We start from the raw sequence: 64,537 nt of genomic DNA on the forward strand, positions 1-64,537 counted from the left end.
CCGGAGACGGAGGGGACTGGGAGGCCCTGCCGTCACAGAACAGGGTCATTGCGTGACCTTGCAGTACTTAGAGTAGGTCTAGCACAAGCAGACCAGGAGGAAGGGTTGTCAGAGTATGAAGGATGAATGGCTCTGCTAATGAAAACTAGAGGAGGTAATTAAGTGTGGAATATGATCCTTGGTAGCTTGTCTTATTTTTTTTTTTTCTTCTCAGACTGATTTTTTTGATGCTTTATGGCAGTCATTGATACTAAATATTATAGGCTTACCTGAACAATTATTTTACTTCTATTAAAAGATACTTAGTTACCTGTGTTCATCATAACAGAGTGGTAGTTATGAAGCTACTCGGTCATCATACTTGTATTTATTTAATTGATCTTTACCAGTGTGTATTAAAGTCAAGAGGCATGCCATTAAGTGCATAGTTTGATGCTTAGTCTCTTTAGAGTACTTGGCAAGTGGTTTTGATCAGTTTTATTAGTAAATGTGGCATCAAGGCTTAGTCAGTTTGAGAGGTATAGTGTTAAAAACATGCAGACCTCAAAATAATTCAAAGAGTTCCTTCTGACTTCCTACTACCACCTAGAAGGATTCCTTCCTGAAACTACCAGTGAAATGTTTCAGCTGTTCAAAGCTGAAACTGTGCTTTCTGCACCATCTGTTCTGAATTTTGGTTGCTCTCAAAGAAGGCCAATAAAGAATGCTGGTCTCTGGACAACATTTCTCTCTGGGAAAAGAAATCGTATTAAACCAGAAAGTATAAAGTCAGTGTTTTCTGATGAGGAAAGGGAAGATTAATTTCAAAAGCTCCAAATAAATGAAATCTTTCATGGAACAATCTCATTGACTAGAGCATATGTATTCTTCCATTCCTTTTTCTGCCCCTCCAGGGAACATCAGGTGGGCAAGTAGGAATGAGTGTAATACCGGTATGAACTGAATCAAAGAAGAGGTGGAGAAAGTGCTAAGAGATAGCGTATGCACACTGCTATGCATGCTGTCTAAATGGTGTAGTAGCTTGTCTTCCACTACGATGTTTTTTTTTTAACTTGGTAGTAGCACAGTATTGACTAATATGGGAGGTAGTTATGTTTTGTCAGGCCGAGCTGTTTTAAAGAGGGTTGAGCTTTTTCTTCCTCAAATGATGAAAGTAGTATCAAACCAGCAACTGTCAGTTGTCTGTTCTGCTCAGGCAGAAGCTGTGGCTTCTACTGGCTAAAAGAAGGAAAAATACCTACAGAAAACATTTTTACTTGCAGCCGCACCTGATAAGAACTCAGGATGTTAGGTTGCAGTGGGTATCTGGAATCCAAGTTGCACAGAAACAAAGAAATGTTCTTTTAGTGCTTATACTTTTGGGTTTATAGAAGAGGATTTTGCTTCCTGGGCCCTTTGGAATGGGACAAAGAAAGGTGCATCATTCTGTCTTTGACTTAGCACTTAATGTGTTTATTTCTTTTAATTCTTCCCTTACACTTCCCCTCCCTAGCATGGCTTCTAGCTTGACTCTTCTGAAAAGCATTACTTAAAAATGCCAAGTAATCTCAAACAGATTAGGCAAGACAATGAAGAATTACAACAGCACTTGGAACGTACCAGCCAAAGAATGCCACGGATGGCTGACAAGTGCTCTTTCTCTGCTGGATGCTTAACCTGCTGGGAGATGCTGACAAAACTGACATTGTTTTTTGGGTTTTTTTTAATTAATTGCTGCAGCTCATTAATGCAACTTAATTACACTTATATTCCCCCTTTCCTTCAGCCCATTCCCTCCCTTCAAAATTATCCTGTCACAAAAAAACCCCTGCCATCAGGATGTTGCCAGGCTTGTGCCTGGAATAAGCGTGGCTGCTCGGTGAAGAAGGCAGGTACAAAACCATCTATGATCCATGATCAGGCCTTTTCCAGTGTCCTGCAGCAGGCTTCAGCTGTGTATATGGCTACACCAGTGTTAATTTAATGTAGATGGGCAAACCCAGAGTAAGCTACAGCTGCTCTGAGAATGGCTTGGCATGTTGAAATGGGGCTAAGCTCCATGCTGAGTAAAGATTTGGTGCTTGTACTAGTTTTCAGCTGTTCAGCATTACAGGAGTTAGGTCACAGAACACTGAAATCCAGGACAAATGCCTACTGCTAAGGTGCTGACCATGTCTAAAGAATAGAGAATGAGGAAGGGAGTCCTGGATGGGGGCGGGGGGAAGAAGGGCAGAGTGCTCATCTATAACTTTAAAAAAAAAAAGCCTAAATAACTCAAATGTAAATAGCCCCCACCTAGTTCTATACTGGCAGGGAGGAGATGAAGTTGTGTTAGGGGATTTAGGCTTTTTTCAGAACAAGGGAAAGGAGAAGGGGAAGAAGCTAACTACAGAACATATGAAATGTCCCAGGGTGTTATGCAGTGCTTCCTTCTTTATGGATCCATGGTGCAAGGAAGCAGCTCCGACTTCAACTGTATCGCTTGAGAGAGGCTCTCAGTGAACTTGTTCTGCCTGAGGTCTTCAGGCCTGTGCCATTTATTGGCTAGTACCACCCGACTATGGTAGGAATGGTTCATCAGGGCACTTGGAGAATTAAAGACCAACCGCGTGGCCATTCTTCAATGTACATTCATCGCATTTGAAAAGAAGACAAGGAACAAAAAATGGAATGGAGTTCACCATCCTGCATTTCCTCTGCCAAAGATCCAGGCCACAGGGGATTGTCTCCTGCAGCTCCTTTGATGGTGGAGTGCAAGGTTTATCCATCCTCTGGCTCCTCTTTACTTACGCAGGCCTGTAGGGGGGAAAAAGCAAAGGCAGGGCATCAGTGTGGAGCCAGTACTATGTTGCTTACTTAAGATAACAGAAATGGTGTGGAAATAATGAGGACAATCTTTTCTTTTTTTTTTTTTCCTGTTCTGAGTTTTTTAAATATGATTCACTACAGGTGAGGAATAGGATTGAGAGCTCAGAAGTGATGTGGTTAAGTAATCTTCAAGTCTGGAAAGAATGCTATGCATATACCAGACCTGAATATATTGCAGTTAGACTAAAGAATAGATATGAGCCAGTGTTAGATCTATGTATCCTCAGCATTTGGAGCTGCATAAAATTTGGTTAGGAATTTTAAAAGCTAGGGGTCATCTCTAGAATAAAGTAGCTTCTTGAAATTGCGGTGATGTGCTTTTTGTGTAGATGCAGCAGTATAAGCGGATCTACTTTTGTAGCCAGCAGTAAAAATGAGTGAATGTTTTCAGCTGAAAATATCACCTCTTAAATATGCAGCTTCAGGTTGATCAAAACAGTTTGCAAATTCATGTTGATATTCAGCAAATTGTATGTTTAGGAAAAAGTCTACCTGGAAGGAAAAGCAGAAGCATTTTGTTTTATTTTTCTCTCCTCAAAACAAAAAGTGGGATTTTTTTCCTGTTTAAGTAAAAGTTTCCTTTGTAAAGTATTCTGGTCATCAAACAAAGTTTGGAGGGGTGGGGGGAAAAACAATCCTAAAGGAGGTCCCCCCTCCCTCCCCCAGTGTTTCAGTCTGGATTTGGATTTTTTTTGAATTGAAGAATGTTACTTGTGTGCTTGTACCTATCAGTTGTCAGTTAATCTACTGAAGAACCTACTTTCAACCTATAAGTGGATGACTTATACAGGGTCTAGTCCTTTAGTGCTGCGTGCTCACAGCTGCTTCATGCCTATGGCTAGCAGACAGACTGCACCACAAAAGGATTGATTAGGGAGTATTAAAGTGAGCAATCACCAACTGGAGCCTTAGATCATTCAATTAACCAATACCTCCTGTTGCTACCCTGTCAATACTGAAGTCTACATCTGATAAAAGTCACACCCTATGTTACCATATGGCCTTTTCCACTGGTAGATCTGAGGAAAGCCAAGTCAGTGAAATCCGGCTACATAACGAAAATCAAGTTAAAGCTCTTAAGCCATTAATGTGATGTAGTAGTTGGGGTGCCAGATCACAGTGAGTGTTATGGACAGGAGCCTCACAACTGCGCAATTCACTGCTTGGCCTTATAAATACAGTCTTAAAAGGCAGGGAGATCTATTGCTCATCTCTCTACCTTTTAAATAAATAGAAGCTACCTCCTGTCATCCGGTGGGTTCTTGATGTAGCACTAAATCATGTACAAAATCGTTGTTGGAGACTATTCTGCTTTATAATTGAGATTGCACAGTGCTTTTTTCTGAAACAAATTCAGGGAATGATGTCAAAAGACTGAATGGATGCAGCAGGCAGGAAGTGCTGACAAATGATCGTGATGATCTGGGCCTCCTCCTGTCTTGGCAGGTATTGCAGGGTACTTTGAGATAACAGCTTTAGTCAGAAACTTCAAAGCTGTCTTGGTTAACCCTTTCACAGTTATCCTGTCTTCGTTAACTGTTTCACAGTTATCGGTGCAAGAATGCTTCCTTGCCTCAAATGATGAGAATTCTGTTACTACAAGTGAACAAGAGCAGCAGCCTGGAGCTGATGTCCTGTGCAGCCGAAGAGGAGACAGTTGGTGCAAGCAGGCATGGCCTGAATTTGAGCTTTAGCTAAGGGAGGGGTAAGAGCTCAGCCTTTCCTTCCTGAAAACTCATTGGAAATGTTCTCTTTTGGCCTCGGGAGAATAACTTTGGTTTTCAATGAGTGATTTATTATCCTTTGGCTAAGTACTTTGACCCAGAACCTCATGGACTGAAGACTTTAATGTATCTTCTATTAAGAGTCCTAATAATTATTATTAAATAATTAGTGCAGTGCCTTGATTGGTAAGCAGCAGTGAGATTAAGGGTAATTCTATTACATGGCAAAACTTCCAGAACAATTTTTTCATGATAATTTGAGTCTCTTTTACTTAAGCTTGTGACTTGAAATAGGAACTATCACAACCACGCCCCCCTGGAGTCAATGAAACGTAGAACAGAAGCAGTTGTGGGACTGAAATAGAAATAACTGTATTTATAGAATATCATTGTTGCTGTGTGAGTGTTGGAGGTGCTAATTAAGATGACGCATGCTTAAATCACACCTTTGTAAGCAACGGTACAAAACTGTTGTTTGATTGTTGTTGGCTTTTTTTAAGAAGAAAAATAATGCCTGACTTGATAATTTGTGAGGTTTTCCACTAACTGGAGATGTGCAACTGAAGTCAAAGAGGTCAGTAGATTACCATGATAAAGCTGGGAGATAACTGGATTGTGGTCTGGAAGCACCTATTATCAGTAATAGTTTGGGGAGATGTTTCTTCCTCCTAGTAGGAGGCAAAGGTATTTAAGAACTTCTTTCAGTGCAGTGGATGGAAGCTGCAGGCCAGAAATGGGGTATACATTTTGAATCTTGAATTTAGCAGCTGATAACCACTGAAGTAGGCTGCCAAGAAACACAGCAGTTTCCCGTTAATATCTTTGAACTGTGACAGCATATTTAAAAGTTGTCTAACTCATAGGCTGCGTGCTTGATACAGAGGTTATGGGGGTTGGTCTTGGACTTAAGCTATGCTCATCGGTCTAGGCCAATGTCATTGTTCTGTGGGGTCTTCAGATCTATGAAAATTCATAAATTTGGAGAGAAGAAGAGGAGAGACTAGGGAAAAATGCAAACCAGGACAAGGGAAGGGGCACACTGGGAGGAGAGGAAAGAGTGTGCTCTCATCAGAAAAGGATAGATAAAACTAGAGTGAATAGAATAATTCCTATTATGAAGGAAATATAATGAAGGAAAGCCATCCTGTTAGAGAGTTGTGGCAACAGGGCAAGTGCATTATCAGGAGAGCAGCTGACTACTGACAATGGGGTGATGCCATCCTAAAATGAAAGTTCATGGTTGCAGTTAGCTCCAAGTCAGTAGTTGTAGAATAGTTCTGTATTTCCTTCAGCAAAAAGGAGTTAAAAGCAGAAAGCCCATGTTCCTGAGCTAGCTGTTCTATAAATTTAAACTTGAAAGAAGTTGAATGTATTTGTTGTTTTGCATCTTCTTGAACAGGGTATAAAAAAAGAAAATGCTTTCAGTCATCATGAAGTGATTTTCACAGCAGGACAAGGACATCTGGCACTCAGTACCCCAGACTGCGAAAATCCATGGCATCATTAGTTGAGAATCAAGTATCCATTCCTCCTCTCACTCCCATTTGTACATGTGGAAGAAAGGCAGTAGCTAGGCTGAAATAAACAAACAAAAATTGCTATTTGGTGGCTGCTGTGAAATTTATAGAGGGTCACCTTATCTACTGCTCAGCAGCTGTTTTCACTTCCCGTTAGCCAGAAGGAAATATTATATTGTGCTGGCAGAAGCTATCGATAGATAAGTGATGGTCTGAAGAACGGGACTGAAGAACAACAAAATTATTTGTGTACTTCAGTAGTAGCTTACCATCTTACTGAGACCTTTGTAAGGAAGTTTTACATTGCTAGCTTCTGTTCATATTACAGTCTCCATATAGAAAACTTCATTTGTAAGTACTAGCTTCTTTCACAAACAGAATTTGTCATTTTAAGAAAAAAGCAGCCCAAACTCCATACTGTAAAAATGTGATGTTTCTTCAGCATACTGCTGCATCAAGCTAGTAAATCAGGGAGCTGCTTAAAGCTCCACAGCTTCTGCAGACTATGGAAAATTCCATCCCACTGTGACAAAATGAGAGGGAAATCAATATTTAATCTCCTGTAGCATCGCTTCTAATAATGCTATAGAACCCCCAAAGTTACAGGGAATTTAACTGCTTTGCAAAAATTATTTGTTCTCCTGGTCTTGTGCTGCAGTGACAAAGTGGGTAGTAAGTCCATACCACATTAGAGGGGTACATCTACAAATCTATTGGGGGCAGTTTTTCTTCCCTCAGCCCCACTTTTGTCCCCCATCCTCACATCCTTCTTTTTGGCAGGACTCTCTGGTAACATTATTCCGAAAAACAACCTCCCTTAGCAGCTGCTTTAAAAATTTCTGCATGTTGAACTGCCTTCTTGCAGCTCAATTTAAAGAGTATAAAAAAATTCAGATCTTATTGCTGCTTTAAACAGATAATACTGGCCTTTATGTCTGAGAATCTCATTAAGAACCAGCTTTTAAGTGGACAGCGTGAAAGTGCGACCTTGTGCCTTCAGCAGTGGGAAGGGATTATCAGAAGGCAGAAGCTGGAATTCAACAATGGATCTCTATTAGTGGTATGAGAGGAGCTGCTGTGGGCAACTCCCCTTTCTGCTCCCTGCTCTCAGCTGAACTCTTGGGCTCCCCCACACATAGAAGCCTCTGTTCTTGTAGGCAACAGAATTAAAAAAAACCAAACAAACCCAAAAAAGAAACCTTAAGAGCAAACCTGTGTCATCCTGCATACAAACCATCTAATGTTCAGTTTAATTTAATTCACTGGTGTGTTAGCTTTGTACTCTGCAGGTTCCCTAGAAGTACAAGCAGATACAGGGAGACCCTGTACCCAAGACAGTCAAATTTTGTGGTGCTACCATGAAAAGATTATTGGAGGATGACAAAGACAGGGCCAGTGCTCAAAATTGCATGGATCTGTAGGTCAGAGTTCAGTTATGACTGTCCACAGAGCTAAAATACAGCTTAAATAACTAGATGTTGCATAAATTTTACCCCAGTAAAGATCTTCCATTGAGGCTCTGTCTGACAGACCACAATTTAACCTTGAGAGCGAGAATCGTATTCTGCTATTGCTATGGCTTACTCTCAGCATCCACTGAGGCTGACACTTCTTTCCTCACAGCTCCTACCTTTACCTGCTTAGGCACCGTTCTCTGCTGAAAAGCCTCTCTGCTTTCTTCAAGGAAAAGGCATCCAGTAGTTTGTTTACGATAACATCCTATAGCTGGCCCCACTGCTTCCTATCAAACACTGCCATAAGCAAACTATGGCAACACTAGCTTCACCCTGGCAACCTGGGACTGAGCAGAGGCAGTTTCACCCCTTCTGGTGTCCACTTGTTCATTCCTTCTGTGCCCAAAAAGCCTGCTGGAGAAATCGACCTGCAAGGAGGAAAAAACTCAAACCTGTGGCACCCTTGAGCCATCAAACTAAGAGGCATGCATAGCCTCTTAGCACCGGAGATGATACTTACAGGTATGTCTGCTTGAACAAAAGGTTGGTGGGTTTTTCATTGACATGGTAGAGAGGAAATGGATCAAATCCACCAATGAAATCAACTGAAAAAAAATCAAAACTCAAATAAACAAACAAACATGGCCAGAAAATTGAAAGGAAATGAAAGAATAAGTTGGTGCATGTCATGGCATAACATAAAAATTAGTAAGAGAACAGAAAAATGATTTTTCAGGTATGGATTGCCTGGTGGAAATCTCTGCCTGCGCAGACCTCTTTTCCGGGATCTCCTGGGATGGGCAAGTGTGCCAAAGAGGAGATTCGGCTAACACAAGACTTAAAGCAGAGCTAACAAAAGACTCCAGAAAAACAAGAGGGCCTCCCTCAGCCTCCTTGGATATTGCCACCATGCTGTGACTTCACATGAGAACTGAGCTAACAAAGCCTCAGCCATTCAGCGATGTGCTGAAGGAAGGAAGCAGGGGAATGGCTCGTGAGTGAATGCCAGCGGCCAAGTTGGCAGCACAAGCAATCCCCATGAAGGTTATATAGTGAGGTGGGAATTTGCTTGCCCCACTTGTCTTTCCTGCAAGACAGACAACAGCAGCTTTGGAAAATTGCAAATACCTCATTATCTTCAGCTCTGATATTTTTCACATCCCCTCTGCCAACTCAATTTCTTTTAATTGTATACAAATAGGAACAATGCTTCCCTTCTCCAGTATTCACATAAGGGCAATGTAACTAAACAAGGAAAGTTTTAAGTGACAATTCCCTTAGTAACCGTAGAAGAATTTTCCAAGTCTTTCTCGGTTCCCCTGAAATTAGGCCAAGTCTATATTGCTGAGCTGGCCAACATAGCCGTGTCAGTAGGGGTACGATGTGGTGTGATTTGTGACTGACTTAGCGGGCCTTGCAAAAAGCTTTAAAATAGGTCCAGCTTAGACCACTTTTTGGTGCCAAGTTAGTGCATTTTGTTTGGAAGTGTGAAAGCCATCCTGTCCAAATGCCACTTAAAAAATAACTGGAGAGTCTTATTAACTATATAAATGCCTGTTTATTTTTCTTTCCTGAAGGTGGCACTATTATTTTAAATTTTAGCTAAAGAGTTTTGGTATTTTTTAGTGAACAAACAATAGAAAAAATATTTACTAAATATAGTGGCAGTGAAAAAAACCCACTCAAAATATATTTAGAAACCCAAGGACAACATATTCTCACAAATTCCATCTTGATGGATAGCTTCATGCTGATACTGTGATTTTGGAACAACTGTCAGTTAATGGGTGAAATCTGTAGAGGTTCCAAGTTAATTGGGGGGATAATTCCCAGTGGTTCCAGTGAGACTTGACCTGTTCTCAGCCACTTTTGAAAATGTTTGAGTATTTTAAAATCAAGACAGTCTGCAGTTTTAAAAAACAGATACTAACTGTATTACCTCAGTTGTGGAATGTCTAAATTAGGAAACCTTAAAGAATTGCAATTTTCAGTAACTGTCTAATACCTTGAACAAACAAAAGTCCTATCATCTGAGCACCCAACCATGGAAGTACTCAAAATCCAAGTCACTTAAAAATCTTAACTGTGGTTCATTGTTGCAACATATTACAGTGCATTAGCACATCTAAAATATTCTTGCCCACAATTCAGCATTAGTAGATCCCTACTGCTGTGTTTTCTCATGAAAATCACGTTAGCATGAGCTTCCTGATTAATGTGCCTCAGCACTTATAATTACTTCATGCTGCATATCAAAGCAACATTTAAAGGAAACCACAAATGGAAGAGAAAATTAAAACACAGCTCAAATTTGTTCGGGTCACTGGAAGGATCTACCACTGCGAGTGTGAAATATTGATGGTTTGTCATTGTTAATTATTCAAGCTGGCATTTTAACTCCACGCTGGGAAACTGGGAGGGAAAAGGAATTTGTTAGTGGAAAAAAAATATGTATCCTGAAATTAACAGCTCTGCATTTCTAGATAACACTTCCTTCCATGTGGTTGCCTCTCCTAACAGATCCCTACTATAAAAATGAGCTCTGTCAAGTTATTACTTTACAATAATCAAAGGGGCTCAGAACTCAAGCTATTTAGCTAATAGAAGAGCTATAGGGTAATTTTTAAAATATGACTTATAATGTAGCACCTTCGCTAAGTGCACTGCCAAGCTCTAAACAAATGATCAATAAAGCTAGTAGAATGAGTTCAGCCACACAGGAAGGAACAGAAAAACATGAGGACAAGTCAGATAAGCAATGCATCTCATCTCACTCCTATGAAATCAACATTCTTCACATACTTTCAAATATTCAGTTCAAAGCTGTTGTTTTTCAGCTAACATCCATGCCAGTTGCTCTTCAAAACAACAAAGCTACTTGCACAAACCTAATGAATGTCTTAAAGAAGTGATACTTGGATATCCAAGGACAGCCTTTGGATCAGATCCTTACCTGGAGTAAACTGGCCTAGACCCAACTCATTGCCAAAGAAATCAGACTTCACATTTATTTGAACCCTACGCATCCATTCTTTTGTTTGTAAAATTATTGGTCTCAAAGGGAGTTTTAGAAGGGCAAAGTAATCCAGGACCAGGTTATGGATATCTGCATAGGTCCCACAGACCCAAGTGATTCCTCCGAGTCTTTGCTCTTCTCTGACACGTCATAGTGAATGCAGGACACTTAAGAGACTTGTCTACTAAACACGAGGGAGTCAGCTCCTTCCTCCTCCTTGTAATTCAAGTACAGTACTTCCTCTGCTTTTAAATTAAGTGGTCAGGTTGGTCCTTGGCAAGAAATCTCATGCTCTGCTTCATCCTCAGCTTGTGGCATATGATACTCAGCAGGTTGCCTACTTGAGTACTGGGCTGTATTCTTTGTTGTAGGTACTCTTAATTACAATGGTAATATTTCAGTAGCATTACTCTTATGCTGTATAAGCTTGAGAACAGGAGAAGCTGCCCAGTTTCCCTAAAGCTTAGTCTGACTGGGAAGCCAAAACCAAGCCTGTTTGTGCTGAAAGCGTAGCAGAATTACAGCATCTAACACATAGTGACATGGGGGAAAAAACCTCACAGTAAAAATAGCTGATCCTTGAAAGGTAGGTAGTGCTATATCACATAGATGGAGAGATGGAAAGAAGTCTGATGGCAACTCAGTCGTGATAGACAAACATCCGAGAGAGAAATAAAATTTAATAAAACCTTTGCTAAGGGATCTGTTGATAAATACTTACAGCTGTCTTCTTCTTCTGTAAAAACACTAACAACGTAACAGGCGTAGACAAAGCCCACCAGCTGGAAAATAGAGAGAATAAATCATTTTAGCATCAGTCTTGTGAGGCTGGTCAAAACTGACTTGGCACGACTTCAACAGCCAATATTTACTCTCAGCTTGGCAGCGTTACTGTAAGGGGGGAGCCAACTCATATTTGCTGTAAGGTAGGGGGTGCAGGTGTAGGCTTAAGGGAAGACACGGCTGGGAGCATACTCAAAGCTCAAAACTGGAAACTTGCAAGACTCGTCCTCACCTTCAGAGTAGCAGCCTGCTGTTGCTAGAATGACTGGCAAGAACATGGGCTGGCTTTGTTGACACTGAAACTACCGTGCTAAGTTTACTCCCTGTAAGAAGTGATGGGGATGCAGGAGAGTGCCTTATGTAACATTTTAGACAGACGACTATGTACAGGACAGATATACAGGGGTAGGTTTTATTAACAGAGGTCCAGGGACAAGAACTCATCGGCTCTGTATTCCTGTCATAAGGGTTATGCAAGGGAAGAGAAATTACTTTGGTGCAGGACCTACCAACAAGATGCGAGTAGTTTTTATACAGATGAGAGAGAAACTTAGTTAACCATAAAAATGGTGATGTACTAGCAGCAATGTTCAGAGACACTGAAATCTTTAGTAACTTAGGCTTGGAGATCAAAATTGATTGGAAAGAAATCCCAGTGTTACTCTAGCTCTACGATTTCCAAGGTTCGTTCTGTCTTTGGAGAATAAACACTTCTGTATGGACTAATCAAGCATTGGGCCTGCAAAGTAAATGGGCCAGAGCACAGTGAGAAACAGACAAGAGGATAGCAATGGTCTTAATTCACAAATTGCATAGGTTAGCAGTAAATTGCCACCTCCTGGGAACCAGATAGAAGCAGGGAAGGAGCAGTAAAACAATAGGGTGCCTCTCAAATAACAGCCATCCTGGCATGGTGTGGCCTTCATGTCAATCCATTGCTCGGAGCAGTCTTTAGAGCAGAAAACTAGAGTGAACATTAAAAAAGCAATTTTAAGTAGCCTGGTGGGTCTGTCCTTAGTTGGTAGTTTGTAGAAGCTCTAAAGCATCAGAACTGCCTCATTCAGTTTCAGCAGCAAGTTGTTATTCAGCCTGAATAGAGAAACAAACTTCTGGTACTACAGGAGTTAAGCATTCTAGATCCAGCAGGGTTTTATTTTGCTTTGCCTTCTTCCTGTTAATCAAATATCCTCTCCATCCTTCATTTTACATCTTTATATAACACCCCACTTAGTGAGATCTTGGTTGACAGTAACTGTATTAGTAAAGTTATTGTGAGACATAATTGTTTTCCACTGTGAACTCAATTCTTTTGAACAAGAGTTAGAATGTAACATACAGTGACTCACTCTAAGGGAAGACAGAATGATGCATGGTAGGGCTTGAAAAGTAGAGTCCATTCATTTTTAATGTGACAGAAAAATACATCACACCAGAAAACAAAAGGCAAGATAATGAGATTCCTACTGGGGAGTTATAAGGCATTTGTGATTTCTCCAGCTCTCACTGACAAAACACACCTTGTTGGAAGGAAATGGAATGTTTTTGTAGTATCATTAAACCTTGTATTTCCTTTACGATTTTCTATAATCGTCTGAAAGACAAGCCAGCTCTCTCCTTTCCTCTTGGGTGAGCCTTATGGAAGCATGCCCCAGTACCTCAGTGGAGGAGAGGTAGCTTTATGGACTTACTCATTCCCCTGCTGTGCATTTTTGAAACCAGGGCTGCTTCATACTAAGTTTCTATGAGCTCCAGTGGACTTCATGCAGAAAAAAAAAAATCCTCTGGGTGTGATGCTAACTGTGCGGCCACGTGCAATGGCCAATCTGATTTTACCTGCTGACTTCTAGAATTACCTCCGAGTAGAACCATTGCTTTTTAAAGGCAGACAAAAAAAAAAAAAATCAGAATAATCAGTGATTTTTCTTCTCTTCTATTGTTTGTACTGTGCTAACATAAAACCTGGGGGGTTTTGTTTCCTTTCTGAAGCCTGTGGCAGTGTCAGGGCGGGTTTGGTGGCCGGGCGGGTTGGGAGGGCTGCGGCCCCAGCCCCGGCGCAGCCCCCGTGGCCGCTCCCCGTTGCCTTGCGTCATGAGTAGGCTTGGCTGCGAAATCAGCAATTAGCGCTCATCAGCTGGGCTGCGGTAGCTAACGACATCAATGCTCATAGATGCTCTTGGAAAAACGGAGTGCTTCAGCTTAAAGCCATCCCAGCATTCAATGAGATGTCTAACCACCCGTCTGCACACTCTGGTCTCCAATGTAAGTGCGTTTGCGCTCGCCCTAGAATCAAATTAGGAGTGTGCTCACACGCATTCTTTGTAATCGTTCTAGCATTTTTATAGTTTGAAGATCCAGCGTTTTACATTTTACAGGATATAAGGTCAAATCGTGCAATTTACATACACACAAATATCCAAGCAAGAAAGATGCATCTTGAATGTGTGCCCGGATTCCAAGGGAGCTCTAGGAAGGTCTTCTCTTTCCCCAGATTTTCCATCATGCCTCAGAGTCGGAACTTTGGGTTAATAGCCCTGCAAAGTGGCAGCCCTGAATCCATTCACTGTTATTATACTCTATAACATGTACACACAAACCTTATGTGATATTTGTGTCAGGGAACTCCTCATAGTACTAACAATGAAAATGACTTACCTGCGCAGTTTATGGGCAGAGTGCATGAACGATTATCAGCTATACTGTCATGGGGAACCTGTTAAACCTCTGAAAATTGTTCACGGTTCAGAAGCACCAAGCAAGCAGTAAGATTGACTTGGGAAGTTTGTTTTGCACAGAAATTAATGCCTCATAACCCTCAACCATCATTCTTCTCACCCCGTATGTTTTTCCTTTTATGACTAAGGTGACCTTTTGCATTCAGAAAAACAAAGAAAGCAACCAAAAGCTAGTGAATTAAGTGAACTTCCTTAAATCTCTAATTCCAGCTCCACTGGAGTGGAGGGTTTTCTTTTTTATTTCTTCTGTCTCCTGGCTTTGTTTCAAAATTACCTGCTTCATGTTTAAAATTTTCTTTTTATTGACTTTATAATCCATTCCATCTTTACATGAGTTTCATCAATAAAAATTTGTTTATTTAATGGCACTTTTTATTCAGAGAAGTTTTGCTAGTCTTGTGACCTGGCCAGAACAGGAGCATTACAGTGGCAAGGAGGGAAGAGACATACAACATAAACATGAGTTGCATTTTCATATGAGCTGACGTAAACTATAATTAAACATATCACCTCAGGGATGAAATGAACTCCTGGGACTCCCCGTGTCTCACCTTCTGCATGAATTATGAATGAAATATAGCTACAGAGGAGAAATGCTGCTCCTATTGTCCAGTCCTTTTCACTGGAAGGGTCTGCTAGAATGTGGGATGAGCAGACTCCAACGGTTCCCTTCTGACTGCATCCTTGATGAAGATGTATCAAGCCCCCAAACGTCACCAAGTTCAGCAGCAATTAACATAGAACAGAAAGCTTCACAGAGGCCAAGAATTTGAAAGTCATTTCACTCTTGCTCAAAGTGCCATCTCGGTTGCTGATTTCAATACGAAAGAGGGTTTTAAGCTCTACTATCCCAGGGAAATAGCAATAATTCTTAGATCTTTGCAAATTATGTCGGGGAGGTGAAAGAGGAGGGGAAACATCAGTGATGTCAAATGACAGTAAGCTATTGCTCTAATTCCCCAAAGAATGTTCTCGGGCTTTAGCCTCTGCTGCTGTTTCTCTGCATGTTCTGCATGTTCAGTACCAGCTTCCTCCAGGCTGCAGAAGTATCCGATTAAGGGTTTTTTTTTTATTAGGAACACATGTTGTAGGCAGGTGTGTTCAGTCAGCCTGTCAGATAGCCTGGGAACGCACACGCTGCTGAACAAAAGAGGATGGAGCTGGGATGTCCCAAGCATTCTGCAGGCAAATGAACAGAGCAGGAAAGACAGGAAGAGACAAGTGTGCCCAAAGGGAACAAGGAAAACATAAGTCCGTACATCCCTCTGCCCCTCAGTCATCTGAAGTTAAACTTTTTAATAGTGAGTTGAAAAGTGTTCATAAAACAGCAGCATCGAACTGAAGTGCTGGAGCCAGAAAGACCGAATTACAGCAAGATCTACAGAAAGGGACCAGCTGGCTGCGAGCGTGCAAAATACATGAAGGATGGGAAGGCAAATTTTAGGAGGTGTTACTGTTGCTTGTGTAAGATCTTAGCTTTAGTCTACATCTGTCCTAGTGAAGATTCTGGGCTCTTCAACTCTTCTCTCAATAGAAAAACTTGCTGTTGCTTTTTCCACCACAGAGAATATATGCAGTCTCCTCCTCCAGGGCAGATGTATTCTAGGTTTCACTCTAATCAGAGCTAATGAAGTGTGTGTGCTCTCATCAGTGCGAGAGGGGGGAAAATGAAGAGATCTCTGCTACAAGAAAGCAAAAAGCCAGCTTGTGAAAGACCTGTTGTGACCAGATAGCCAAAAAGAGGCAATCAAAATCCTTTGATTCCTTGACCTTCTTTACTCTTTGGATGCAATTACGACCACTGAAAATCTAGCTTCTGCCAACAGCAAAGCATCTCTTGTGTGTTGCTTCTCACATAACATCTGCTGTCAAGGCTTACATTGCTGCCTTCCTGGGAACCTTCCAAGCTGTCAGTCTGAGTGAAAACAGCAGACAGGCAGGCAATGAGTTCTCTCGGTTGGGAAGACATTGCCAATTTCCATCCCATTCAATGGAGCCTCAGGAAAAGCCTAACCCTCCCTGCTCCCACAACTACCATATGGATAGCCCAGAGCTACGCCAGGTATTTCAGAACTAGAAATCGCTCCTCTCCCTGCTGGCTGGCAAGTTGGAGAGATGCAAGATGAATCCTTTCTAAGATAAAAACAAAGCAGATTTCTTTTCTTTACAAACTAGTTGCTGTTACATTTCCTAATTGGGTTGGTAGACTTTAAGATGTTGTTACAAGAAGCTTTTTCCTCCAACGTGTTCTATGCTAAAGCATTGAGAAAGATTTTCATACTGGGCCCTACAGCTACTTGTACCATGCATGGTGACTGATATGCCCAAGTTTGATCGCATTCCAGATTAAAGGAGTTGCTTTTGCCTTCAAGGAGTACAGACAAGCTCTGAGCAAAAGCAGACTGAGACCTTATGTATCTTCAAATGTATGCCCAGGAGCAGCATAATATAGTCAGCAGGAGTCAAGATGACAGCCAACACTGTGCTAACCATATGGGTTCAGGTTTGCTTTCCCTCTCCTTTGGCATGCAAGATCGAATTCAGTGAGCCTTACCCCAAGTACACAATACAATGCACTACGGTTCCTCAATAGTCTCAAGGAATTGGTATTTCCAGAAAACAACCAAAATGTCCACAGCTGAGTACCGCATAGTTAAAGAACATGGATTTCACACTACCATATCTGGTATAAAAAAAGAAAACCCCAAACACCCCCCCCCCCCAACTTCTAAAAACCATTAGGCAAAGCAAAAAACTACAGAAAGCACAATTTTGCCTGTCCCTTGCCCATCTTAACAGGGAGCTGACTATTCCAGTCTCAAATGTGTGGCAGACAAGGAGCGAACTAGGTCATCTCCCTTGCTGCATCCCCTGAGCCTTCAAGTTCCTAGTCATGTTTTTTGTACTATCGATCTGGTCTCCCTGCCTGTCTGCAGCACAGTACCTGCCAGGCACTCTGGGAAGGACAGCAGCCTGTAATAAAATCTGCCTTAAAATGAGATAAAGAGAACAGAAAAAGATACTGGCAGGGATCAAAGAGTTTGACCCTCAGAGACTAAAAAGGGAGAGAACTGGCTGACTGTTTTCAGGCAAGGTCTGAGTGAGAAAGTGAAAGGGCTTGCTTTCTGCCTTACCTCAGCAAACCAGAGAGGAAAAGCTCTATTTGTCCCACTACATGACAAAATTATATGAGCCTTTCAGAGCTGGCAGGAGTTACAGGCCTGGGGCTTCAATACTCTACCTTTATTACAGGACAAGTGGAAATTTACTTCACTCTGCATAGCTCAGTCCATATGGCTTTCTTGCATACAAGTATTTTAGCCTCATTTCCAGAGTTTAGGATTCAAAAATCCATTGCAACTTAAATCTCAGGGAGAAAGAGAAAGAAAATATTTACCTAAATCCCATTTTATCTTCTAGTTCCCCCCGCCTCTGTCTCCCCATCTGGCCCTTTGTGGTGTTTTGCAGATGCACAGAGAATATTGTCGTGTGCCTTTGGGAAGAAGCAAAGGAGAAAACACTCGCAGAGACACAGACTCCTATATATCAGTGTGATCACTTAGCTCAGGGCCATGTGCCTAAGTTAGTAAGCTGCCATAAAACAAAGGTCTATTCCAGACAAACTCAGGACCATTTGTTGGCTGAACCTCTAGCCTGGGGCACAGGGGCTTGTGCCAGCTCAGGCCTTTAGGAAGGATGCTAACAGTGACATACTTCTGCACTTTAGAAGTCTGGGATGTTCTGACTTCAAAGTCTATCAATAGTTTCAAACTCAGGAACAGCACCAGCTCAGCAGCATCAATCCCATTCCAGCTCACAGCCCTTTATAAAAGACAGCAGGCTCTATTCTTCGGGATACATAGGTTTGCCTTTCTCATACACTTGCATCAAAGCAACGCTCAGACAGTTTAACGCAGATCATTTTCCCTGAAGGAGAACTAACCAAATATTAACAGCCAGCACACATGCCAGGGAGTCCGTCCAACTCGGGAAAGAGGAGCTTCTCTGTCTGCCTCTTTTTTGTGACATGGCAAGAAAGGGATCTGAGCCTTCCCCCCCTCCCTGCAGTTCACTGGGTCACACAGATCATCCCAGCTAATAGGAAATGCAGGATCAAGACAGTGGCAAGTTGTACCAAAAACGTGCAGAGAAGTACTTGGCACTCCAGAAGCTTGGAATTTCTCTATTTGTCATCCTTTAACATTTAATCAGGGCAAGTTACCCTTCCTTTTTAAGCCAAAACTGAAAGCTGAAGTGTGAACGTTTCACCAGTCCACGTCTGTTTGTACCTAAAGCCATTAACCACAAAGTAACAAACCAAAGCAGATTAGAAAGATGCAGGCTGCTAACTCTAATGCAGCTACAAAACGCAAGAGTACCGACGAAGTAAGGGGGACAATGGACATTTTGTTTCAGTTAATTTCACAGACAAGTGAGAAACAATTAATTAACAGTGAACATTAAGGACATCAAATTACTGCAGAGTACTTTAAAAAGCCTGTGGAAAACTCTGATGAGGAAAGAGTTGATGAAAACATTTGGTGCATATATCTTAGGTGTCAGCAGAAGGAAAATATGCTGCCTTCTGCTTCCTTAAAGTTTCTTTCATTTTCTGGAGATAAGGATCTTCTCCCTTTTATTTCTTCACAACAAATATGCACATACGTGCTCTGCCACCCATCACTACGTCACGTGGAATAAGAGAAAATCCTGCTTCAGAAGGGTCTCTGTCCTTGTCAGAACATGAATTTCCACACCCCAACAGGGATACAGAATGATTTGTTATTGTACGGTTGCATGTGATACATTACCTCAGGTGTTAGCTTGCTGGTATCCATTTCCAATTCTTTCAAGCAATATTGTTCATAAGAGAGAACAGGAGAACAAACAAAAACACATTTACAGAGGCTTTTGCAATCAGATGATACAAAATGGGGTGGAAAATATGGGCCAGCCTCTGTGCCTGGAAAAAACCAAAACCAAACAGCATCTCCTCAATAATTGCTACCCTGTGTCGCTCTCAGCGATGTACTCACCGCAATCAGGATCTGGAAGGAGCTGTGCATGACCTCAATGTACCGATACTCCAGGGCACAGCCTATCACAGAGATGTAGGAATGGCTATCCAGCCCTTTGATGCCAGACATTGAAGCCTCCTTCCTTACACAGCCAGGACCATTTTCACTCCACCATGACTGGTGCCGGGAGATGTTGAATGTCAAGAGTTCACTGTCCTAAAGAGAAAAGTTGCCAAGAGATCTCCATTTACTATAAGAGCGTCTGATACGCTGTCAGATGGAGGTCGTATTAAAATCAATGGAAAACCTAAAGTTTCCAAGATTCCCACCCTCAAGAAATGATAGCACAGATCAAAATATGTTGGCTTTATATTTCTTATAAGTATTTCACAGGCAGGCTTCTGTGGTGGGAACCATTTCTGAGGCAGTCCTGCAGCACTCCAACAAACCTATTTCACCATCATGTAGCATATTTTGGAAGCAGCTTCTAAATTAGAAAGACAGTTTCTAGGCTGCAGACCCAAGAATGCTTTGCTAGTGGTTCCTGCACCCAGAAAAGAACCCTCAAGTTTTGAGTTTGGGAGATTAACCTTGCAAATCTAGAAGAAAAAGGTAAACAAGGCAGCACTAAGCATCCTGTCACAGAATCACGTGCTATGGGTATGCTTTTCCCAGCACAGGAATCAACACAGAGAACTGAAAAATACGAACTTTGTAACCCCAAAGTGAGTTTCAAAACCCCACAGATCTCCCTCTGCTCCTAGCTTTTAACACATCTAACAAGTTCCCGTATCATTTCTGTCTGATTTCCTTCCACACTCTTCACATATGGTCCTTCTACATCTTCTGTTGAGCTGACACACTGTCAGCCTCAGGTCAGATAACCCAGCTGAGCTGACCTCACGGTGGGGATTGCAGCTTCTTGCAAACACTTCCCCAGCAATTCCTTATCACCTCTGCCCCAAGAGAGGCTTTTTGTTTCGCTCTTCTCATCTTTGCTAGTTCAATAATTTAAACCACGCCATTGTGGGGGTTACATAGTGAAATGCCACACAAATAGTGCAGGAGTCTGGTATGCAACCAGGTGCTCATTTAAAAACAACAACACTTCCCTTACACTTCAGAAAAAGAGTGGTACTTGCTGGGGTACCCAGGAGAGCTTTGGGATTTTGAGCTTACAGGACATGGCAAAGCCCTTCCTGCAGACAGTAAAAGACAAACTCAGAACTGGCTGCACAGATCAGCTGCATCACTTCACAGATGAGTGCTAAGTGCTGGGTGTCCCAGCAGCCCTCTCGGGTCACTTTGGTGCGCAATCCACACCCCCTTTTGACCACAAAACAAGGCGAGGGGTTGGAAGTTTTATTTTGAAGGATAGATTATAAAATTCTCAGGCAGAGAATCTATGTGTCTCTACAGAGTAGAAGTAGATACTGGATATACACACCCCACCTAATGATTACTAAAAGTTTTAGCACCTATCCATATACTACTTCACACTGCTCATGCCAGGGTCCTACACAGTCCCTGTAGGAAAGAAGCAGCTCCCAGAACAGCAGCAGTCAGAGCTTGGGGTATTCACACTTCCTACCATGGGAAACCTCACGTGGCAGCTCCTTTGCCTCAGCTGCCTGTAGAGTCCAGAGGGAACAACAGATTCAGAGCAGCTAATCCAGGCTCCTGCTCTGAATTACCCTCTGGAGAGAGGGCTTGTCTCCGCTGCCAATACAGGGAGCCTAGCCAGGTAGTCCTGCAGATACAAACACAGACACAGAAAAGTGTATCCAGGGGCAAACTTGAGTTACAAGAGCAGAAAATTTGAATGCCAGCCAGATAACCTGTGAATAGAAACCAAGTGCCCCTCTATGCACGTTGTGTAGGTACCCTCCACTCCACCACGGATACTCAAAAACAGTTTGCAGAGCTGTTATTAAAATATGCTGCAGGAAGCACGTGTTAAGAAACACGGACAATTAGGTGAGAAGACAGCTGCCAAACTCCTGACATAATCACCACAACAGATGGGATGTGTTTCACACTAGATGGAGTAGGGCACGGAGATGAAGTATGGCATTAGTGCAAAAGCAGCCTGAATAGCAAAGACAATAGGGAAAACTCTGTTAACAGTTGGGAGTTTAAAGGGAGCTGTCTGCATTTTAAAGGCTATGGGGAATAATTATTAGATTGGCAGCTAGAGGATAACGCACAGAGTGCAAGGTGCTGTGCTATCTACATTTCTAGAGACAGTTTTCTCGTCCAGCTTCTCAGAATTTTGGCAGAAGAGTCTTTGGCTTGCTCCCTCTGCTGGGCATTGCTCTTCAGTGGCCCACAGATATCTCACATACCCACCAAATCGCATCTTTTCTGCAAATCTTATTCTCTCTCTCCCAAGTTTGCATGTTCCGAGACACATGGATCTTCCCCAGCAAAAGCTTTTCCTCCTGGAGACAGCCAGCCCTCCAAGCTGCTCTGCTCTTCTCCCTCTCACAAGCCACTCACCACTTTCGTTAGGGAAGGAAAGAATCATCTTTCTCAAAAAAAGGACTCAATTCCTGTTTCTTCGCCTGGGGCTTCCCCCGGTTAGCACAGAAACAAAGCTGTTCCGCAGGGCACCACAGGATCTGCTCTTAACCTCGGTCCCCAGGGCTTCCCTCTCTCAGCTCACAGATGGTGCCTTCCCAAACCTTCTGCTTCACTGATGCAAAGAGCCTCTTCAGTGCCTTCTCTGCTCCTTACAGAGCCATCTATGTGTATTTGGCAAAGTAACAAACAGGCTGCTTTCCTTCTTGAATCTCCCTTTTGTCAGTCCTTATAAAATTAGCTCTGGCTTAACTTTGCTGCAGAAACTGAACTTGCTTGTGAATTAAGCCTGAAAAAGCAGAAGAGGTGCTGGGCTGGAGGTGGGCAGGTGGAAGAACAGTAGGTCCTAACCAGCACTCACTGCTTTTTGCCTACAATCACGCTTCAGCTCCGTGCAAAAAAAAAAAAAAAAAAAAAAAAATTATACTTCAGTTAAGAACAGATTGGAAAAACTGAGCACATTTGGATTCTAAAAGCACCACGACGACTTACACAGGAGCCATCCATCTCACAGATGTAAAATGAATACTGAATGCACACGGGGATTATGGATGCCCTTGCATTCACAGAGACACCTTTCTGAACAAGCATCTGTCTGGAGCGCTGCAGGGCACGAGGGCAGCACGAATGAAAGGGTCTCAACATGCAAAGCAATGCTGTTCCTTTGCTTGTGTCCCTGGCTGGATGTCCTCAGAGGATGGGGCACAATAAAAGAGCATTCAAGAAAATCACTTAATTGACCTCCAGTTGCTCAGTGCTTGCTGGGAGACTGGGAAAACAATCCCAGGATGTCTCCTGCAGTTTGCCAGCTTCATTTGTGAGGACGTGGTTGAAGAGATGTGAAACTACGGAATAGGAACAGCACACTAAAATCAGGAGAAGAGAACCAGTTGCAAGACGGTTTAGGGAACAGCTGTTTCCCAAAACCTTTCCGCAACACATTTGAAGTCTAAACACACTGAAATACTCCCCAAAGCGGTATGCAGGTTGAAAGATGTTAATCAGTCCCAGAAGTGAGCAAGCCCTGCTGTAGGGCGAGAGTGATCTGTGTGTAACTGCACTCCCCCTTGTTTCTTGACAGGCTGCTATTTGAAGGGCTATCGCTTCCTCTTTAACCTTCAGCCTGAAAAGAAATATGAGCGAAGAGTGATACGAGCTCCTTCTCGGGAGCATGTTGAAGGCCAGCCAAAAAAAATCACATATCACTCTGAACTGTTGTAGCACCTGGTTGCCATCCATTTGCCATCAGCGTGAGAAGGAAGACAGCAGCACTAAACTGTAGTACCTACATTTTACAGAGTCTATTTTCCACTCCCAGCCTCACCCCACTCTGTCCCATGGGGAAACTCACACCTACCTCTGACACCCACAGAGGCAGCTGTGTTCCTTTTCTAAAATAGTTTTCTGAAAGCTATTCTGAAATGATTTTCTAAGGGACGCTATCAGAGATGGTTTTATTTCTTATTGTTAGCAGCCTTCTGAACCGCCTCCCCCCCAAGCGTCCTTAATTATCAGGCAAGCCAGCGCTATAGTGGCTCTGGAAACAAACTGAACCCTGTATGGGAGCCCCCAGAGCTTGACAGCAGAATAATTTTAAATCTTTTCAGTTGGAAACATTTCTTATCAAAATAGGAAATATAATGTTTATCTTTTAGTCATGTGTGCTGAATAGCTGTGTCACCCTGCGACAACAGGGAAGCACTTTCATTGTGTCTCAGCAGGCTCGTTGACAATGCCACAGCATTTAAAGGCCAAATCCCAGGCTTCCAGTTTCTAAATTTAGATGGAGTTGAGGGACAGTTGTAATTATGCATGCATTTATCCATCCTCCTCACAGTATTTTTTTCCAGGTACAAAGTGATCCCAAGAGGCCGTCCAGATTCTCTGGAATACAAATAACTGACTAATAAGGGCTGCTTCCATTTCAAGAGGCGTTTTAGACCACCGCCACGGCTCTGGATTCAGATCAAAGCACTGGGTAGACAAGAGAGAATATAAAGGAAGGGTAAAAAAAAAAAAGTTCACCATTCCAAGATGAGTAATTCCAGAGGGAAAAGACAAAGGAATACATTGAAATACACAACACCAATTCCTCAAACCTCTGTGAACGTTTCTCAAGTACACGATGAAGAGTCAATCAGCATGGCAGCTGGACAGACAGATGCTCCTATGTCTTACCAGCAGGATTTTAATGATTAACTCAGACTGGGGGGTTGCAGGAGGGACTGTGTTTCACACTCGAGTAGACAGGGAGAAGCTTAACATGTTATTTCAAGTACAGCCTAGAAACTTCAGAGATAGCTCCCAACAATTCACCTAACCAAATGGCCAGATGGACAAAGAGAAAAGAGGGAGATGGAACAGGAACAGACCCGAGGAGGAGGAACAACAATCTGGAAATTGGGCTGTGAGCCCCACCACAGAGCAGTGGTACAGCACTTTCGGAGAGGCTGCACTTCCTGCAGATGCTGCAAGCGTGCTCAGAACTGTGAGGAGAGCAAGTCAGCAAGGCAATGCTGCCAAAAGCCGCTCGGAGGCACATCACCGTCTCACTGCCAGTGCTGAGAAGCAACCCTTCAAATCCAGATTGCTTTATCTCTTGCCTGCTCATTGGCAAAGCACTTACAGGAAAGCTGGCATAGGCTACACGCTTTGGGAGGCCCTTGCAGCAACAAGGGAAGTGTTTTCCTAGACACTTATGCTGATCCATTTGTGTCTGGCCACCTAATGAAGTTCTGCTGTGCCATATTTCACACTCTTATCCCTACTAAGAAAAGACTGCAAGATCTTGCAATCAAAATGACAGGATAGAAATATAGAAATCAGGCTAGTTTAGCTCTTCCAAGAAGTAGAGAATAGATTCACAGAGCAGGAAAGAGCATTTTCCTTTTGGAAAAAAAAAATAATTCAGGGTAGTTATAACTAGTGGGTAGGAGGTAGATGGTTAGTAAGTAGTTATAACTACCCTGAGTAGGGCTGGCCAGAACAGCCATTCTCAGGGTTTGCATGGCCAGGAAAGAGCAAGCACTGCTGGAGGAAGAGCACTTTAGGAAATGATGTGAAAGACAGGAGGAAAGAGAGGGTGAGAAGTGGCAGGCAGACAACCCAACGGAGGAAAGAGTCAGTGGAGAAGCGATTGCTTGGTAAAGGACAGCAAACAGCCAGCTCCCAAACTGCAGTTCAACAACCATGCACCTACCAGCCCATATTCTACTGATGACACAGAGTTTAAAACTAAGAGATAGTCTCTTAACCCCTCTACCAAATTGCTTATGGGCTGACACGGGACCTTACCTCACAGATCCCACAGCTGTGGTGCCCCTGGTTTCTGTTCTTTAGATCAGCAGGACATCCAAAGCACGGGGGGCACAAGAACAAGTGTCCATGCTCACCTCAGCCCTGTACTGCACAGCACTTCCCTGCTCGCATCCTGTACTCCCTCACCACTGTGAAATCAGATCTAGGCACCAGAGCACGAAGAATTATTTGCAAGAAGTGCGCATAACCATTTCCTCATTTTTTCAATTCTTCAGGCTTTTCCTAAACTTGTTACAGCAGAAAAGCTTGGATCCTTTCCCCCCTTTCTCACCCCACCTGAGTTATCACCTTGAGACAGGTTGCACTGGGCTGTCATTACCAGCCATCAAGTCAGCAAGCTCCATTCTTTCTAGCTTACTGCCCTTTCTGCATTTTGTCATTATAAATTAGCTAGCTGCTGACAGAGATCTCCCTGCCAGGCTGCCCTTGTCAGGAATACAGAGGGGCAAGCAGGGCGCTGGCAGGAACACAACTCTCCCATTCCCCCAGCTCTCTCCCACAGGCTCACCAGGAATCACAGAGGAAACAGCACCTGAAGACCTTCCTCAGAGCTATCAGCCCCTTAAGGGACTTGCACAGGAACACAGCCCTGTCTGAAACACTCCCCAGCATATTCATCCTTAGTCTAGTCGTTAATGAGTTAGTGTTTACCTGACCAGCTCCATCAGCCTCACTCCACCAAAGCTCTTCTTCTAATATTTGCATCTACCTGCTTACTGCCAGGCTAATTACAAGCTTTGACTTCTTATTAGGAACTAAAGGAGAGGTTCCTCTGAAGGCCCCTGAGGGCACACAGAGGTACCTGCTCCTCTGCAGCACTGCTGCTGTAAACCCCCGGCTGATACTGCCCTGACCTTGCCCCTTCCAAGAGCCTGTTCAACACATGTTCATCCAAGCCCAGGTGTCCTTCTGATCAGGGTCTGATCCCAAGACTACAGAGATCAATAAGACTCTGCAGATGTCAGCTGGCTTTGGATCAGGTTTCTAGAGATGCAGCGGAAGAGCAACACTACTCTTGAGTCCAGCCTGCAAAGCACCACACTGTCCTGCAGAAACCTGATTTCCCATTTCAAGTGTATCTTTTGTTCTCATGTGGAAGCGAGGGATTTGGTTTGCCATTACAAAGACCCAAATTAACTTCAGTTAAAGGGGAGAAGGAGGAAAGAAAGCAGCATCATGCATTTTTCTTACAAGACAGCTTTTTTAAATGACAAAAACTCATTAAGAACAGAGGCAAGGCTGTAAAGGATTTTACCACCAAATGAGCACAAATACTCTTGTTTTTGCCAGTTGCCACCACACTAACAGCATGAAATTCTCATTGCAGCTCTAGAGGGAGGTCCACTGAGTCGATAGCGACTTATATTGCAGTCCAATTCTATTAAAAAGTCCCCAATCACAAGAATCATCCTGTAGGCTAAATAAAGGTTCTCTGTGTGCTGGCTTTGCTAGAACAAGCCACAGCACAGAGCAAGGTTATGAAATGAAGCTCCTCTGTAGCTGAGAAAGTGGAGTTTGCAGTGCTGTTTGAATTGCAGAACAGCAACCCGACGTGTTGCAGGGCAGGTTGGGATTAGTAAACACAAGTAATCAGCTGGCTGGAAGCAAACACTGCCTGTCAGAAGCTCCCAGAGGAGTTTATCAAGCCAATATTTCCTCCAAAGAAGGGAGCGTTTAAATAGTTACTTAAAATTCTTTTTTAATTGGTCACAGCCAACACAGAGATCATCTCAGGCTGAGCTTTCAGACCATGAGTAATCACTGTTTTGGGCAAGAACTCTCTCAAGTTTCTGTAGATAATTGAGAGGGGAAATGGCAATTAATTGAGGAATTAGGAAGTTACATTTTCTTATCTGCAAAGGATTTATGCTGTCACTCATGACTTGTTGTAGGCCTAAAACAAAAAACATAGTACAGTTCCAATTATGACTGCAACTTAGATGTATGACCGGGGAATTTAGGCCAGATGTAGAGTGCTCCGAGATGAACCTGTATCCTATAATCGCTCTGAGTCTGCTAAGCTACAGCAACACTTAGTAATTCATTGCTTACAGCCCAGGCTTAATTTAGGGCCTGCCACTCATTTTCATTATTTCTGACTCACCCCTCATTAAGCAGACAGCAATACTTAGCTTATCTAGTCTTCAAAGAGCTTCGCATATTAACTCACAACATCCCTGGCCAATAGCCATGAATAACTACCACTGTATTTAAGAAGGAAGAATTAAGACAGAGGAGCCACATCACCTCTGAGGCTGCATCCAGAGGAGATGCGCCAGCCTCCCCAGCATCCCTCTGGTTTGTTCTCTGTTCAGCAGAGAGAGGAGCGTCTCCCAAAAGGTGCAGTGGGAAATATTTGGCCTGGTGTGGCAACAACCAGGTACCTATCCCTGCTGCTGAAGTGCACTAGGTCTTCAGCAGGACTGGGAGGCAAATATCAAGAGCTGGTCAGGTATGGAGTTACAGCCAAGTCCTTGGTCCATGTCAGCCCAGCCAGACTGAGTCCGTGCTGCAGCTCCTCCCTGGGACAGGCTGGCAGAGCAAGCACACTCACTGCTGCACGAGGGCCTTCCCCCCCGAGTCACACACCTTCTTCCCAAGGTGTTATCAGATCACAAGAGGATCAGCTGTAATCTAGTTAGCTCATAGCCTTCCTCAGCCACCTCTGCATCACGGCTGGGAATTAGCCCTCCAGCCCCATCTCCCCTCAGGATGGCTCTGCTGCCAGGCTTGCTCTCACCTTTAAAAAGCAAATACACTCTACCCGCTATGAGGGCAGGGTTTATTCCAGCCACCACCTGCACTAACCAGCAAAGGGCTCCAGAAATCAGTCTTAGCTCCCCATTTTTACGATACAACAAGCAGTACTCCTCCATCCCGTAGTAAGGCAGCCCCCTCCATAGGCAAGAAGGCAGGACCTGCTCCCAGGCATCCCCCTGCCACTCACCTTAACCACCGCCTCCCTGAGCTCCCAGCTAAGCTCCATCCCCTTTGATGCAAAGCCTGGGCACTCACCCATAAAGCTCCTACTCACCTTTGAAAGCCCTCCCACTTCTAAGTAAAAGCAGATGATGAAGATGTTCCAGGTGACCCAAATTGCAGTCCAGATGGCATACTAGAAGGGAATGGGGGAAAGAGAGAGAAGCAATAAACATTAGGAAGTCACTGGAATTAGTTTATATATATGTGATCCGGCTGGGGGCTGTTAAATGCCCTGAGTCAGCACTGCAATCGTTTTCTCTTCCTCTGTTTGTTTCCCATATGCAGATGGTCCTTTGCCTGATTAGAGATGCAGGGGCAGAAGTTTGGAGGCAGTGGAAGTTTCTGCCATGCCTTTGTCCAGCATCTAACTCTCCCTCTCTGTTGTGCAGTGTCTCGGTGTTACTTTGGTACCAGTAATAATTATCTCAAATCTCTCAAGTTTGGCGTAAGTAGAGTAAAAGTGCAGCAAACTGAACAATGTGTTCCTAAGCACAGCCAGGCACCTCCTGCTAAAATTGTTTACACCGCTCGTGCCTGATTTCCCAAGGGCTTTACTCAGTTCCTCATCACTTGCTATGTCCCACCAGAGCAAAGGCTGCAAAATGCTTCGAATGGCTCTGAACAAAAGGGATGTTACTTACCACCACTATGTAGCGAGGTCTATATTGAATAGTGCCAAACAGGCCGAGGATAACAATGATGATGTGGAGGAAGTTGGCTAGGATAGGGGCCCACTGGTATCCCAGGAAATCGAACACTTGCCTCTCTAATGCAGCAAGCTGGAAGGGAGAAGGAAAAGGAGAGTTGCAGCTTCTGGGCTCATGACGTTCATTCTCAAGGTTTTGACATGCTCCCTGAGCAAATCACTGCAGCAGCTGAAGATGTTACTCCATTCCCAAAGCAATTTACTGCCTATGAACCAGGTCAGTAGGACAGAACACGTGTCTACATGCCCCCCTTCCACTTTGTACTCATCCCATTTCCTCCGACGGCTAAGCTAATGCAGACCAGTGAGCTCCAGTGTCTATGTGGGAGCACGTCCCCTGTTCTGTGCACTTTGCAATGGGGAGGTGGCCCTGGCAGAGGGCAGAGGTGAGCAGTGGGATAGTAACATCTTAAATGGCTGCAGCAGGACTTTCGAGAGCTCATTTGTCAGAGCCTTCAGCATCACTCCATCATTCCTGACACCTCTCATGTTTCTGCTTGCCAGCGTACATCCATCAAAGTGAGAGAGAGGAGGAAATGCTCTCCTCCACCTTAACCCCACAGAAAATGCTGCCACCCAGTAAAGAAATTCTGCAAACACATCGGTTTTCCAGGAGGACATGCTGTGTTCCTCTCCAGCACTAATAAGATGGTTCAAGGCTAGTACTATATTCTAGAAATAAAACTCCATTACTGTTGAAGTGCTGGGCCTGATTTTCAAATCATATTTGCATAAAGATGTGTTTTTTCTCTGTAGCCATCATCTGTGTATCAGGCAACAACTGGTCACCTGGATCTGAACTGCTGTGTTACGCATGCAGCTGAAAGAGCACAGTAAACATGCAATTGCATGCTAGCCTTTACATCCCCACAGCCTTTAAATACTATGTTTATAGGAGAAACAGTGAGTGGAGGGGGCAAAATGGTTCCTGCAGGTTTTTCCCCAGTGCCCCCAGCCTTATGCAGAGAGATCTTCTCTTTGCTTGTCTTCACTAACATAGTGCAACCAACCTCCCGCCATTGACCAGTAGCTTTGCTGGTGCTAAGGCACAGCAGGAGATCTCCCTGTCAGGGTAAGATTTCAAAGTGTGTTTAATTATCATAGTAGTACGCTGGGATTGCATTATGACATTTCATATTTATTTTCACCTAAATAAATGATTACAATTTACCATCAATAGTCAATATTAATTTAATTACTAATTAGACATTAACCATGGGTGGTCCTAGTCCACTGTGTCTAATCACCTATGTGACATCTTTTCCTCGCGTGGCTTTTAAATGGCAGCTGGGGACCAAGCACTGGAGCTTCTGTGATGGTTTAAAGCATTTAAGGATGTGAGTGGTTGCAGGTCCCAGCCAAGCCACACGATGAGGGAAGCCACATCTATTAAATGACCATTATTCCTCCTTCTTCCTGGATCAGCGGGGAAATCACCTTCACACCTCTCTTGGGCTAGGAAGGTATTGCAATTCTCAACACTACCTTGGAAGTTCAACAAAAATCTGTATTTCAAAGAAATCTATAGCAGGTTAAGGGAGATCAATCAGGGTAAGCAGCTTTCCCTCTCTGACATCTCTCTTCACGGGCAAAGGGGGGCAGAGAGAGTGGGGAGGGAATGGAGGCAGTCTCCAAATCAGTCTCTTCTGCAAAATAATTAGTCTTCCCTTTGAAGCAACACACACTGCCCTGTTCTGATCCATTGCAACCACCTGGAAGATGCTGTGAGATGCGCTGCACGGCCGCGCGCGCGGCGCCGGGGCTGGAACAGGGCAAGCGCTGCTCATTTCACCGTTCAGCCTGCTCTCCCTGCGAGCACAGCAGATTTTCTGTATCGCATCAGAAACAGCAGTAATAGGTTAAACGCTTAATCTTTTAACGCACGTACCTTAACGATATTTGGCAATTTTGAATCCTGACTGGCTGGCAATGGGTCACTTGACTGTGACCGCTTCATCCAATCAGGCATTTAATTGGCTTTGTGTGTTACATTAACGCCGGCGTATGTATGTGCCGCAAGAGCCAGCACTGCGGTGCATCAGTTAGCCGAGGGGACACAATGGGGGGGGTGTTCCACAGAGATAACGCCCTGCTCAGCTTCGCCTCTTGCCTTCAGGCCCTGAAAAGGGGGATAAAGACAGATCCTTCCTACCCAGGCCTTCTGCCATGAGTTTTCCCACTCCAGAATCAGGGCATCCACGTCTGGAAAGGTGTTTTCTTCTCACAAATGAACGTTTGCCATTAGGGCTGTATAAAAAAGGAAAAGCTTGTCCTTCCACAGCTTCGTGATGTTTCCTGGCTTGTTTGGACTAGCGAAGACATTGGTCTGTGAAGTGAGAGGTACCCAACCGTCCTGGAAACAGACCTGCCAATCTACACTGACTTCAGATTGGGGCGCAGCTCCTAGAGAGGTCTCCTCCGGTCCCCAGCCACACCGGATTTTTCCCCGTGATCCCAGAAGTTAGCTTCATGTCATACTTCCCTCTCCCTTACTGCAATTGCCCTTGTCTCCAGGTTGTTTCTATCCTGATTTACATTCCTTTGCCACTTTCTCTGCCTTTTTAAAATGTTTTTCTGTCCCTGGGAGCTGCAGGCGTGACTCAGCTGGTACAGAGATCGGCTGTGCCTGTCTGCTGGTTCAGCTAAGGGGAGCGGGAGCTGGGTCGGTATGCCTTCGTGTGATGTGTGAGCTCAGGCAAGCTGTTTCCTCATTTATAAAAATAAAAGCAATTTTCTGTAAGATGTGTGTTGATGACAAGCGCAAAAGCTACTGATGAAATTCTAACACTGTATTACTGACACGCAGGTAGTGACTCTGTGCTGCAATCCAGCCGTCGGAAATGCAGCCTGAAGTTACCCTGGGCTTGTCCCTGTTCCCCCAGGAACCTAGCATAATTAAGGAAATATTCGCTAAAAACAAATAGATAAACAACCATTTCGCTCATTACACTACAGGTCTGCGTGCAAAGCTTACCCATTAAATGCTGCTGAGATTTGCAGGTAAACAGGGCTGATGTTTGTGCTAAGCTGGCCTTGATTTGGGGTTGGGATGTGACGAATGTCGTGGTCCCCTTCAGTCCTGGTTCCTTCAGGCTGGCTCAGAAATGCAGGGTCAGGGTTTGCCCCTGCCTACAGGTACCGATATATCTGCACCCTCGTACTGAACCTCTCTTGGATCCCTCTTGTTGAGCAGGAGAAATGCCATCTTTCTCTGCTGCTGCCAAGCTTCTGCAGAGTAATATCCTTGCTGTAGCGTTCTTTACGATGATTCACACTCTTCTATTGAGAAAGCCTATTATATTCTAGAGAGATTGGTTGTAAAGAGAAATTTCACAGATTGTGGCACAGGTTTCAACCCATTCAAAGCTGACAGGACCTTTCCATCAGGGAGGACAAATTTTTCTTCTTTATGACTATTCTTATTAAAAATAGGATTCCTTCTGCTCCGTTTGCTTCTCTAGCCCATAGAACATTTTTACCTTTCATTCTTTAAATTAAATGATTTGTTGTGGTACTAAAATCAGAATAGTTGTGGCAGACTTTTCTCTCCTGAAATAAACCACGTTTCTGCTGATCTGAGTGAAACTGGAATAGCAAATAACCATGTGAAGCAATTGTTAGCCAGGCAAACAAAACAAGCCAAAGCTCTCTGTTGGGCCATCGTTCATTTACACGGCAGGGAAAGATAAGAAAGGCAGAGAAGATGTTCTGCAGTTTACAGAGTCCTATCACATAGCTCACCCACCGTGAGCAAAGAAAGGCTTTGTAAGCCAGCACGACGGGACACACTCAAGGTCTTTACACCATTAAAACTTCACCAGAGAGGGAAGCTGTACCTGAGCTGGAGGGGAGCGTTGCCTGATGGAGCCCATTGCAGAATAGGAAAATGGTCTTAGAAAACATCTCAAAATGTGGAACAGTTTCTTGTTGGGGGCTCCAAACCATTCCAGTTGCGTTTCCGATAGCTCTGGCAGGACAGTGTCACTGGCAGATGCCGATGCTGATTCAACATGGGCTGGGGAGTGCTTGTTTAAATTCTGGTCCCTCAAATCTTTTCTATCCCCTCATCTTTGTCTTCTGTTGCTCCTGTCATGCTGGTAAGCTGGAGAGTTCAACCTGTTCCCCTTGTGCCTCCATACTGCTGAGGAAGAAGGGATGCTAATGAACAAGTCAGTTACCTGTAATTCCTTACTCCCTGTCCTTTATAGCCTACTATCAAGGCCATGTTATCAGCTAGATTTGCTCTTCTTAGTTTATTAAGCTTTTAAAGCCTTTAATCTTATTTGGTTTGGATCTGTGTATTTCACTGCATTTCTGAAATCAGTTGGGACACAAAATAACAAATATCACTTTCAAGATGTTGACATGACTTGTACAGATGCAGGCAAGATGCTCAGAAAGCCCAATGACAGGTAAGAGGATGTCCTGCCTGCACACACACACATGTCCGTATGTATCTGTTCCTGCAAGCAAACCTGCTTTTACACTTTCCAAGTTCACCTTTAATAAGAGATTTCTTTTTAAAATTAAATGTGAGAAATAAATTTACAAGCATGCAATAAATGGAGCAAATGGGAAAGGCTGATCCTACTGCTATGGGCCAGCCAGGAGTTAAGGGAGATACTCCTGCAAAAAAGAAGAAAAAATGTTTTACCCAGAAACCTAGACAATTTTCCACTTGGCTTATAAAAAAACAACTTGAAAACTCTTTTGCTACTCTGTGTCTTTCACCGCTATAAGGACACGTAGCCTCACAGACTGCTCCAACTCCTGCACTGCCCTTGTTCAGTGGTGTACACGGCCGCCTTGGGCCCCTGCGTGCGTATCTACAGCTTCAACACAGACAAAATTTGCAACTTAAACCCCTGTATTTACTTTCTCTCTAGCCTGAGCTGAGCAAGAGCCTCAGCTTCAGCCCTCGGTCACCGCCGCGCTCCTGTGATGTTCAGGGCTGCCTGGCTGATTCCCGACGCGTTGATTCAGCGTTTGATTTCCTGCCAACTGGCTTTGCTTTTTAAGAAGATGCTCTTTGTTTGTCTACTGTGCAAACACCATCAGAGCGGCCAAGACTTTCACTGAAAAAGGTCATGGGTCTTTTCTTGAGGAAAAACTTGCATTGATTTCCTGAGGTATTTTGGTTATGCAATGGTTGATGGCTGGAGTTCAGGACAAAGTCACAGTGCCGCTATCCCTGTGAGACATCATATAAGGATGAAAATTTAAGTCCAGCTAGCTGAAACAGCAGGAAGAAATTAAAAAGTCTCTAATGTATCATTTAAAAAATATATCTATTTAGGTTTTGAACACAAGTATCTTTATTTTTGGTTCTTCCATACAGTTTAATTTGGCAATACTAAATACCTGTCTGCTCTGTTTATTATTCTCATTATTGTATTGGTATTATTGGTATTATTATATTATATTACTATACATAGTCTTTCTGTACAATTGCTTGGCGTTTGTAAATGGTGAAACAATGCTAGATCTAAAGAATCTTAAACCCAAGCTGCAGTGTGGTGAAACTACCAGCAGTGAGCAGAAAATTCCCTTCTGTGCCAGTGCTTATTCAAGGTGGAGAAGATTTTGTGAGTAGAAAAATTATTAAACAATAAGTCTGCTTTTACCACAGCGGCTGCATTTCTAAATAAATATTAATGGTTGTAATAGCTGTTTAATTAAGCTTATCTGAAAAAGCAGTTCACTAGGCCACTACTTCACATCCCCCTAACCGAGGGGCTCGTCCTGCTAGGTGCCGCATCCTTGTCTCTTCTAGAGTCAGCATCTCACGTGGTAATATCTGCTGCATTCATGAAATCTCATTTTTCTTCAGTAAGTGTTGTCAAGGAAACCTTCCTTGGGGCCTTGTGATCCACAGCTCCTTTCCCAGCATCCCTCACCGAACCACGGAGGTCAAGAGACTAATTGCACAGGAGGTCTCTGTTTGTCACTTTGTCTCTCAGACATCTTTGGTCACTCTGGCCGCCGCATACAATAAGCCCCATTCTCTGCTCGGTTTGGTCTGTTTTCTCCCCAGAAGCTGCTGAAACCCCTTCTATTCACACATACATTAGAGAGGCCTCCAACAGCGGACCTTATCTCTTTAAATCATTTATGTTTCAGAAGCAAACTCTGGTCACTGCGATGGCCTGGAAGACCAATGCCTGCCAAAGGCCCCCCCAAGGCAGCTGGAGAAGTCCCCATCGCTGGCGTGAGCCCCACACCAGGTCGCTGCCCTGCAGCAGGGGCATTACGCTCCAGCAAACACAGCTTTCGGACTGCTCCATGCCATAGCTGAGGATCAGGACTTCTCCCACTCCAGTACCATCCTGTGCAGAGCCTGGGCAGACTTAACCCCTTGGTGTGGTTCAGCACAAATTCCCTCCTGAAGCCTGGAGCATCCTGCTGTTAAACAGCCCAACGCTGAGTCCTCACCTCCTCGTTCCCCCTGGCCTGGCACCTTTGTGCTCTGGATTCTCCCCTCCCGGCATCATTTTTTGTGTTGGCAACGATGCTCTCAGGAGTGCCACTGCTTTGACCTTGATCCCTATGCTTTCTGCTGCTGATGCCTTTCAGAAACATCCTAGCTGCAAAGATATGTCATTATTTAGTCCCACACGCCCAAATGCTGCTTAGCATTCCAGGAAAGGCACAATCCTTGCTAAACATATGGGATGAGACTGGCACTGAAGCAGTGCGGAAGCCTGTTTGTGTCTGGAGTTGAGGCTCCAGCTTCAGAAGGACTGAGGTTTCCTAGTACATCACGTGTAGCCACCAGCCTTGCTCAGCTGAAGACCCGGGCTGTGCACAAGCATTCACGCACACAAACCTCTTAAACCTTTTTCCTCCAAGTGTTGGGTTGGGCCACGTAGTGGGCAAAACAGCAGGGATACGTGAAGGGAGAGAGAAGGCGCTGGGGACTAAAGCAGTAGCTGGCAGTACTTTTTCTAGCGAGACTCCATAGTCCGTGGTCCCTACCAAACGGCACGTCCCCAGGTTCAGCCCAAGTGTGGCAGCCCCTCTCCTGCTCCACAACCCCCTAAACGGGGTGGTCAGCAGTACAGTTAATGAGCTGGCTCTTGCACATAATGTTGCAGAGGAGAGAAGAGGTTGCCCAGCACTGACTTTCTGAACGGTGCTCAGAATACAGCTCCCTGGAAAAAGCCTGCTTCCTAGGAGGAATGTTTCAGTAAAATTATTGCCCTGTATTGCCTAAACTTCTCCCAAATCAGGGTCAGTAACATGCCTGGTGAGGCTTGTGCTCTGTACAGCCTACATGGCCTCTGGCGTTTGGTTTTCCTGGACCACATCTCACCTCGGGGCTCAGACCTCAGGGATGCAGAGAGGTGTCTGTGCAGCAGCGTCAGATACCCGAGCTGCTCTGTTCCCTTCACTCCCGCCTTGTGTCTCCTGATAGCATCTAAGTACTGCATGCTGCTGTGATTGCTGATTGCTGAGATTAGCAATCAGCCTAAATTAATAAGCAGGTGCCTTTGTGATCCAGGCAAAAAAGCACTCTGACAAGAATGACAAACTTGTTTTATTTGTAACCTACGTCAACACTCAGACCTGTTTCCCAAACATAATTAAATTAATCTGTTGAGCCCACAATGCTTTCCCCCCCAGCTTTTTTTCTCCTCCCTCAGTGTCATAGCTCAGCTTTGGCTTTCCAGCTTTGTAGCAGAGAGGGGGGGCACTGGAACGAAGGGGACGTGACTGTATTTGCAACAGACATAAAAAATAATGAGTTTCTTCAACAAGTGCCTGACATTTTTGTCAGCCAGATGCTCCGTAAGGCACAGCCTTATCCCAGGCTCGGGCTCGACACTTGTGGCAGTCCTGGCTTTCCCTCGCCTGTTGGAGGACTTGCCGTCCTGTCTTAGCCCACCTCATACTGATGATCGTGGGCAAACATCCTTGCTGCTCCCCACAAACAGCATCCTGGCGTGGCAGACAGCTTTAGCACTGGGGGGGGAACCTTCTCCCACCAGTAGCACAAATTTCCCTGTTGAGTGAAGTGTATCAAAGACGTGCCATTAACTCACCAGCCATTTCCCTCGGGAGATCTGCTACCATTTACGAAACCATCTAAACACTATAAAGGCTGTGAGGCAGAGCAGTGTTAGAGATCAGCAGGAATTTAATTTTCTAATAGAGCGATTTATTTCTTACCAACAGGGCATTATATTCTGTGATCCCTGCCTCTGCTCAGCCAGGAAGGCTATCCGAAGTTTGGGCTCGTTCACATGACAGGGATGCAGGGAAAAAGTGAAAATACTTAAAAATTAGCCAAGGGGTTGTTTGGTATAGGGAATATACCCTATATTCTCTGGACATACTATCTTAAGTATCGTCTGCTTAGCTAAAAGAGCCAGCTCTGCTGCTGGAGGGAGAGAGCAAACACATCGACAGGACTTGCACAGAAGGTACAAGGCTGCACTGAAGCACTGTTTGGGCCAGGACTGCCCAGCCTGTCTTCTAATGATGCCGCTCTCTGGAGTCTCCTGGATGTGGGAGCAGCACTTTGGGAACAGCTCAGAGATCCCCATGAGCTCTCAAGTGCACTAGAAAGACTTGAAGTCATTCAGGGGTTGGACCACAACTCACAGGGTGTATAAAGCCCATGAGATACCAGCTGGACTCATCCAGTTTAGACAAAACTATGGCTATCTTTGCTATGTTATGGGCACTTACTGCAAACTGCAATTTTATTTTGCCTCTGGTCACCACAAAGTTGAATTACGACCTTAAATATACTACTGGCAGTTTCCCAAAGCGGGGAGAAACTCTTGCTTCAGGCTGGAAAAGCCAAGCTCAGTTTTTCCTCTGTCCTGTCCACACACAGCCCGAGAAAGACTCGTTGTGTCCGAGTGACACCGAGAACATCCCCTGCCTTTAGCTTTAGGAACAAAAGTGTTCACATTTGGTGTCCCCTGCAAGTCTAATTCACGGCTGGCACCTGCAGCACTTTCTCTTCATGAAGGGTCAGCTGTGGCCTGAGTTAGAAAAACGCCTCTCTGAAGGCAAAACACCTGCAGAAAGCCACCTGAGGCTGGTTTTCTCATCCAGGGGAAGACAAGGATGAGAGCTTCTTGGTGTCTGTGTAGCGTGGCCAGCAAAGCCCCACTCTCTGCATAGCTCTGTGCGTCAGAGCAGTCCTCAACTCAGCAGGACGCTCCCCAGCACGTGTGGACAAATGGTCTCTGTGTTGCTGGTCTTTTGGGGAAACCCGCCGGGGCCTGGCTAGCTAAAGCTCCCTGCTCTCCCCTTTGCCCGACAGTGCCTCTCCCTCTGCTCCGCACCTTCCACCCGCCCCATCCTGCTCCGGCCGGCTCAGCGGCCGCTCTCCCCCAGCTCCTTCCCGCACATTGCACTGGGAGCTCTAGCAGCTGATCCCCTTAATTAGGTCACAGATAGATCACGTGTAAAACGCTTGCACCAGCCAGATCCTCTGAAGGAAAAACATGCAAGCCCTGCAACTGGGGTAAAAGCTTGAGAGAGGAAGGATGCCAAAGCTGAAATAACTCTTCAAAACTTTGTCCGTAGGAACCCTGGTTCAGTTTCTGCTCAACAGCTGGGTCCCTGCTCCCTGACACTGTAGCGAAGTGGTAGTGTTGCTTTAATTTCCTCTTGCTCCTGCTGCAATGCCAGATTGCTTGGATATTCATAAGCAGAAGGAGTTTAATGAAAATTATAATTAGAGCCCTGCGGTGCTCTTGCAGGTCGCCTTTACACTGGGCTGCCTATTTACATTACAAATCAGGCTGGTGTCACTGCGGAGTCTACAGCAAGAGAAGAGAATTCATTAGAAGGGAAGTGCAGGGTGGGTGAGAAATAGGGGAGAAAGAAAATGATATTGTTGTTATTAATAATCTAGGAACTTGGGATCTGCCATGGTCTTGCTGCAACTTTGCTCCTAGAAGAAAAGCCCATTTGTAATGATCCTGCAGCAGGAGGGGAGAGAGCACAGCCACCCCGAATTACAGTAGCTGGTAATTACGGTACAAACGGACCCTTTTCCATAGAGGAACTGTTTCTCATGGAAAGCAAAGTGGCAATGAAGACTTTCTCTCCCCCACCAGGACACAGAGAAGTGCTCTTAGCGCTTCTGCTTCCTAATACCTAGCTGTGAAGTTGGGGGCGGTCAGGGAGAGACAACATGTGAAGCCAAAAGGATGCATTTCCCATGATTTTACAGCTTTCCCTTTCCACCTGCCAGCAGCTACATGTGATGCTTTTTGCCCCACTGTAATGCCATGAGCAGCAGCTACTTGAGAAAGACAGAAGCCCTCATTCAGTCAAGCGCTGGAGCATCTGCTGACTTGAGGCACAGCGTACGTCCAGCTGCAGTCATGTGCTGAAGGGCTCTGTAAAATCTGGGCCTGACGGAGCAGGAGAGAAGATCCCATGGGAACAACATGGAGGCATCCGGCCATCGATGCACTGACACCCAGCCTGGCTCCCACACACGGCACCGCAAACCGGTGTTATCCCAAATACGGATCAGTCTCCTGCGTTTGATTCTGCTCCTGCTCCTTCCGCCAAAGCCCTCCAGCACGGTTGTTAACTGTCTGTCTTCCCATCTAGATAGTGGAATTGGAGATAACACCCTCATTTTACACAGAGGATAGCTGGAGACTTGGGTTGTATTTGTAAAAAGCTTCTTTAATATTTCATACTAATCATCCTGCATCAGCAGAAACCGCATTACCATTGCTATAGTGTTTTTCTTGGATGCCCACCTGCCTGTAGTGGTAAAAAGAGGTGGCATTTTAGGTTGGGAACCTCCCCATGATGATTGCAGCACCAGCCCAAACCCCTCACCTTTCCCACCACTGTCACATTCTCAAAACTCACCCTGCTCCCGTGCCTGCATCCCCCCAAATTCAGCCCTATTGATGCTCCGACCAAATCCCAGCAATGCCCAGCAAAGGATTGCCAGTCAGTCCACGTGCCAGACCCCACAGTGCTGCTCATCTCAGCTATTCATCTTAGCTCGCCCTCCGCGGCCAGAGGACGTAACTCTAGTCGAATAAACAGCTGGGAAGTCAGGACAGAGCAGATGAGCTAATACTGCAGGAGTGATTGGGTTTATATATCAAAACGGACCCAGGAGACTTTCCCCTCTGCACGTCATGGCAATATGCAGAAAGTTTTCAGGCAAATTAGAAGCTGGAGGTATTTTAGGAGTTTGACTGCAAATGGGCCAAGTGGTTTGCTTGCATTTCATGCATGCTATTGTCTGTATAAAATGACCCATACTGCGACAGCTGAGTTTTAATCATCACTAGTAACACTCTGTTGTTTGTGCTTTGCCAGAAAAACAACCTAACATAAAAATGTGCTTATTTCAGTTAAAAAAAGGACAAAAGAAAAATTTTCCTCGAAAAACTATAGTTGAAAAGACATGTAGCCATTTTTTCAGCTGAAAAATAAATATCAGTGGAGAAATACCGACCAACTCTCCCCTAATGAATGTACTAGCAAACTTCCAGGCCTGTCATCAAAGCATGAAATGAAAAAGAACTGGGAAGAAAAGAGTATTTCGGACATGAAAAACATTTAGCAGTCCAGCTTCTGGTTCCAGTAAGATGCTTTTGACAGGAAGGGTTTTAAATTGGAACAAACAGGAAAACGACTATTTTGTTACGAATAGGGACTGTCAGAGGCTTTCGGGGTAGTGCAGGAATTTTCCAGTAACCACAGTCCCCACAAACAACTTGCCTTCTACAAAGTGGCTAGAAAATGAATCAATCACTATTGACTTTCATCTTCTGATTGCTTCACTGGAAGAAAATCAGTCGTACTTAAATAATTGATTAATTACCTTAGTAATTACAGGTAACAAACCTAGCTTCCCTTGCCTCCCTCAAGACATGTAAACAAGGGATATTCCAGTTTTCCAGCCACTTTAGGAGGCAAAGCCAATTTTGTGTGACTCAAGATGACATCGGAGCTGTCACCCACATCTCAGGAGTTGCTGGTACCCTCAGCACGGCCCCAGCAGCGCGGTCCCCGCTGCTCTCGGAGGCGAGGAAGGCTGACAACCTCTTGGGTTTCTTCCTCGGCTTTAACCTGCCCGTGAGCATTACAGGCTGGGAAGCAGAGATCCAGCTCTGTTTTTCTTAAGTCAATAAAAGCAAGAAAACAGAGACACATGAAGTGCTCAAACAGATTAATTAAGTAAATACCTAAGGATGGAGATGGCGAAGAGTTTAAATACACATCTGAGGCTGAAGATCAGCCTCTCTCTTTCATGGGTTGATGAAGCAGCTTGGGAAGTGCAATCCGCTCTGGGTAGTCATTAAAGGGTAAGAGCGCATCTCTGCTACAAACTAGACGGAGTGCTGGAAATAAGCGCTTCGGGGCGGAGAGTCTCGGGTTCAAAGCGTGAGAGTGAGCCGTGGTGGAAGTCACTAAGCCTGTGTTTTTCTCATGCTCACCATCCCCTGCACCGCTGTGTTTTCCTGCTATACTTGAGAGGAGTTCAATGAAACAAAAGATTCTCATCGGGGATTTATTAGCAATACAGTATCATGCTAAAAAAAGCTAAGGCTTAATAGGTTCTCCCACTTGTATTAATAGCATTGACCGTATCACTTTTTGTGCAGCAACCCCTTTGTTTTTGCTCTTCAGTCCAAGGAGAGGATGAAATGAGACCCGTGACGTTCACTTTGATGGAGGCGAGCTGCTGGCTTTCCAACAGTGTAAATAAGGATTCTGTGCCTTTTAAAAAGCATTATTTTTAAAGGAAAGCCCTTTTGAGTGAGGGCTAGAATGGGGTTATTTTCCACATGACCAAGCGTCAAAAGGAAAGCAGCAGCCCAGTCCATGCTCTTATCACCCTCCCCGAGTCACCCACTGGACAGATTTGTCACAAGGTGAAATAAGAGCAAGGCCTCAATTTATTATCATTTTTTACTTGTCCTCCTTAATGCAGTTCCTGCCAGGATGAGTTTGCTGTGGGAAAGTGGAACGAAACCAGGCCTTTCAGTTTGCTGCTAAATGGGACTGGGGGGAGGCTTTCAGGGGGGAGGGAAAATCTTCCTCATTATAAAGGGAAAATGTGCGACGCAGAGTTTTCATCGGATGCTGCCCAGCCTCCCAATTAGGATGGCTGAGACAAACAGTGGCGTTATTATATGTAACTGTTTATCCAGTGTCACTCAGCCATTGTTTATTTTATGAGCATAATTTATCTCTTCTGTTGTGCTACCCAATTTGTTTGCATTTTCAGTCCAGTCGAGTGTCTCTGTTTTATTGTATACATCTTTTGGCCTCCCACCAACCGACTCTCCAATTAAGTTTCCAAGAGTGTCGCACAATGGCCAGGCTCCTCCTGCGCTTCATTTTTCGCATGACGTTTGCGGCCCCTTCATTTCTGCGCTGCCCCTGCTGACTTCCAGCTCCTCAATGGCTCATGGTTTATTCAACAGCAAAGCTGAATTTCTCTTTTCCCTCTCTTTTTCCCCTTCCCCCTCCTCTTTTAAAATAGAGGCTGGTCAATAGGTGCCACTTTGGCAGCTCTGGAGAACAAAGTCCATTTGCAGCAAATCTTCAGCGGTCGTGCCTCCGCAGTGCAAGAGTTTGGTGACCTTGCAGGAACTGAACGCCAAACTGTGGGGCAGCAGCTCAGACGTGGGGCACTCGTGAACTCTTGTGTCTCCTCCGGCCACGAAGAGGACAAAGACTTGCCCTCTATTAGCATGTGTTACCAAAGCTGCATCCATGTATGGCCCTGCTGCTATCGCTCCCCTTGGAGGTGCGAGACGATTCCTCATCCCTGGAACGATGGCATCTTTGGCTTGTCCCTACTCCAAACTTCCCAACCAGTTTTTTCAAGTCTTTTGATCTTCTTGCTTGCAGGTCTGTCTGCAAGGATTAGCTAAAATAAAAAAGTGCTAATCCACATTATGGAAATTCAAATCCTTGCTGCTCCATTAGGTAATTTCAAGGAAGTTTAATGTGGCAAGACTCTGAGGCGAACTCCAGAACAGTGACAACAATTTCTGTGCCTCGCCTCTTCCGTTAGCGTGACAACACTGCAGCAGTAAGAAGCAGCATTTTCCTCCTTATCGTAGCAGGCTCCAGACTATCACTGTTTCTGATGGGGTCCAGCAAAATCCCATTGAGCTCTCAGCCCTGGATTACAGTTGAACGTGGGGTTTATTGCTGCATTCCCACTGAGTCTGCCAGGATTGGGTTTCTAGGATTTCTGCTAGAAAATCTGTACGGTGTCTCACCACCGAACGCCGGAGCTCCACCTGAAATGCCCTTCGTTTGCAGGTTAGCGTCCAGAACTGGGAGTGAGGAACTTTACATGGCCATGGGAGCCACCACGAGGAAAAAACTTGGCAGCCATGAAACCTGGGTTACGTCTCACGCAAGGAAAGCATCCTTTGGCTAAGCGATCTGCAAAGGGGTTTACTGCCCCTCCACCTCCTGTCACTATGAGCTGCTTCAGAAATTCATCGTACTTTAAATGATTCACTCAAGTATCCATTCAGTCCCAGTTCATAGATTGCAGAGCATTTATTACACAGCCATATATTTAGCACTGGAATAGTTCTCAGCAGTTGTAACAGCCCTGTCATCTAAGGAATAAAACAAAGAGCCATTATTCATCAGAAGGGAGACACAGGCTTTATTGTCTGAAGCCATGGCAGAGTTTTTATATCACCGTATCTATTCTTTCAGGCTGTCACACAACTCAGTTCTAAGCTGTTTCAGTGGCAGCCCTGGAAGCCCGAATGCTCCTGTAGCTTCTCATAGCTAACTTACCAGCTAATGTTGTTTTAAACTGACAGCAGGACTGATCCTGAGCACACTGAGTATGGCAGTGACTTAGGAGCGGGAAAGTTAACCTTTCCAGAAAAGCTTGAGGTAGATGTTAGTCTCGGGCTAGGTCAGGAATAAAAGCCATGCAGGGTTATTTAAAGACATGAGGAAGCATGGCTACAAGGAGCAATGGGTGAATGAGCATTTTGGGCACTGATTATATGCAGAAGATCTGGGTTTGGGCTCTGGTCTGATGGCAGAGCTTTGTGTAGACTGTAGGACCCAAGAACACCGAGGTGTGCGTGCCAGCTCTCCTGACCTCACACTGGTGTGGCTCCTGCAGCCCTCCCGTACGGTGTCGTGGTTTGCTTGGTGGGTGTATGTCCAGCATGGAGCTGGAGGAACCAGCCTGGTTCTCTGGATCTAGATACCTGGCGGTTAGTACCTTGAGATGTACTCAGCATGAACCACCCTCCACCCTGCCTAGCATCTGCCTGACTTCCTCTGCCACTCTGGGAAAAGCAGGTCAGGTTTTGGGCCAGAAGACCTCTTCTAACATGCACTTCTGTGGTGCAAATGAGCCCGTTAAATGCAAACAAAGCAGCACCATTCGTAGAACCAACTACCATCACCGTCTCCTCAGGCTTCTGAGAGCGTTTGAGGATCTGCCTGTGTCAGCACAAAGGCAGGGTAAAGAGCGTGCAGAACAGATACCTCTGAGAAGGTGTCGTGCAGGGGCTCTCGCCAGCTGTTTGCGCAGCGAGGCAGACCCATCCTTCCCTTGAATGTCTCCTCTCAGAATAATGAGATGGGAAACTTGAAGACCCAGAATCCTAAAAAGTGGCAGACATTTGAAAAAGAATTGCCCTTTCCCAGCTTTGTAATTTGTTTTAAGGCTGGCAATTACATCTCCAAACCCCCATACGCTCACTTTTCTTCACATGCTCGGAAAGCAAAGGGCACATAACAGACTGTGAACTCCCATCACACTTCTCCCAACACCCGCTCTCCTCCCTGCCGAACAGCCAGCAATCTCCCAGGCTAATTAGCCAAACTGTATTCTGCACATATTTAGCATTTCTGAGTAATTAGGATAATCAGATTTCTCCCCTAATTCTGTACATATACAATATAAGCAGGTGTATTGCCTTTCCCACAATGATATCACAAAAAGTGCGTTGTCTGCCGGAGCTAGGGATGCCAGCCGCCTGTCAGAGCTCATTCTCATCTCACACATGGAAATCTGCTGCTAACGGATTACCAGTAGCCATGGGAAATTAGGAACTGGGTTTGATTTGGCTAAGTAGCCAGTAGTTCAGATATTCATGCAAGCTATCTACATGCACAGTCTTCAAATCTGGCCAGACATCTGGATATTGTCTTCCACCATCCTCCAGGGAAGAGCTGCAGGAGAAGCTCTTCTGCGCTGCAGTTGAACAGGACGTGTTTGGCCCAGAACCTCAAAGGTGTTTTGGGTTCTGGGGAAGGTGCAATAGTCGGCCCAAGACTCAGGACTCAGGTCTTGGTCATTCTCCACGAGGTTAATCAGCCTATGGACCTAGACCTTATCTCTGCGAACCTGTTAGCTGGTAAACACGTACTTGTGGTCTCTGCTGCTTTCAAGGCCTCTAAATGAAGGTCAAAGCCAGTCAGGCCAGGCTAGCTCTTTCTCGTCCTGCTGAGGTGGGTCTTTGGTTCAGGAGGAGTTTTTCCTCCAGCCACCTTCACTCAATAATTCCTTCTCAGGGAAGCAGAAAAGTTTTTTTAAGTGCCCATGACTACATCCTGGTCCTCGGAGCATTTGGATGTGGTGCTTCCACCAAAGTGGGACTGTTTCCCTCTTAATGGAGTATCAAGGGTCCAACATCTCTGAAAGCAGGAAAGGATGCTCCCAAGCCCCACAGCATAAAGTTAGGCACTCCTCTGAGTATCTGGACCATAGCAGTAATATTAAGCAAAGACCCTGCCATGTACCCTCCACAAAAAGACCATCTATCTGCTGAGCTTCATGTAGGGGAAAAATTTGCTTGTAGACCTTATTGAGTACAACTCAATATACTCCCAACACAAAGAACCCATTTCTAATGTGCAGGGCAATGCTCTTATTGTAGTACTGTAGAATAATGTCCAAACCTCCCAAATATGAACAAATCTGAGTAAGACCAGGATTTAGATTCCTCCTGATCTCCGGGTAGGTTAACCGTTCTGGTGCTGAGATTGAGCTCTGGTTACTACAGAGGTAATTTTCAGGTGGAGCTGAAGATAGACAGTGACAAACTGTTAATTGTGGTGAGGCTGTTTATCTGTGATGGATGAACACACCATACAGAGCACTCCATGCAAGGTTACACTCAATATTTTATAAGTTCCGTGTGGGTAATAAAATGCTCCATCCCCTTCTTTAGTGTCCTCTATCTCACCTTCCCTGTTCAGATGAAACAGTGCTTACAGATGAACTATCTCCAGAGAATAGCACTTGGAAAATATAATTCAGCACGAGACACTTTAATGGGTCCAAAGCTGTTGTCAGGGCCACCACCGACACAGGACAGGTCCCTGTTCCCCAGAGAGGCGTCACAGGAGGCATCTTCCCAGGCTTTGTATATTCGCTGTAACTGTGTACTCACCTGAGCACCAGGATTCATTTTTTATTAAGTGTACCTAGCTCTTGAGGAGAAGTATAACCCAACTATCCTCAGTAACACTCAATTCTTGTTCTTTCATATCTTTGACCAGGTGACTGGTTGCCCAAGCGCTCACTAATGAAGAAGAGAGTCTGTCCTGTATCATTCTGACCTACCTTCCTTAGGTCAGCCATGTCCCAGGTCACTCGGGGATGGCACAATGACAGGGAAAGAGACTTGGAGAACTGTGCTCAGCGAACAGATCCTGTTGCAGAGCAATGCCCTCCTACACCTGGGAGACTGAGCCCATGGGCAGCTCTGCAGGGTACGGGATGGGGCGAGCCGGGATGAGGAGCCCTGGCTCACCCTGCTCCAGGCATCCCATCTCCCGGGATCTCATCAGTGGGATCCTCAGCTGCGTTCTTGTCTCCTCTGAGGGCAGTGCCATGGGGAGCAAGTCTGCGTGGTGAGGGGCTGCCCCAAAGTGCAGAAAGGGCACGAAGGCTGGAGCCCACCCACACGCTCAGCCTTCCCGCCCCGTCGCGCTGCAGCGAGACTGCCTGCTGCCGTAATGGGGTGGCAACTCGTGCTCCCACACTTCTGAAAATCAGGGCCTGGGCGGACATCTGTGTGCTTGCTGCATTGGTGCAGAAAAAATACGATGGTGGTCCTGGTTTTCTAGAGTTTTGAGCATTGGATGAAAAAACTGGGGGAAAAAAAAACAAACAAAAAAGAGGGAAGAAAGCAGATATTTTGCTGGCCTGAGAGAGCCTGGAGAGCAGGTGGGAAGCTGCCTGCAGAGCTGGCCAGTCGCTGAAAGGTGGCAAAGGAAGCTGGCACAGCAACTTCTGATGTCTGCCTTCTCCAAGCAGGTGACGAAGACAAGCTGTTGCCTTGATTCCCACAGTATATTTTCATTAAGCCGTGGCAGATGGCAGCAGAGGTCACCGCTTCCACACCATCATCCTTTCAGCCGAAAGGTGTCAGGGAATCCGACATCTCAATTACTAAACCTAGATTCACCCAAACAACATCCAGGATGAAGGGGGAAGGGCGATCAGAAAAGCCGCTCTCCTAATTTCCATGAATCCTCACCTTTGAGAGAAAATCTGGGACGTGCGCTTCCCTGATAAACAACATATTTGTGTCTGACGTCCTGACACAGAAGCAGCTGTGCCGAGAACAAGCCACAGACACCAGGAAAATGGCAATTAAGTCCTTGTGGAAATGAGACCAAAAAGCATCCCTTGGAAAAGACAGTTGATGTTAATGAGCTACAGGGAAGTCAAGGGAGGCGCTTATTGATCTTGCCCCAGCAGAGAACTGCTGCTCGCTCCTCTCTAGTCTGTGAAACCTCAGAACATACAGCAAAATAAAACTTCTGTTCTTCACTTCACAAGGACTTTCAGATGGGGGCCCAGGGCTCAGCTAACCCAGGGAGAAGCCAGAGCAACATCACCATTGACTTTTCTGTGTTCAACATGAAACACAAATCCGACATGCTGGTGAGAACCAGCAATTTTGTTGAAACCCCATCTCAGAGATTTCTGCCAGATATTTCAATCATTTCAGTTTTTCTCATCCCTACTATTACTACCTACTTTCCTATTATTACTTTACTACTACTGATGCCTTACTTTTTACTACCATTAATCCTCGCTTTTGTAATCCCTACTATTATCTCTGGCAAGAAGATGAAATAAGATTCTGACCCTTATCAAAGCTCAATAAACAAGTAAAGCAGAAGTCATTTATTCTTATCCTGAAATCTCACGAACTTTAAGGTAATATTATGACTCTGGAATGATTACGAAATATCTCAGAATGGCAATTCTGCAGGGCATTTATTCATTGAGCTTCCTTCTACAACAAAAATACCCCAAACCACTGGCCTACGAGCAGATGAGTCAACTCAGCAAGGCACTACCCTGCAGCAACACCCAAGCCTCTGCTTTCTCTTTGAGCACTTCTCCCCTTAAACCCCAACACGAGCTGGGTTTGGGGAAGACACGATGACATCAGAGATATTTGGAAGATGAGAACTTCCAGAGTGCACAACTTCAAAGAAAAGAAACACCACCAAACCAGCTTCTTTTTAGTGAGACTTTTCAGCTTTTTTACAGAAGCTTGAAAACACTTCTGAAAAGTTCAAAATATTTGGGGTTTGGCACAATAACCCCCCCCATCATTTTCAGCAAACATTGCTAAATGCCAGAGTATTTTCACTTTTTTGCCCAGAAATGCCTTTTTTTCCCCTCCTCGTGTTCTGGAGACGGGGAATGGGAGAAGAATGCGCTACTTTTGAGACAAAAGTTTCCACTTTGTTGAAAACTCTCTTTCTACCAAACTTAAACACAGAGACACAACCTGTGCAGTTAGGTGTGCTCATCACATCTACTGCAGTCCAGGAGGAGTGGGGACAAAGGGAACCCCACAAGCGTAAGGACATTAAATCACAAATTATCTCTGATTTTTTTTTTTTTTTTAATAAGAAAGAAAGGTTCAGTTCTACTGACCTCAAACCAAATGTTTTGTTAATGGGAAAAGGGAATGCTACAGCTGGGGCACTTACTGCTCGCTAGATCACATGCATTTTCTTAAGTGCTCGAAAAGCGATGGGCTATTCCAGGGTTTTCCTGGAGGAAAAGCGATCACAATCTGGCCTTTGTTATCCAGTTTGTTCTCCAAGAGTTCCTACTGGAGGGCCCCTGGAGCAGATTCTTGGAAGAGCTCCATTTTGCACCCCAGCCAAAATGATCCGAGTTTCCGTATATTATTAGCACACAATGGAGCAACGTCAGCTCCCTTAACCCCACACCGGCCATGGGGTGAGGTTCCCCCCTCGGGGGAAAACTGGCTCTTTCTCTTCTTGCATGGCCCTGGTGGTCAGAGAGAGGGAAAAGGGGAAGGCAAAGGAGCAGAGAGTGGCCGGGAGAAATCAGAGAGCGGTCGGGCAAACATACTGCGTCAGCTGAAATAAAGCCCCGGTTCTCCAAGAAGAGTTGACTTCAATACCACCCTCCCCTCAGCTGCTTTTTGGCTTGGCTTTTGCCAAATTTCATTCCTGGTCTGAATGGGTTTGGTTAGAGGACACAAAGAAACGTGGTTCCTGTGAGTCATTTGCAATCTCCGCCACCGCGATGGGAAACGCGGATGTGGGCTGCCGCGCACGGCGCGATCTGCGGCGGGGCACGTCTGAAACACATACCCCAAGCTCCTCTTCCCTTGTGCTGCTCTTGGGCTTACACCACTGTGCTACAGCAGGACCGGCTCCAGCTGCTCAGGAAAAAGAAAAAGAAAAAAAAAAAGAAAAATCTCGTGCAAAAATTCAACTTTTTGTAAGAAAAGCTCCACAACTCCAAAATTAAAAATGTTCGCCAGCACAGCAAACATTTGCCAGCACATTTTTGATTTTTTGCCAAAATATTCTGGCCAAAACTTGGGAGAAAAACTCAGAATTGTCTATGGAAAGCAGATACTTCTCATGAAAATATTCATTTAGTCAAATCCCCAGGTTTCTACTGAAAGTCAGCTTCAGTGGAAAATGCTGACGAGCTCTATTATTGGCACAGCTTTAATTTTCCTTTGTCTGGAACAGACACGGAGAAGACAGCATCTGTCAAACGTAGTCTTTAGACTTACGTTATTATTTAGCCTGGAGTATTGTTCGAGGACTTCAGGAAAGGTTCAAGCCATCACGGTGCTGGGTGCTGTGCATATACACGAAAGACAGCCCCTTCCCTAGAGGGATTATAATTGAAGCACAAAACATGGAGGAGATAAACAGCTGGGGAGAGCCCAAGGTAATTTCGGAGGGGTCCCGAGCAGCGTGATGAGCGAAGGGACGCTGCGCTTCCCCTTGCACCTGCTCTTGCCTTGAACGCTTCGTGCTCAGCCGTACCGCAGCTGTGTGAGCTCAAAGCTCCCTCAGGAGACGCATCAAACTGCCCCAGCTCCGGAGGCAGCTGCAGAGGAGGGGAGAGACGGGTCCCGCTCTCCCCACCCTGCCTCCAGTTCAAAATGTCCCTGGGATGGAGAGGAGAAAGCCAAGAAAGGCATCTCCGCAGCCTCCAGCTGCTGCAATCCTGCTTGCTCCTTACCTTGGATAGAAAGATGCTCTACCACCCTCAGTCTTGCAGCCCACGGGTGCCGATTCGATCGCGCCCACCTATTTTAACTCATGCTTTTTTTTTGCCCAGATCCTGCCTTGCCGCGCAATCCCACCTGCCTGTCTGCCACGCTCCCCTTCCTCCCTCACCCCCTGCTCGCTCTTCATCGCTTTATGCCCCGATCAAACTGACACGATCGCTTTAGTTACGAGAGAGTAGTTAGAGAAGGATCTGTGCTAGTCTCAAATAGTTTCCAGAACTGGTCACCCCCTTCTGTAAGAGATTAAAAAGGCATCGCTGAGAAGGGAGTGAGGGAGAAAGAGAGGATGAGAAAATAAATAAATAAAGGTATATAGTTACTTTTGGTTAGTCTCAATATGCAGTCTTGTCCCAGGGTGCCTTGTTCTGCGCTTATTTGAAGTATTAGTCACTTTTTCCATTAGAAGCTCTTATTCTAGGGGGATTTATAATGTATCTGTAAAATTGTCTCCAGGCTTTGCTTGGCATCTGAGCTCTCAATCCACGGACAGAATGTAAAGAAACTACAGTTGTTTGATTTATTGGGACAGAGCATGGGGAGAAAGGGAATTTTTCCATGCTCGGTGGAAATAAATTCACATAGTGCCTTCAGTGCACAATCACTTACTGCTCCAGAAAATACACCGTTTGGGTGCATTCTCACGCTGGCAGAGAGGAAAGAAGCAAATCAATGATTTTTTAATATCTCCCTGCCCGAGACCCAGCCCTCATTTGTGGTTTCTCACCACGACCCACCCAGTCCACAGTCCCGCTGGGTGCGACAGTCTCTGTCATACCACTCGGGTTTAGAAATCCTGCCCTTGACAAGCCTTTTTCAACCCTAATTTCTACAAGGGACATTTCTTAACCCTCTGCAGAGGCTCTCTCACAGAGTCCTGATTTTTTCCTGGGGAGGCCTATGACTCGTTTAAGCTTTGCTCATGTTTCTTAATATGCAACTGCCCGACGGCTGGGAGGGATGAGCGAAGGGCTGGCAAGCTGCTGTAGGTAACATCAGCACCTGAATGGCAGAGGGGTTCAGGCAGGTGACAGGGAGGTGACAACACCCTTGGGGTGCACAAACTCTGGGCTACAAACACCCCATCACCTTGCTGCCGGTCCTCCTCTATGCCATGGCTGAGGATAAGCTCATCTGCAGGGTGGCCCTGACCTGGGCCAACGTTCGCCCAAACTTCTGCTGAAGACAGGGATGGGTCGGGAAGAGGGGAAGGATTAGGGACAGCGACACACACCGGGATCAGGGGGAGGGAGAGAGCCAGAACCTTCTCGCAGCCTCCCTGCAGCACTGATCGGCAAAGCAAGAGCCTAATGTGGACGCTTCAAGGAAACAATAACCTAAAATTGGAACGTGGCAAATTATTTATTCAAACTACAGCCTTCCCTCCCCCCTTGATTAGCAAACCGCTGGGGAGTCAGCCCTGATCTTCTTCAGACAGGCGCATACGTCTCTCCTCCTCTATCTCCGCCACGAGCGCTCAGCCCGTGGGGGGCTGAAGATCTCGTTGGTATTCGCATTGTGTAGCAGCTCCTTGAATTCACACGTTGTTCTGCTCTCCGACTGGATCACAAACTTTTTCTTTGGGAGCATACACTGCAATGATGAATATGTTTGTTTTCTGCCTTTTTTTTCCAGGGAAACGTTTAGGCTGCAGCGTGCAAACACTTCCCCACACACTCGCTCAACTACTTGCACCTAATAATAAAACAATCTCGACGAGGCATTGCAACTCGAATTCCTAATTTGATTTTTTGACGAGGGGTTGTTTTGTGTTTCCATTCATCGTTTATAAAAAGCCCCAGTGAAGCCTTGAGGAACAGACATGAGAACATGTACGGAAACACAGGGGTCTGCTGCAAAACTGAAGTGGGAAATCCCAGCGCTGAAATCCTCTCCCCGTTTAAGTCAGAGGCAAAACCTCCACAGGCCACAGAGGAGCCAGGATTTCACCCCTGGGACTTCGGTAGTGGGAGACACGGAGCTTGGCGACATACAGGGAAGGCTGTGAAGGGTTCAAAGTATCAAATGAAGCAGAGCAGAGACATGAGAGGAACAAAGGAAGTTCACGTCATTATAATTTATTGATGATCTTGGCCTGATCACTTCAGTGTTTTGTCTTAGCAGAACCCACCCTGAGCGGCAGCGAGTCCTGCAGGTCACCTGCCCGTACTGATGTGGAAGTGACGTGACGATTTACAAAGTTTGCTTAAGAATATAAAAAAATAAAATAAAAAAGCACCAGGCTGGATCTCACCCTCACCCAAGCACTTGCTGGGAACCGGCCAGGATCTCCTGACCTCACCCCCATCGGAGCACAGCTCCAGGAATTCCCTCACCATAGTTCACATTTTTCCAGCTCCACCAATTCACCCAGCAAGTGCCATGGGAAATCGCTACGGCCGAGGCATCCAAACTTGCTTAAGAATGAGCCAAACTGATTCTTTTCTTCAAGGAGGAGGGTCTTAAGGAAAATAAAATGCTGGGGGTTCTTTGTCCCTGTATCTTGGATACAAGAAAACTCCCACGCTTGTCAGAAATAAGAACAGCACCAGCAGCTCATGGCTTTTTCTCTTTCTTATTTTTTTTTTTCCCCAGTGTGTGTGAGTGTGTGCTTTAAAGCAGGATGACATAGCGATGGGTTTAAGAGACAGTGAGTGTTGAGATGCCCATTTCTAATGTAATACAGGGTACAGCTTCTTTCTTCTGTGATCACGGGTGAAAAATCAAAAGAAATAATCCAGGAGACTAAATACACTCCCCAGCCATTCAGCCCGCTCATAAATATGCCTAGCGAGACGCTTTGTGCAAGAAAACCCCACCACTTCTATCCTGTATTTTGTTCAACTACGAGTCAAATCTTCCATCCGCATCTTCAATTGCCCTAGCCGGAGTTAGCAGGGTTGCATTCCCACCCTCTTCCCCTTCAATTTTAGGCTGATGGTTTACATTTGAAAACCAGCAGGTTCCTTCTCATGAGAGGTTCTCTCCCACCTTCAGCAAAGTGCCCGCTCACCGTCCCTTCGCAGAAAACACGCTGCTGTCACCGTACGCAACTCCAAAACAAAGAGTTTTAACTAGACTCACCCCTCGGCACTAGCTTACTGTTCAACACAACTTAGCCGGAAGCCTGCCCTTTCCTGCATGCTGCTAGTGCTCCAAAATAAAGCAAATTTGGAAGAAATAAATGAAATTAAATACATAGCTGCTGTCATTTCCTTTTTAAGGCTCGAGGAACCCTGGAGCCCATTAGCTATTGACAAGAAGGGGACCCTCCAGATCCAGGCTGGATGCACAGACACTCGGGGAACAACCAGACCTTTGTTTATCATCTTATCATGTACGCAGATGTCATGAGGACGAGGAACCTGTGCCCATCAGGGTCCACGCTTTCTGCACACCGGGAACTTTATTCCTAAATAAATATATGTATATTTATAAGCACATTCTATCTAAGCACTTCATCCCGAGGAGGTTTGAAGTAATTCCTTCCAAGCCAGCACGAACCCCTCCCGTGCGGGCGCGCAGGGTGGGATACAGGCGAGCCCTTTCTTGCAGCTGCACATGAGAGAGGCTGAAGGTACTGGTGGGTTTCGGCACGAATGAAGTTTGGTTTGGTTTGCAACATCGCCACCGAGCCCGCCGGGACTCCTTTCACGGAGTGATTTTTTTTTTTTCTTTTTTTTAGCTGTATTTTATAAGCACAAACTTATGAATTGAAAACTTCTCCCCCCCCCAAGCGTTTCTCCGAGTTTTAGGCATCGCTAAATTCCCCCGCGCAGCAAAGCGTCCCCGGAGCGCAGCCTGCCATCCCTCCACCTTCCTCCTCCGAGACGAACTTGAGGAGGGACCGGAGCCTTTACCGGCCCCGGGCCAGCGGCCACCGAGGCGCTGGGGGGGGGGGGGGCCCTTTTGTCCCCGTCCCAGGGAGCCGGACCCCCCGTTCTCCGCCGTCCCCTCACCCCGGAGCGCCTCCACTTACCAGCTGCAAAGTGCAGAGGAAAATGAGGGTGCAGCGCCCGGTGCAGCATCCCATGGTCCCCGAGCAGCGGGGGCAGGGGCAGCCCGGCTCGCCGCGGCCCCGCCGCCGCCCTGGGGCTCTCCGCGCCCCGGCCCGCAGCTGCCGCTCGCCGCCGCCGCCGCCGGGAGCGGGGAGGGAGGGAGGAGGGAGGGAGGTCGGTCGGTATGTCGGTCGGTCGGTCGCGGCGGCTGCCGGAGCCCCTCCGGGAGCCGGGGAGGAGGCAAGTGGGGCCACAGCTTAAAAGGGCAATGCCCCGACGGCGGCTGCCGTCCCAAATGCGGGCAGGGATTGCGGGGCGGGGGCTCGCTGCTGCTGCTGCCGCCGCCGGGATTCGCACCCCCCCGCCCCCCCGGGAGCCCTGGCAGGCGTGGTGGGATGCTCCCGGTCCCCCGGCCAGAGCCCTCCCCCGGGAGGCTGAGCCAGGCAGCGCAGCGCAGCCGGGGGCAGCTCCTCTTCCCCCGGCGAGGGCTGGTGGGGCGGCCCCTGATTTTTTTTCCTTGATGGGACGCTTTTCCCCAGGCGGTGCTGGCTCTGCCGCTGCCCGGGGGTGCCCGGTATGTGCCGGGGCAGAGGGGTGTGCTGGACAGGCAAGCTGTGTATACAGGACATAGAGCCTATAGGGCATCCTAGGCGATGGGAATCAGGAGCTCCTCTCCCCCTTTCACATATGCCCATCACCTTCCTCCCCGTGCAGGTGCTGGCATGCTTACCCTAAAAATCATGAAGCCTAGAATTAAGCTAAAATACAATGGTTCTTCCCATAAAATTTGTCAGTGAGAGTGCACATGGAAGACAAACTCAGAAAGGGGGATAAGACAAGGAATTCTTTAAAATGCACATTTGTGGGTATTTTAAAGTGTATACCCAGGCTTGTGAATGAATCACAGCTGACTAGTAGCAGAGTAGGGGAGCATCCCTCTTCTTCCAAGAAGAGCTTCTACCTGAGCACCATCTAGGAACCACTCACCATACCCTGCATCTGTAGAAAAGGAAGTTAGTCTACTTCAATTGCAAATCACAGAGCAAATCCACAAGCACACAACCACCTCCTTTATGTGCCTGAGTCCTTCACATTGCCTCCTCTCCAGAAGGAGCAGCAGGGTCCAGAAGACGTGGGATCATGTCGGCCCTCCCTGCCGTACACGTTTCTGGTCGGCCCGAGGAGCAGGTCACACACCACGCGCTGTGATTGGGACAGACTTGTTGCGAAGCTCAACGCAACGGGATAAGAAGCTTTGGGAGAGACTCATCTGATGACAATGTCGTCTCTTTGCAATCTCCAGTGACTCCAACAGCTGCCCGACAGTTTGCTGTGTTACTCTCAGGCTGTTCCTTCTTCCTCTGAAGTAAGCCAGGGTTTTGCTTCTGCCTGCAAAGCAGGGTGCGACTTCGTACCGTGAGTGACCAATTCTGCTTTCCTTTTAAATAAGCGTGCCACGCTGCTTGTTACAGTGATGTGAGAAGGAGATGGCAGCTGAAATGATAGAAGCTCTATCATTTTACTCAAGGAAAGCATTGCCTGACTATACCCCAAGGAAGCAGGATTAGTTCTAAAGTGCTATGAATGTTAAAAACCTTATATTAACAACATTATTGTTATTCAAATCAGCCACAGGGAGAAACAGAACAAACAAACAAGCAAACTCTGAATACCTAAGATTAGGAGACAGACTCTGAATTGATCACAAATCCTACTGGTTGTAAATGGTAAAGTATATTGATTATCTGACCTGTGCACTGTGCATAACCAGGGCATCAATTAATGCAGTCAGATACAATAAAACACATTTTATTATAGGTGAAAGGAATACACCCAGAGAAGAAACCAATTTACTTCACCCAGAAAACTGTGGACTGAAGAAGGTTCGGCAGTATTTGTATTCCCAGGAAGGTGGTTTTTGGATGGCAGAGGCAATAGGAACAAAGAGCAGTTTATTTTTTAATGAATGCAGATGAAACATTCCTTACAAACTGCATAGGGAGGTCTCACTCTGCACCGCAGGGTCAGGCAACCTGACATCAGAACTAGAACAGGAGCTCAAGTCTGCTGAAAGCAGGCTGGGCTTAGGCTGGTTTGTGTTACGTGCTCTGGAAACTGCTGGGAACAGCATGGGAAAGGCTGGGATGCAGCCGTGCAGGTTAGTACCTGGCCTTTGTGCCATTGCTTAAGGTTTCCTGCATCTCTTGTACTGCCTCCTGCTTCTACAAACCTCCCATAAGCACAGCTATTTTCCAACTCGGTTGTACTACAAAGGAGACATCATGTGAAACAGCAAAAGGTATTGCTGCTGAAATACTAAGTTTGACATAAACAGGATTTTTTCCGCCTGCACTTTTATCTTGATAAGCTAAGTAAAAGGCAACCATGTGTTGGCTGGAACTACACACGCATCTGAAAGAAAACACACTGACTCTCCTTAGCTTATTAAGAAGGGTGGAACCACAGGGATAATGTAACCTGTATTTCAAAGAGAAAGACTCAAAAATCCCAGAGCCTGATCTTATAATCTTCATTCGTATGATTTCTTATCTGCGTTGGTATAGCAGGAGGCCTGGACACAGAGGGGATCTGCCTTTAAGCATCCAAGTAGCCTCAGTGGTTTTAGTGGGGCTACTCACATGTCGAAAGTTGGACACTTGCTTCAGTACGGCGGTCTCCAACCTTTTTTGATTACGGACACCAGTGGAGGTGCACTGAGTTTGAATCTCCTGACAACAGGCTTGGTTTTTTGGTTACTCTTTGCAGGCCAATTAAAAAGTCTCCTGCAGACCTCCAGAAAATCCTTTACTTCCGTGACATGAAATATTAACTTAGCTGAATTTGGACCTAAGTGAATAAAACACATAGAACTTAGATCCTAATGAGGTTTATTTAATTAGCAGGTGGATTAACAAGGCACCATTGGATGAGGCAGCGCAGAGGCTGCCAAAACACAGTGCCATCACTGATGTGCAATATACCACCAGTGATCCCCCATGTGCCGCTGTACACATCTACCCTGAGAGTTTAACTCATAAAATCAACTACAACTTTAAATTAGCAAAAAAGAAAGAAAACCAAAATTGCTCATCAGTATCCTGAATTTTTTACTTCCTGGAGTATAACCTCATCCTCAGCTTTGGATGGGCAGAATGTTGCTTCAAGAGTCCAGTCTGGATGTCAGGAAGGATTTCTCCTGATTAAGGGGTTTGGGATGGGGTCTGGGGGATTCTCAGCAGGGACATTGATCCCTGATGTGTGTACACAGAGCGAGGCAATCACAGGCAGCTCCATCCCCCTCCATCAGACAGCCATCAGGAGAAGACCAAGAAAAGGGAACTGGTCAAGCAGTCATTATTGCAGTCCTCTCCAAATGCTGCACCACAGGTATGTTTAAGAGACCCTGGTTGTTTTTTCCTCCTTTAATTCCTGAGGATGCCCCTTCACTGTAAGATCCTGATGCACATGCTGGTCATATCCTGACTTCATGGAGGGAATGAAATCCAGTTGGGAATCATCCTCAGGTTCAAATGATGCTCCAGAGACTGTATGTCCCTGTTCTCAGCCAGTGCTTGAATGAGGAACCTCTTGCCATCCAAATTTGTTGTGCTGAGGGGGTTGCACGGATCCAGCTGCACTGCTAGGGGGGATTAACCTGAGAAAACAGGACCTTGTTATCTCTTCTTCCTGGCTGATTACATCCAAATTACTTCAAGAAGTCACAGGTTTACTTCAGAAGAACTCAAGAAGCAAAGTTAGCAAGCTTGAAACAAAGCAGCAGTATCTTACCACAGCTTGTTATCTCTCATATCTACAGCCTCCTCGCTCTGACAGATCAAGATGAGCAATAGAGGCTAAAAGTATTAGCTGGGGACATGTCTCTTCACAGCCCAAACCCTGTAATTGTCACAGCTGCTGAAAGCTATAGATGGTCTCACATCCCACGATACACGTGGGGTGCATTATTCCGCTCGGTTCATTTACATTCACCTCCTCTCCATTTTAATAAACCTCATCTGGGTCACAGTGCCTTTACAGATGTCTGATCAAACACAGTGGTGTCAGAGTACTCCAACCTTATCAATGCCACATCCAAAAGGCAAAACGTGCCTGTCCCAGTGCTTTATGGCCGTACGAGCTAATCAGCCAGCCTGCTCCCCTCCTTCAGGGCAGACAGCAGCCTTCCCAAGGTGGCATGTCACATCATATTTCTCTATCACAAATTAGAAGTAAAACCCGCTGCCAGTCGTCTGACTGATAGCAGCTTTCCACTGCGCGCAGCAGTATTTCGCAGGGGACACATTCAAAACGATCAATTGGAAAGTCTTCACGTAAGAGCTGGGTGAGCTGTGAAGCTTCCTGCCGCAGGACACTATGGATGCTTAAAATGTATATGGGTACAAATGGATTAGGATAAATCATCTTCCTGGGTGGGAGGAGGAAAGGGCACTAGCCTCTGCCCTGTTTCCTCAAAAGAGTAACGTTGGATGCAGTGACAGGACCTAACTGCTGGTGACCAGCGGTTGCCACCGCTCACCTTGGGCAGCCAGGTCTGGCTATAAGAACTGGATTCCGTGATATTTCTGTGTGTCTTACTGAAGTCTTTTTACATAGAAAAGGATTACTGAACCAGCTAGAGAGAGAGATCATTAAAAAAAGGGCAAGGACTTTTGACCTTCTAATATTAAACTTCTAATTTTTTAAACCTCCCATTACCCTGGGGTAATAACTAGAGAGTTGTTACAGAGCTCAGCTGCTCTGGGACTGAAGCCAGGTGAAGCCAAGATGATCAACGTAGAAGACCTAAGAGAGGTGGCAATAGAACAGACATGTCTTTCTTCTCTCCAGAGGGACCAGAGAGGCAGAGAAGCCCAAACTGAGCAGCACCGTAGTGGTACACCCTCAGCAGGCGATGTCCAAAGGAACGACACTCTTCCCCTCCTTTTGCAGCCTAGTGAATACATTGCAGAGAAAAACAGCCCTGCGAGAGCAAAGCACAATGTTTTAAAAATTGTTCTCATCACTACACAAGAAAGGAAACAATCTCAATGACTTCTATGCTTTGAAATGGTTCCCCAGCAGCCCAGGGCAATCTGTAAAATTTATCAGAACTGGTGTGTGAAATCTGTCATTTTCTCTCTGATCCCTGTGAAGTCTTGGATGTTGGGGGGGGCGGGGGGGAAGGCGGCTCCTAATCAGGCTTTTCGGCATTTCTACACCACCGTCATCTACATTCCGCATTTGTAATTCCCTAATATTAACTTGCTGAGCTGCACAACAAATTCTCCTCACTCTTTGATGAGCAAGTGGAGGATGGCAGAGGTGGAAGGCAGATTCACTAAGCTCTCCGGTATGTCAGAATAATAGCAAGGTGAACAATTTGTCCACATCTAGCGGATACAGCTACCTCGTTTGTATGATCAAGGGCTTGTACGGAGGAAACATGACTGGTATCGTTCCTCCCCTGGATCAAACACATAGGCACCCATTTACTGCCACGGTGGAGTCAAGGTTCAAATTCACACTTTTACAGCTTTAATAAGATGCCTTGACAATTCTGCCATAACATTCCACAAGCAACCTTTCAAATAACTCTTCTTCTACTGCTCCATGACTATAAAGGAAAAACAGAGAGACAGAAACACCCTGGAACCTGCCAGCATTTTTGTTAGTCTGAGGGGGGTGCCTTGTGCCACGGACCGTCACCTCACCTGAGCAGCAGCACTGAGAGCCTCCCTCATTCACTGAAATTCCCAGTCTGTCGTATTTACAACCTGGAGACCAAGAACATGAAACAACTACTGAACTACTCTGGGAAGAGCTGCTCAAATTAGGGTCATGTCAGCTCTGGGGATTGCATGTCAGCGTTCATGGATAAACGGCACAGGTGCTTTCATAGGCACGGCCTCGAGTGGAGAGGAGGGAGTGCCCGAAGGGTTAATTCACGCAGGAAAAGCAAGCTGTCACAGCTGACACCCCAGCATCTCAGCCCATGCAATCTGAGTAGCTGGCATGATTGCAGCCACATTTCCAGCTGCAATTTCCCTAGGCGGTGTGACCAAGAAGTAATTCAATGCAGCTGCCAAGGCCCCTGGGTATTGATACCAAGTGATTATTCAAGGTTTCCATGCAACAGTTGCATTTCTCAAATGATATGACAAAAAAAGAGCCGAAAGGGTGAGAGCAGCCTCCAGTTTTGGGCAGTGGCTTAGGGCGCTCTCGTTTAGACAAGCTGCTTCCCCATTTGCTTAGGAATCATTTTTTCCTCTCAAATCATTACGAACCTCCCCAAGCCAATTTAACAAGTCTCGTGACACGATGGAGAAGAAATCAGTAACAAGCTTCTTTTAGCGTCTTTCGAAGGACATCTACAGCAGTGCGTGCCCGAGTGTACAGCGTCAGGGGCCGGCGTGTATGAGCACTGCCCCGAGGTAGGTGGTATGAAATGTGCAGTCCGAAGCTATTCAAACACATGCGTACACAAAACAGAGCTACTTTTCTGCCATGTTTTCAGTGATATTCTTTCCAATCCCAGTCAGTGAGAGCTAATATGTATTAAGAAGTCAGCAGTGTCAGGTGCCACCAGGCTGAAGGAGCATTTTTTACACACATTTACTTGAGAAAGAATTAATTGCCTTGGAAATAAGCCACTTGAACCAGGCTCCCAAAGGTCATTCTGAATATCCACAGAGTAGATACAGGCAGCTAGCAGCACTTCCAGGCTTTTTCATCCTGCCCGGACCATGCTAGATGGCCGCTTTGATAGCTTTGATTGACAATGATACAAACTGTGATGTGACACACACGTATGTGACATTAACACAAAATTAAAGCTGCATGTAGTAATAGCTGCTTGTTAAATAAAAGCTTTTGCTTTTCTGTTTGATGTTTTAATATCAGAGGCAAGGCTTCCCGCTGCCTCATATGAAGACTGTCCAAATTTTGTCTCATTCCTAAAATGAAAAAAACGTGCATAGGCAGAAGGTCTGATGGGGGTCTCTAAATACAAGTAGCTGCTTAAGCTTTTCTTCAGCTCTAGCTATGAAGTGGAGAAACATAATGAGAGGATGTCTTCGTAACCTGATTGATAGCAGGAATGCAGGCATTAAAATGCACTCCCAGCTGCATGGAGGAGTGGGCACGGTGAGCTCAAATCAGAAGTGAATTTCCTATAAATACGCAGTGGAAGGATGGGGGCTGATCACTCTCCTGATCTTATCTGTGCTTTGAAGAGCTGGACATGAAATTCAGCGCCGGAGGCTGTGGTGTGTGATCCATAGTGTGGGCAGGACTCCTTCATTTAGCTGTAGGACTAAACTCCTGCCTAAACTCTAGCTTCTCTTGCCTGACCACCAGTAGGGCTGTACTGGTAACTAGATGTAGTTACAGATTTTGCCAGGGTCAAGTTAACTGAGGAAATGTATCAGAAAAGCCCTTACACACGGGTTTCTCAGCTAAAAGGAAGGACAAAGTAATGTTCCCTTGTACAACGAGAGGGAAGTGATTATTTTATTAAGTCCATGTGGCATTTCTATAACCTAATGGCAATATTCATTGTGGCTGGGTAAGGTTGCTATGCTGTGGCTGCCAAACGCAATGAATATCAATAACCCTGCATGCTATAATAAATAAAAAAAATCTTATTTATTCAGCATAATAAATAATAATAAAAAATAAACATTTAATAACAAGTGATGTTTCATCCCATGGCAGAAAATATTTCACACATTTCTAGTATTTTTTTATGTGACATAATGTTAGTAGGAATGAGCTTCTGTCAAGATTTACAAAAACAAGACACCCCCTGAAGTCACTCTGAGTTCTCAAGCCCATTAAGTTGAAAATGAGATCGAGTCTTTGGTGGCTCAGGTGACAACCCGCTTACGGTTCACAGGGTGCTATTCAGAGCATGCAACACACAGAAGTACCACAAAACCCTCCAAGAAAAGGGTGTTATCACATTCCCATCAATTAATGAGACTACTCATGGAGCTAAAAGGGCTGAGTTCGGGGTTTTATTAGTATTCACACAGTTATAGTTACATAAGTCATAAGTAATGACAACGCCGAACTTGAATGGTGACATTTATCATGCAAACAGGTCTATTCCTTGCTCCTCGCTCTTCGCATTTATTAAATAGATTTATCTAACAAGGGTATCTACGTTTCTTTTTGTTCCCCCTCAATTTAAGCGTTGTGACATCCTGCACATTACTCTGATATAGTGGCTAATCTCAGGTGTGTTGGGAGAGAAAAAGGCAATAAAAATCCACGGCTTCTCAGTCCACGACAAGTGCTGCTAGTACCGAGTACTGGATTCAGCCCACATAGGTGTTAATAAACAAGTCAAAATAGGGGTTTGTCGTTTCTCTTTTTCCATTAATATTTGAAGCTCATGCTGTCAGCTATTCCAGAAGAGAATTTTTCAGGTACTTTTGTGCACTTTAAACTGAGTGGTAATGCCACTGCATTTATGTCAGGACTGCAATATTTAATAGCCAAAATCAAGTCTTATTAACAGATTAGAAAGGGTTTGGGAAATCTGTAAAAGAGGAAAAAGTGAAAAAGAATGCTCTCTGGTTTAAATCCCCTTCCAGAGACTTTTTTTTTTCCACTTAAGAAGTTTCAAAGCCATCATTCAAAATCGTTAACTTCTTACAAGCAAAATTGCACACTAGGTAGGTTGTCTTAATAAGCTTTCACTTGCTGTTAGTCTTCCTCACCGCAATTATGACGCACATATTCATGAAATCTTTGCAGAATTGGGCTCTAGTTGTTTTCTGTGCTCTCAAATCAGACTACCCTTTACATGTTTGAGTATTATCCTTTCGTAGCCGAGTAAAATTATTTCTATCTGAAAAATCTCAACATGGAGAACAGCTCAAAGAGACTGCACCTGCCTTATATTTTATTATTTTATCCCATAATTTGTTCCTTATCGTCACATCTCATATGTGCTTGACAGTGGGCATAACAATTATAACAATGGCAATTGTGCTGAAAATATTTTTAATTTAGTTTCAAGCTAGTATCAATTCATAACTAGAGAAAGGGAAGAAGCAAGGAATACAATGCAGGATGCCCTTATGAATGTTTCTTGTTGACATTATCTATTATCTTAAAATAGATATTTGTCACACATTGCAGAGATGGGAAGAGAGCTATGCACCCATCCCAAATTCCAGGAATGGAGCAAACTGGACTTGCCAGGGAATAGCGTGCATTTATTTGCTTCCTAAGAAAGGCAGATGTCTGTGGTTTCCCTTCATTCCTACTGAAGACCAGATAGTTCCACCCTGCAGCCTTCACTCACGTAGGTAAGTCTTTGCTGCTCACTGTACATCACGGGTTAAAGATGACTCCTGGTTCAAGGCAAATTGCAATATTATTACTACAGTGAAAACAGAAGCACTATTTTGTGCTTCTTTGGTGATAGCGATTCCGATCCCAGAAAGACAAAGCTGCCACCGCAAGAGTTTGCTGCCCAGAGCATGAACATGCATGTTTGGTAAATTAAGACCACGGGAGACATCAGTCTCCTAGCCCTGCACCACAACGGATGAAAAATGTTGCCCAACACTGCTCCCTTGAGGCTGTGAGCACAAGCATTGAATGTGCAACACCCGCCCTTCCAGACCTGCTGCAGAACCACCACCGACACCACTCACTGGACTATCTACGAATTATACGGAAAAACTAAGATTAATATTCTCATTAGACCCTATAATACAGCATCCGTATAATTGGAACCTCATTGCCCATTGGTTCACGTTTACCAGAAAATAATGGTGCTTATCAGAAGACACCGCTTTCTCCTTAACTGGAAGAGCAAATTATTTAAGCTGTTTGCTTTATATTTCGTGCGGCTCCCTCTGTCCTTCCTACGCACGCACATTTAAGGGCCCATTATCTTCTCGTTGATGCAAGGGGGTTAGGTATGTAGCTACCATTAATGGTAATGAAAATAGCTCCTGTTAATCTCCCGTGCACTGATAGTAAGATAATAGCCTACTTATTAAGTACCAAGGCTAGACTAGGAGTTGCACTGAAACGAGCAGCATATTGTCTCTGTGGGATTCATATGTAAATGCTAAACCACTGCTCTGTGTCTACAGTTGATGATTAAAAAGAAGTTAGCGACGGCATAAACCCGCTGTCCTGGCACGTGCCTCTGAGCACTGCAAAGCAGCTCCAGGTCCTCTTTCCATCCGATACACCCTCACCTTTGGGGAGCATCTCTGGCGAGCAACGGATGGAAATTGTCCTCCGATAACCAGGCGAAGCGAGGTCTGCGCTTTCAGACGAGCCCCTCAACCT

At 45.3% G+C, this 64,537-nt stretch overlaps 1 protein-coding gene across 2 annotated transcripts; it reads right to left on the reverse strand.

The window, feature by feature from the left end:
• Positions 1–368: 368 nt before the first annotated feature.
• On the reverse strand, positions 369–54,471 carry NKAIN4 (sodium/potassium transporting ATPase interacting 4). 2 transcript variants are annotated; one of them, XM_050907167.1, is made up of 7 exons: positions 54,202–54,471; positions 28,613–28,750; positions 28,024–28,104; positions 19,110–19,307; positions 11,280–11,340; positions 8,063–8,147; positions 369–2,775 (listed from the first exon to the last, which is right to left on the reverse strand). In XM_050907167.1, the coding sequence occupies exons 1-7, from the start codon at positions 54,253–54,255 to the stop codon at positions 2,766–2,768; spliced, it is 627 nt and encodes a 208-aa protein (XP_050763124.1). In that variant the 5' UTR covers positions 54,256–54,471; the 3' UTR covers positions 369–2,765. The 2 variants fall into 2 exon arrangements, with proteins under 2 accessions (XP_050763124.1, XP_050763123.1); XM_050907166.1 differs by lacking the exons at positions 369–2,775; positions 8,063–8,147; positions 11,280–11,340 and adding an exon at positions 13,451–13,621 and having other exon boundaries at positions 54,202–54,342.
• Positions 54,472–64,537: the final 10,066 nt, after the last annotated feature.

This window comes from Gymnogyps californianus, chromosome 17 (assembly GCF_018139145.2).
Source record: "Gymnogyps californianus isolate 813 chromosome 17, ASM1813914v2, whole genome shotgun sequence".
Taxonomy (NCBI): Eukaryota; Metazoa; Chordata; class Aves; order Accipitriformes; family Cathartidae; genus Gymnogyps; species Gymnogyps californianus.

What these genes read in the sequence shown, in the direction of transcription:
- NKAIN4 (XM_050907167.1), bottom strand. Translation starts at nt 54,255, where the DNA reads ATGGGATGCTGCACCGGGCGCTGCACCCTCATTTTCCTCTGCACTTTG. An exon ending in GACCTCGCTACATAGTGGTG is followed by an intron (nt 28,105 to 28,612) that starts GTAAGTAACATC and finishes ATTCCCTTCTAG; the next exon opens with TATGCCATCTGGACTGCAAT. An exon ending in TACAGAAGAAGAAGACAGCT is followed by an intron (nt 8,148 to 11,279) that starts GTAAGTATTTAT and finishes ATTTTTTTTCAG; the next exon opens with TTGATTTCATTGGTGGATTT.